At 47.6% G+C, this 72,089-nt stretch overlaps 1 protein-coding gene across 1 annotated transcript; it reads left to right on the plus strand.

Annotated features, from left to right (window-relative positions):
• Positions 1 to 14,200: 14,200 nt before the first annotated feature.
• On the plus strand, positions 14,201 to 46,732 carry PNPLA4 (patatin like domain 4, phospholipase and triacylglycerol lipase). Its single transcript, XM_079123304.1, is given in 10 exon segments — positions 14,201 to 14,389; positions 14,659 to 14,690; positions 14,692 to 14,830; positions 14,833 to 14,843; positions 18,745 to 18,839; positions 18,995 to 19,130; positions 30,697 to 30,762; positions 40,468 to 40,620; positions 41,370 to 41,537; positions 42,024 to 46,732. Coding segments are annotated over 9 exon segments (771 nt in total). The 5' UTR covers positions 14,201 to 14,382; the 3' UTR covers positions 41,502 to 41,537; positions 42,024 to 46,732.
• The last annotated feature ends 25,357 nt before the right edge of the window (positions 46,733 to 72,089 follow it).

Genomic DNA, 72,089 nt, shown 5'->3' on the forward strand with positions numbered 1-72,089 from the left:
TGACAGAGTCCCAGTTAAGGGACCTGGTCAGTTCTTCCCCACCGTGGGACCTGACCCCAGGGCCTGGGCTGGGTGGGACCACACGTGGCCCTGTTCCGCCTTCCACCTGAGACTCACACGCCTCAACTGCAGGGCTGTTGTTACTTATCCCCTCCATGGACGGCATCCCGTGGGGTCGTTCATCGCCGTGACATACGCTTCTCTGGGACACATCAGCACCACCGATACCCAGTGTAAGGCAATGCCAGCGTGCACAGCGCTCTCGACTAGTGCCCAGTAAACACAATGGAACACACGCCTTCAGGGACCACGGAGAGAATTCTTAGCTCTGCTGCAAAATCGCTTGCTGCAAGTTCTGACAGGCGTGTTGGAAGATACAGGCCTTCCCAGACCACCTTGCCATTCAGACAACTGACATTTCTAGCACGAAGGTTCCTGGGAAGCTGTAACTTACGGAGACACCAATTCCAGCATCGCTGGTTGTTAGCAGGAGGTAAGAAATCCTTTGGGTAGTGAGACAACATTGAAATCCTCAAACGAGGACATCTGATGTAAAAACCGGACCCTTCTCATATTCATGACCATCGCCTAGGATGGTACCCGTAAATCTGGGTTATAGACAAGGTGCCTAAAAGCAAAATGCGCTGCACAGAATTAATACTACGACATCACTGAACATACAGTCACTCAAATTATTGGTGTTTCTCTGGTTAGATTACATCTTATATTGGCAACTTCTTATGGACTGCTTCAGGGTAAAACGAGGGGAAGGAATTTCTACAAAGTAAATTTAAAAATATGCTTACCCGTATGCATGGAGATACGTGTGCAGCTTTCATGGGTAATCAACATCGTATTTATCTTTTAAATTTTCTCTGATGAACATGTTTCTTTGGAATTGAGGGGAAATATTTTGCTTCTTAAAAAAAAAAAAACCAAGCCCCCCGCCTTAAACTCCAACAGGAACACAAAGAACTTACACTTGTTTCAAAGTAAATGCCCCCTTTGAGTATATATGCGCGTGCACAGGTAGAGTTGGAGGACCTATGTTCTTTTAAACATTCTTTTTTCATAAGGCTCCGTCTACATTTTATTTTTCACTCGTTCTTTTTAGACACACGACAGTGGAGTGTATCCTGACGTATGACACATACAAGCACCTATGTTCTCGACCTGCAGATTCCAGCTGCAAGAACTCTAACCTGGAGCGCTAACTCCCAGGTACTTAGGCTCGTTACTGCGTGACCCTGACGCCCGTCAGTGAGCATTAATGACGTTCATTCTCATTTTTAATTTGATTTTCTTCACCTAAAAAAATTTTTAAGAAGATGGGTCCACAAAGTGGACTGAGTGGAGTAACTACCATCAGGTGATTCAGTGAACGCAGCCAATAAAAGTTGACATTACAAACGGTCTAGGTAGCTGCCTACGGCAGAACCAGACGCCTCTACCCTAGAAATCAGTCAGTACTCCGCAGGGTCAAGGTAACAGACGTGAGGGAAGAGGGAGAAGACCACCAGCGCTGAGCCCGTGTGCTTTGGTCTGACGCCTCCACGCTTCATTTTGTACAGAGACTCTGATCAGGAACCACGGAGACAAAGCACCCGGATGAAGCAGGCATAAAATGATCTGGAAGCCGCCCCCCCACGCCTTCTCCGAGGAGACGATTGGCGGGTGGTAAAGAAGCCCGGGGGTCCTGCTTTCCCGAAGGAGTAGGCCCACCTGACGCTGAGACTCCTGGGCTCTTCCCAGCCTGGGGACCCCGGCTCCCCGTGGGTGACCTGCCAGGGCCGATTCTCTTCAGCCAGCAGGGGGCAGACTGGAAACGGTCACTGAGCTCAACGAACATCTTGAAGACCCGCGTAACCGATTTTCTCAGACGCCTGTGGGTCAGTTTTGGAGGGCTCATGCACGTCACCTTGAAGGACACATTACCACTCCTCTCCGTGTCACTCATTAACAAGGGCAAACACTTCTGAGGCCCCGCTGCCCTTCCCTGCAACTATCATGACCCAGTTGCTTGGGGGAAAATATCAGGGAGCGGAGGTTTTCTCGATTCTTTGAGAACGATCAGTGGGTGACGAGAGGGAAGGCACAGGTAACAGCTTCCCCACAGAGCACGTCATGGAAGCAGGCTGTTCACTTTTCGCTACTGCAGCGGATCAGAGGGCAGGCTCTGAGCTCTGCCTGGAGCCGGCAAGTCCTTCTGGGCTCCGCACCCCTGCTGCCCAGACCACCTGCGGAGAGCACTGCCTGCTCTCCAGGCCGGTTTCTTACCCGCCTGGGATATTTACTGAGAACCCCAGGGGAAGCACGTGACATGACAGCAGAGGCTGGCCAGGCTGCGTGCCCATCAGCGGCTGCGCGTGACTGTTATCTTTCCTTCTCAGAACGTGGTGCTCACCGTGTGTGTCAATCGAGCTTCAAAACGTACCACAAGGAAAGTGTGCAACAGACCAGGGCACCCACCTGTATCTAAGGATTCCGTATCTCATTAGGAAGAGGCAAACATTCCCAAATTTTTTCAGATCTGAAAATCTGAACCACTCTGCTTGCAAGCAATTCTGAAACACGTCACCCCGAACTTCAAGGAAACAACGTGACCAAGAAAGCCTCGTCTACCCTTTCCGACTCACACACGGGGGTCCCCAGGAAACCCTCGAGCTCCTTTTCCTCTCCATCTTCCTCACTCGGCAGGTTCAGGGTGCTGGATCAAGAGGTGACTGAAGCCCGCCGGCTCCCTCTGCACGTTGTCTGGTGAGAAGGAAATGCCCTTCCCTGTTGGGCTGCACGGCAGGGACTGTGCTCCCTGGGTGACCCCACGTCCTAGTTCCACGCTCTGAGACTTGTCTTTAAACCAGCGTCAACGCCACGTGAACAGGAACGGGAAAATGCCAATCATTTACAACCTCATTTTTCTTCCCTTAGGGAGAGATCAAGCGGCAATGCAAACACCCATGCAGGTGGAGGGAGGCAGACCCCAGAGGCAAGGAGAAGGCTCTGGACGCTGCTCCCAGCTGCGCGGGTTCCCTGTCTCGGCACATCCTCTTCCAGACCTTCGCACATGCACGGGGGCTGGGAGACAGGGGCGGGGTCGTGGGGAGAACTGCTCTGTGGCCATGACGACACGCCTGGTCTCTGTGCGGCTCCGGTAGCCACCCTTGACGGAGGGCGCCGGCCAGACATTTCCCTCAAGGGTTCTCAGGAAGATTAAGTGCACCCGTCTGTAAGGGGGTGTCACGGTGTGCATGTGAGGTGTCCCCCGAAAGCTCACGTGTGAGACGATGCAAGAAGGTTCAGAGGGGAGGTGACTGGGTTGTGACCCAGCCGGTGAATTCACCCGACTGAGTGGTGGCGCAGGAGGGTGGGGTGTGGCTGGAGGAGGTGGGCCTCGGGGGTGTGCCTCTGGGGTCTCTGTCTGCATCCGGCCAGTGGAGTCCCTCCCTCCTTCCTGACCACCTTGGGACCTGCTTCCCTCCGCCACGCTCTTCTGCCATGACGCTCAGCCTCACCTTGCGTCCCGAGGAATGGAGCCAGCTGTCTGTGGACTGGACCTTTGAAACCATGAGCCCTCAGATGCACTTTTCCCCCTAGAATTGTTCTGGTCAGATCTTTCAGCCACAGCAGGGGAAAGGCTGACGAGAACAGGTGGTTAGGAGCAGCACACAGTCAACGCCAGGAACGTGTGACATCCGCACCAACACAAAGGGGACGCTTCATTTCTTTCAACGGCATAAAATACGAAGCAAATCAAACTACATACATAGAGTTTTGACACTGCAGACGGCGATGATTTGTCATTCTAGTACAGAATGCAAAGAAAAAAAAAAAACAGACATGAGCCAAAGCTGGGCAAGGGTGCAATCTACAGAAGTGACCGGTGATGGCATGATCAAGGCAATGGCTAAGGAAAATACAGCTGGTCTGGCTGTTAAAATCGGAGGCCACTGAGCCTTTGTGCTCCTCTGTGACGTTGGAAAGTATTGCTCTCGACGATTAAGAAAAATGCCACTGTAGCTTCTTTTCTAACATTAGCAACATGAACGTCTGCCTGCCTGTGTTCAAAGGATGGGGAGACCAAGCCGGGTTCCCGTTCGAGAGTTCGCCTGTGAAAACTTTCATACCCTACAGAATCTGACTTTCTCTATGATAAAACTATCTGGAGTGTATATGTGTGAACACAGAAATACTAAATTTCAAGAAGACCAAGAGCTTTCATTTCTTTAATTTTTTTTTTGTTCTCATGAGTTGCACCTGACAGCAGAAGGCATGGCTGCATTTTGACAGATCAGACATAAATGCAGGGCCGTCTCTCATTTTCTGACTGTCCATGTTGCAGGATCACATGGTCATGCAGTCACACATGCACATGAGTCACCATGTCTGCTCACTCACTGTCCTTCCTGCCCCACACCCTTCCCTCCCTTCACTCCCTCTACCTCATCTGAAGCACCTCTATTCTTCCCTATCCACCCCCCCTTATTGTGAATTAGCATCTGCATTTCAGAGAAAACATTCGGCCTTTAGTTTTTTGGGGTTTGGCTTATTTCACTCAGCATGCTAAGTCTCCAGCTCCATCCTTTTACCTGCAAAAAGCTTTTTGAAGAACCTTGAACTTCCAGTACACTGGGTGCCTTTGGCTTCTGGAGTTGCTAAGTGCGAAGTGAGTTTTCTATGTGGCTCCTCTAAGTTTGCTTCTTAACAGGGCACTTGTAAAGCAGGCCAAGAACGCCAGCGAGCACACATTGTCAAGGTGAGAAGAGAGAAAAAAAAAAATACTGGAAGGAAAGGTTGGTGCTTAAAATAACCACCTCAGTGGCTCTGGCTGGCTTCGGTGTGGGAACCCAGACATGCAGAGCTGACAGGAGGCAGGACTACGTGGAGACGGGCGTCTCCCGTAATCAACGCTGCTGCAGCGACTCTGACCTTGCCAACCTTCATCCGCGGAGGGCGAAGTCTATGTTTTCATTATTTTAACCCGACCGCGTGTTCTTTCTGACGTTTGTCCAACAGGCAACGTGTCTACACAGCTCAGGCTACGACGGTGTGTTTGTGCTGTCGATTAAGAGTCAAGGAGCGCTCCTGGAAGTTTCTGTTAGCAATATATTCACTTTCGGTTAAAAAAAAAAAAAAATCCTGAGATAACCTGCGTGGACGTCCATCAAACGCTGACTGCGTGCTTTCTTCAAACCCCTTCGGATGGAGGCTCTGAGGAAAGAGACGAGGAGAGAATCTGGGGGCCTCCCCTCCAGGGTGTGCTTTCTGGTGGAAGAGCACGATCACGCCGGCCTCCCGTCCTGCTGTCAAGCACACACACCCCCGAGGTAGCTACGTCCTAGGATCTATCAGCAGGATGAGATCCGCCCTGAGGATTCTAAGCACGGCGGCTTCCCGCAGGGAACGCGCACCGGGAACGTGTGCCTTCGCACGCAGACCGGGTGAACGCGCCTCGCACCTCCCCTCATCCAGCATGGCCCCTAAAATGCCACAAAGCCCCAAGCACAAACACCGATTCCACGCTGGGCAATGTCATGCCAAGGAGCACGGACTGACCACCAGAACTCACCTAACGTGCGACCGATGTTCAAGCAGTATGCAATCCCCCGCTGTCTGAACGGCCTGCAGGCTTCCCACCCGGGCTCCGTCACCCCTGGACAGACCAGCTGCTCACACTGAGGGTCCAAGGGCGTCACCTGCTAACACCAGCAGAGGACAGTGCTTTACGTGAGTGCCCGGAGGCCCGTGAGCTGGCCCAGGTACACAGCCCCAGTGCTGTGGAGGTGGTGCAGCCTCTGAGAGGCAGGGCCAGGCTGGACTCGTCCGACCACATGGGCAGGCCCCGGAGGAGATGTGGGAGGAGATGTGGGAGCTGCAGCCCTTACTCTTCCTCCCCGCTTCCTGAGCACCTGAGGTGAGCAGCCTGCCCTACCACATGCTCCTGCAGGATGTGCCCGGAAGCACTGGGGCCAACCAAGCGAGAACTGACCTCTAACTCCAGGAGCCAGAATAAATGACTCTTTTTCAACTGATCACCTTGGGTATTTTGTTACAGCAACACAAAGCTAGCCAGAGTCTCTTTCTACCTTTTGGAGGGAGAAACAGTGACAAGAGGACTTTTCCACTAATGAGCTGAGAAGATGCAGGAAGGCTCCAGCCTCTCGGGGATGTCCCGCCTCCAGAATAAAAGAAGAGAGGAGAGAAACAGATGTGACCAAAGCTCACAGCACTCGCTGAGGGCCTGGATCCGCCACATCCATAGGTAGCCCTAACTTCCCAACTTCTCACTGAACGGAACCCACATCTTTTCTTCTGCTATGCGAGTTAGACATCTGAAACGTGCAGGTTGAAGAATCCTGACCGTAAGACACACTTACTAATGTTTCTTGCTCACTTTAACACACTGACCCTGCTCCAAATGGACTCTGAGCCAAGAAGTAGGAATCACGTCCTTGTGATTCATTTCAACTCAGGACCTTGGTCAATTACCACATCGCCTCTTATAACACTGTGCTAGTATAAATTGTGTCCAATAACCTGCTTTATGACCCAGCTTCCAGGACAGGGATCATCAGAAAGAGTTGGTGATCAGTGGGGAAAGCTAGCTTTCATTAATTGGTAGGCCTGCTTTTATTTAATTTTTCCAAGACCTAGACAAATTCTCTACGAGCTGCATATACACAAGTTCACACATCACGTCTCTTAAGAACTCTTACCACTATTGAGTAAAATCATAAATATGCAAATATGAACACCAAGTATAAAGGCAGAGAGAGAGCTGAAGGCAGCGTGAGATGCGGGGTAGCCAGTGGTGCTGCGCGACATGCAGGAAGAGCCCCCGCTTCACTCGCTCCCTCTGGGGAGGATGTAAGGAAAGCAGGCCCCTGTGCAGACTTTGGAACGGGTGGGGCGGAGCTTGGAAGGCCTGCTGTGCGTCTGTGGCCTCTCATCACTGAGAAAATGCATCAAGGGCTGGCGTGCAGAAGGGAGGCAATAAATACAGCGATCATCAACGGTAGATTCCAATCAACGGGGATGGATATTCGGGAAAACCAGGCCTTTTGCACGCTGTCATCTTAGGATCTAGTACCCAGACCTCTGGGACACCCAAGGCTACCAAAATGAGTGGAAGCTCAAGTCCCGTATATAAAATGGCAAGACACTTCCACATGGACACCACCTACGAATGTCAATGATCGCTGGACTTACATCACAATACAACGGAAATGCTGTGCAAATGATGCAAATTCTACTGCATCATTCAGGAAACAAAGACAAGAAAGGAAGTGCGTACGCTTAACATGACTCAAATTTTTACAAAGTATTTTCTGTCTGCGGCTGGTTGATCTCTGCGTGTGAATCAGGGTCAACCGCAATGACTCAACCAGGTATTGGACTTTGGGGACTGAGAGTATCTCCCGGGGACACCAAGGTCCCTTTCTCTCTTTGAAATGAGGCAGTTGAATCACTGAATGTTTTGGCTTTTAGGATGTTTCTTTTGATATGAGCTCAGGTAACGATTTGATCCAGTACACCGAATAAATCTATGTGGGCAAATTTAACGAAGCATATGGCCCTGAGGCAGTCCATCTGTTCTTCACCTCACAACATCACTTGACACTGATATCGTTTCTCCAACAATCTCTACTGTGAAAAAGAAAGTCCTGAAGGCTAGCAGGGACTATGCGTGTGGGCGTATGTGGACGAGAGCAGTCAGGGCCAGAGAAACGCTATCTGCAACCACACCTACAGGCGTGGAAGACGGATGCGCTGAGATTTTAGGAAATACACAGGGGTCTGCAACACCTTTAGGTCTTCACCCCACCACCTGGCCACCAGGGATCTGAACCCTCTGTCTATGTAACATATTGTTTGAGGTACGCACCTTTGGAAGTTTACCTGCTTGTTATAGTTTGGTTACATGGTGTGACCCAAAAGCGCGTATAAGACAAAGCAAGAAAGTTCAGAGATGAAACAATTGGGTTTTGACGACTTTACCCTCATCAGTGTAGTGATCCCCCCTACAGATTAACTGGGTGGTGACTGTGGGCAGGTGGGTGTGGCAGGAGGAGCTGGGTCACTGGGCACCTGCCTTTTGGGGTTATATTTGTCCCTGGTGAGCAGAGCTCTCTCTGCTTCCTGTGCCACGTCCTGAGCTGCTTTCCTCCTCCAGGCCCTTCCGCCATGATTGTTCTGCCTCACCTTGGGCCAGAAGCCATGGAGTTGGCCCACCATGGACTGAACCTCTGAAACCATGAGCCAGAATAACTTTTCCTCTTCTATATGTGATTGGAGGAGCTGGGTCATTGAGCACCTGCCTTTGGGATTCGTATTTGGTCCCTGGTGAGCAGAGCTCTCTCTGTTTCCTGGTGTCACTTCCTGAGCTGCTCTCCTCCTCCAGGCCCTTCCGCCATGATGTCCTGCTCCTTGGGCCAGAGCCCTGGAGCCGGCCATCTGTGGATCCAGCGCACTGAAACCGTGAATGCTAAATAAACTATTCCCTCCTCTAAAACTGTTTTTGTCAGGTCTTTGGTCAGAGCGCCAAAAAAGCTGACTAAAACACTGTTCTGTTTCTACTTACTTAAAGCATCCGTTGCAAACACTATAATTAAGGAATTTTTTAAAGTGCATTGTAATTTTACCTAATAGTGGGGTTCACCGTGACATTATTGACAGATGCACAAAGTGCTCTAACTCACTGGCAAGCACTCCCCTTTCTCTCCACACCCCTCCCCCATTCTCTTTCCTCTACTTTTCTGGTCTTCCTTCTGCTGATTTACACACAGATTTTCTGGTCTTCCTTCTGCTGATTTACACACAGATATATATTTTTTTAATTTTTATTTTATTAAAAATTTTTTATTTAATTTATTTTTATCTGTTCTGATGAGTCTCACCTGACAGCAGAAGGCATGGCTGCATTTTGACAGATCAGACATAAATGGAGGGTCGTCTCTCATTTTTCTGACTGTCCATGTTGCAGGATCACATGGTCATGCAGTCACACATGCACATGAGTCACCATGTCTGTTCACTCTACTGTCCTTCCTGCCCCACACCCTTCCCTCCCTTCACTCCCTCTACCTAATCTAAAGTACCTCTATTCCTCCCTAGCCCCCCTTATTGTGAATTAGCATCCGCAGATCAGAGAACCTTCCGGATAGGACTCTTAAGTGGTATATTATGAGATACGTGGAGAGGGAGTTCCTCAGGACGCGCTCACTCGGGCATGTGGCACCACTGTGTCTGTCTGCTCCCCAGTCCCTCCCCTTTCCTGCCTCCTTCTCTCCGCTCATCCTCGGCCTCCACTCCACTTCTACTTCCACGAGAACCCCTCATCTTTGACTTCCTTTTTCTCCCAAGGCTTCTGCATGAGAGAGAGCCAGGTTGGTTCCACCTAGCAGACGCCATCCAGATCCCCATGTACAGCGAACGTCACCGGGTCACTCTTCCTTACGGCTGAGTAAAGCTCCGCGTGCATGCGCGCCACCTCTTCCTTACCCACCGTCTGCTGATGGACATCCAGGCTGCTCCCACGACTGAGCCGCAGAGAACTGTGGCCCTATAAACACTGAAATGCACGTGTCGCTAAGTATGTTGATTTCAATTCGTTTGGATAAAGAAGGAGGAAATTTCAATGCCACACAAGAGCGGGAGGGGGTGGTCTTTGCCCGTCCGCTCTTCAGATCCAGGTATGGCGGGTGTGCGACAGGTTCACAAATGGAAGCCCGCTCCTCCCCTGGGCCCTCTCCGCTCCAATTCCCTCCCAGCCCTGCAGTGTCAAGCCCGCTTCCTTCCGCCACGTGACCCTCCGTCCTCAGAAACAGTGACGTGTGGGAAGGGCTTCGGCCTCTCTCCCTGTGGCTTCAGAGGGGGAACCCCACCCCTACCCCGGGGCAAAGTCCCTTTCTCAGAACCCCCGGGGCCAATGCTGGCCCCTGCCTCCCCCAGGCACAGAGACTACACACACGCCCAGGCTGGGCGCACCAGGAGCATGCCCCCCAAATGAAAGCAGCAGCTGACCGTCTGGACACTCCGTCGGCATCAGCGTGCCAGATTTTAAGAGGCGATGACGTGGGCCAAGGGTCAGCAAGCAGAAGCAAGGAGGGCGGCACAGAGGCGATGACCCCACGCCCCACAGACGCACTGACGCATCTGCAGGCGTGAAAATGGAGGCAAACACTGGGAGGAAAGCAGACGGGAATGGCCTCAGGAACTCTGTCCTTGGATGGAAGTGCGGGCACGCCTCCCTGGACCCCTGACGAAGCCACAGGAGCCACCTTTTCCACAGTGACGTGTCCCAAGAACCTCAGTGGATACTTGAGGCCACAGACAGGACTGGACCCAGGTACAGCGCGACTCTTCCTCTGTGTCCTGCACATGGCCACCACAGTCGGGGCGAATCTGCCGCTCCCCTGGGCTACCTCCCCAGTGCCTCCTTGGCATGGCTACTCTTCTGCTCTGGGGCCATTACCAAGCGGAAGAGCGTTACCTGAGGACCACAGCACAGCAGCAGAACTGAGACCCCAGATGGCAACCAGGCAGCTCAGGGAAGGGAGGGGACACCAAGCGGACACCCTGGACCTAGGGACCACTCCCCTGCTGACCATTATCACGAGACGCCGCACGACAAGCACTTAGAACTCACCACGCGTTTCCTTTTGGGGTTCTTCGTTTAATAGTTTCTGACAGTGTCTGAGAGCAGCCGAGGTGTGGAGAGACTACGTGAGGATGGGGGACATCTGCCACACAGGATGAGGTCTCGTGAGGGGGTCTTGAGCACTTTGTTTACGTGCTGGGAACAGTGACAGAGGCCCCCCAGAGCCAGGGTCTCCTGCCATCTAGCTCAGTGTGGTACCTGGCTGGGCAGCCAGGCGTGGCTGTGCAGGAGCACAAGATCGCCGCTCCAAGGACACAAGAGAGGCTGCCAGGCCCCTGGCCCTGCGTCCTTGAAGATAGAGGTGAACTCCTGTCAGCTGTCTGCCTGTGCAAAGCACCAACTTCCCACATGGCACACACTCAATAATTAGATGATAAGTGGCTACATACAACAGTTCAAGATGAAATTAGTAGGGGGAAGCAGAAAAGCAAAAATAAGCCAACACACGACTTAAGAAAGGGTTTTAAAGGGCGAGACGTCACGATCTTCTCAGACCACATTTTAAATCCAGCATTCAAACAGGTATTGACTGAGCCCAAACTAGGCACCTGCGCGGTACAGAAAGGAGAATGGAACTCTTCCTTACGTGAGGGAGCTGGACCTCTAACTCACCACCTGGAAACGGGAGTGTGGATGGAGCAGACAGCAAAAAGAAACGTGCCTAACACGTGAAGAGTCAGATCGCAGAGCTCCAGCGAGACTTACACTTGTGGGGTCACACCCTGGCCGGCAGGTATGGCAGGAAGCGGCTCCCCTGAGGTGAAGCGTGCCCAGGTCGGGCTGTCCATCCTGGCTGCGCAGAGCGGATGTGCCCGCCACTCTGCCAACGCCGACCCAGGTTCTGTTTCTGCAAAAAATAGGCTGCCCTCAGTCTTTCCGGGCCCCAGACCACTTTAAACTAGACCACGATCTTAGCCCACTCGGGTTGCTCTCCAAGAGGACCAGAGACTCTGTGGTTCAACACGGACGTGAGTTCCCACAGTTCAGAAGGCCAAGTCCGGGGTGGGGGTCTGCTCCCGGGGTGGACCCCCCGCCTCTCTGTGTAGCTGTACCTGTAGGTGGTAGAAAGAGGGCTTTGGGGAAGTCTCCTTTTCTAGGACCACTGATTCCCACTCAGGAGGGCTCCAGCCCACAGACCCACCTGGAACACCATCACACCGAGTGTGTAAACAGTGATTTGGGAAGGCATGGAAACATCCAGGCTGTGGCAACTTTAACCTGAACAAATACCCTGGGACACAGTTAAAATGGAGACTGTTCTGGAGATGCAGGACTCTTCCTATCAGCTTCTGGAGAAGGCTATTCTCAGGAGGATCACAATCAGAGGACAGCAGAACACGGAAGGACTATTTCTTGGTATTTTCTTTGCCTTCCCTTAACTAAATTCTCAAAATGGTTTTTTTTGGCAGGGGGCAGGGGTGGCTAACCCGAGATTGACTTGACCCGAGCCACCTCCCCAGTCCTATTTTGGTACTTTATTTAGAAACAGGGTCTCACTGAGCTGCTTAGCGCCTCCCTTTTTACCGAGGCTGGCTTTGAACTTGTGTTCTGCCGGCCTCAGCCTCCGAGCCGCTGGGATTACGGGCATGGACCACTGTGCCCAGTCGTTCCAAAACTGTATGGAATCAACTCCATTTTTTGCATGACTTCTCAGAATGCATAAAAGCATTCCACTGTCACGTACAAACTAATTGAACAATTAAAATCTTCTTTTTTTTAAAGAATTTTGAGTCATCCAGTTATACTAGGCCCAAGCATCCGGGTCTTCAGGCTCAACGGCCCTTAGCAGACTTCCACCAAGGAAGCCCAAAATCCCTGAATTCCAGGAACACCGTTGACAGGAGCGTCCTGGACCTGAGGTGGCACCCCAAAAGGGGGAGGAAGGGAAAGCAGAACAAAGCACCAAGGCAGAGGCCATCTGGAAAGGCCTAGGCCTGCTCTCTGGTTGGCCTAAGGGAGAGGCACTGTGGCAGCTCCTAGATTCTCCTGCGTAATTTGCTCAGAGAAAATCTGCGGTCGTTAAAGCAGGGAACCACAGGACCTTGGGCTGCAAGTCTGGGGAGCCTGCAGCCCGGATTATGAGGAGGAGGGCCCTTCAAATCTGGGTCGGGGCGTCAGGCACCAGAGCAGCTTCTTCAGTCTGACCCACAGCCAGTAGTGACACCGGCCCCAGCTCCGGAAGGGCCTCTGTGAGCACGAGCTTCAAAGTTAGCTTTTAACTCCCACTCGTCTCCTCCCCTGCTGCAGAGGAGACACCAGAAAGCTCAGAGAGATCGCGCATCCTGTCCAAGGTCACACAGCCTAAAGGCAACAAAGGATGGGGGGAAAAAAAAAAAAAGCTGCCCCCAAGTCACCGTCCAGCCTTTCCAGAAAGTGCTTAGGTAATTCAAAAACACCAAGGAAGGCCTTGAAAGCCGCGGTGGGCACGGCCCCCACCCCGCCCCTGACTCGGCCCTGCGGAAAGGCGGGACCTTCCGGAGGGCGCGAGGGCGGGCAAGAGAAAAGAACCGTTTCCGGGGGACAGACCAGAGAGGCGGAAGCGCTTCCGGAGCACGGCAAGATGAGGGTCATTAGAGGTCAGCGGGTCGCAGGCCACGGCCAACTCTCGGCTCGCGCCTAAAAGGCTCCCAGGGGTTAAATGCATCTCTAGATATCGAAGGCAGCGTGACAGCGCTACACGAAAAACGTCCTGTCCTGGTCCGCAGCGATGGGAACGCCCGGTCGAGCGGTCACGCGGGGCGCCGCCATGTTGAGCGCCGGGTTTAAATAGAGCAGGCGGGCCTCGGCGTCGACGTGATGACGTCCACACAGTGAGCCGGGGAGGTACCGCCTCCCCTAACGCCCGACCTTCATGGGCGGGCTCACGACGAGCGGAACTCGCCTCTGATAGGTGGAGCCCCACTGAGTGACATGCCGTTGCCCCCTTCGGGTTCCCCCATCGACACGGAAGTGCCTCAGGCTTGCATTGGTAGGTCCGAGCGCAGGGGCCGAAGGAGGCGCGGAGGGTCGGGGTGGGCTGCCGCGAGGGTGGGGAATGTGGCAGCCGACCCACCAACCCAGGCGGCGGGAGGGCTCCGGGTCCGCTCCTACTGGACCTGGCCACCTGAAAAAGACCACCCAGATCCCTCTCCACCCCCCGCCTGCAGAAATGGACTCAAAACCCGGTCCGGGGTCTGCAGCGCTGGCCTGGATTCTCTGTGCAGCCTGCAGAGGCTGAGCCTCCTCCCTGCACAGGGCCCTGCCGGGGGCATCAACAACAAGCTGTCCCTCAATTTCTGGTCCAGCCAGTGTCCCCGAATAAGGACCCTTGGGCGCCCTAGGAAACCAGGGTGGGCAGGCCAGTGTGGACAGGCTTCATGTCGTATATGGTCCCCCTGGGGCTTTGAAAGCACGTGCAGTACATTTCTATTTGTGTGTTTCACAGTGTATTTTGCCGGGAATTCGTTTTATATGAAGACTTGGGTAGCTTTTGTCAGCCATGACCTCAGTTCGTCTGGAGCTGCTGGAATGGAAATGGAGGGGGTTGATGATCCTATCATACTGATGCCCTTCCAAAGAGCAAATCTGTTGTTTGCTTGGCACTTGATGCGGTCTCTAATAATTTTCCCGTTTTGCAAAAAGCAACCTTCCCTCCCCCCCCCCCCCCCCCGCAGGAAGTTTCACAAGTTCGAGATAAAAGCTCAAAGGACTTGCCATTTGGAATTTATACATTAAATAGAACAAATATGGAAGGTTGGGAGTTTTATTGGAGTTTTTTTTTGTTTGTTTTTATGGTTAATGAGACTATGGAATCAATGTAAACACAAAGGTTCCATCTAAGACTTGAGATTCATTAGAATTCTTTGAAACAAATGCACAGAGAATTATATGTTAAAAGAAAACCGTAAGCACGAAACAGACATAAAATTACACAGTGCGTGGACTGAACTATGCTAATGTATAACTTTTTATTTTAAGTTTTTGTTTTGTTTTTTTTTTTTTTTTCTTTGACAACTCTGCAGCTAGAATGAAGCACATCAACTTGTCGTTTGCAAGCCTGTGGGTTTCTGGGTATTTACCACTTGGGGGCAGCATCTGCCTTTTGCAGACATGGCAAGAAGCTGCTGAAGGATGTCAAGGCCTTTGCTGGGGCTTCTGCCGGATCCTTGGTTGCTTCTGTCTTGCTAACAGCGCCAGAAAAATAGAGGTAATTAAGTAGTAACTAGGTTGTGTTCCTCATTAAGGAATTAAAAGGGAATGGTGAAATGAGTGCCGTCTCTTACAGAGAAATCATGCTTTGCCGGGGAAACAAAAGTCTGAGACTTTCCTTTTAAAATTGACTCTTTAGGGATCTGTGCCCTGGGTTTGGAAAAGAAGATTATTTGGGGTGACAGTAAGACAAGGATATAAAATGCTCTTGAGTTTTTTATTTAGCCTTAAGATTCCAGCACTGTTTCTTCTGGCAACGGATTTTTCTTCTTTCTCTGATCATGACAAGACACAGAGCCTATTTTCAAAGCCCTGGACGTGTGGCCTGTACCTTTCTGCTCACGGCTATTTTCTAACAGGCGCATCAATGAAACTGGGCATACAATTTCAATTAAGTGGAATGATATGGGAATTTAATTTGTTTTTAATTCTAACGGTAAGTAGAAGCTCTGAATTCCAAGCAGTTTAGCCAGAAGTAATAAAAATAGCCATCATTAGGTATTTTCTTTAATGCAGTCTATGTTTTTAAATTCGGTTTTCTGCTATCTGGACTGTGATCAAACATTCACCAAAGGGAGAGCTGGTTTCTGTGGGTGGAGAAAATATTCGTTAATTACTTACACAGGCTAGTGGCTTTGAACAATAAGAAGATAACGATTTAACACATTCATGCTCAAGAATGAGTTCCAAGACTACAGAATTTTAAACAGCCAATAATGTTCTCAGATTTTTGTGAGCTGCCTATAGGGAAGGGAAACCGGATTTCGGGGAAGTTTTTCAGATGGTTGATGTTCAGGGAACTAGAAGAGTAACTAAAAACCATAGTGATTACCCAGGATGAAAACCTCGAGTCAGGAAAAGTACAAACAAGGCGTGAAAACCCCCCAAGCTTGCAAAATCCTGCGCTTTGAATTGCAAGCTAGCTGCTCCCAAAGCTGTTTCCTTTCCGATGCAGCAAGCTGAGGCTTGGAGGGTGGGGGGAGGGGTACTTCCCCTCCTCCTTAATTCAGTCTTTTCTTTAAGGGGCACAATCCTGAGCTTTAGAGTTCAGTAGATTTGATTTCTCGTCCTCAGCAAACTTAGAAATGAATGAGGTGCAATGAACTTTTTACATGATTTGGAAACGCGACAATGATGCAGCCGTTGATGCAGCTGGAATTCTGTGATGTTAAGACATGGCGTGATTTGCCTGGATTGTCTTCAGATCAGATTACCTGTGTTTATTTCTGAAGTTGGAAACCTGGGTTACATTGACTAATTGTGTGCTGCGACTGAAGGCTAGGTCTTCTGGGTGTTCATATGGGAAGGTGGAAAAATTATTCTTTTTGTTGACCCAGAACATCCTCATTTCCTCTTTTGAAGAATAATTTTTCTGCCAAAATAGGTTTTTTTTTCTTTTGTTTGGTTTTGCAGAACCCAGGTGCTCCTATGTACTTAAGCAACTGCTCTACCACTGAGCCACATCCCAGGCCCTCTGCCAAAATAACCTTTTGATGTAAGGTTATTTCTTTTCTCTTTTAGCAATTTGAAATAATTTGTTGATAAAATAGCTTTGCGGTTTTTTTTTTTTTTTTTTTTTTTTTTTGGCAAACTCTTTTCAGTTTTTTCAAATTACAGGTTAGCTCAGTTCTTGCTGGCAGTGTAAATTCCTGGAGCTTTTCACTCTTGTGACAAATATGTAATTAATCTTATTCTGAGCTTATGCATATCTAATTAAGAGGAACACCTGATGCCGGATGCCTTTTAGGTGGTAGGCAAATTTAGACATTGATAGGTAAGAGCCTAGGGCTGCAAAGCTTTCCCCAACCCTCAGGATTGGCAAAGAAGGCATAGCATTAGTCACCAGGGAGCTCAAGGATGACATCGGGGCCACTGAAATGCTTACAAGGAAAGAGGCGAGGTAGGCAGTGTAGCTTAGCAAGAAGAGCTGGCATCAGCAAGGGTCTGTACCAATGCTCACCTGGGTAACCCCAGCTGCTTCCCAACAGGGGTCCACAATCCCCCTACTTCTCACCATTCACAGTGATTCTACCCCCATACAAATCTGATGATCTCATTGCCCCTGGAGCTCACCATGGATTTAGGGTTTGGTCCAGGTTTCTCAGCCTACCTCACAAGGCCCCATGTGACATGACCCTTGTCATGGCTTCTTAGGATGACCTATATCCGCTCTGTGCCTGTCTTTGCTTGCTTTTCCTGTTCTCTTTATTATCCTCCTCCTATCTCTCTGTCCTCTGCCCAACTCCCTTTCATAAAGTCCTAGCCCAGATGTCAGATGGGAGAGAAGCGTGTCCCACCCTGAGGTTGGAGGTTGATACCCGTTGTATTGGCTTCCTGTGTTGCTGTAACAGGTGGCACCTATGGGGTGCCTTGGATACCGGAGTTTATTACCTTATAGTTCTGAGTCTGAGAGACTCACTGGGCTCCAAGCGTCAGCAGCACAGTGCTTGCTCCCCCCGCGGCTCTCTCCTTGCCTATTCTGGTTTCCAGTGGTTGCCGATGTTCTTTGACCCCTGACCCCTTCTTCCATCTTTGGAGCCATAAGCAGAGCCCCTTCAAACCTTTCAACTCTGACCCTTCTGCCTCTCCTTTTCTCTTATGTGTTCAGCAGCTTCAAGTTACTATGACAAAATGCCTGAAGGAGTTAACTTGGGAAGAGAAAATGTTTGTGTGGCTCTGACGTTGGAGGGTCCAGTCCCAGCACGAACAGAACCATGGCCTTGGTGCTCTAGAATGTCAGAGGGCCGTGGTGGGGGCCTGTGGTGGAAATCATAAACCAAGTGTGGACATCAGATAACAAGGCCACATGTAGGAAATAAGAGAATAGCTCCTTCTGAGCCGGATGTGAGGACCTTGTTTCCAGGACACAGACTCAAGTAATCCTGCGCGAGTGACATGTTCCCCCCATCAGGAAGCTGCACGATCCTGCAGAGCAGCCGAACAAAGATGTGCATCCATCGCTTCATTTACTGAATCCCTTGGTGGGGGCTTTCCTGCAGGTTTCAGATATAATGTGATCGCCTTCTTCGCTTTAGGGTTGGTGGACGCTAGAGGTCTAAGCTTAGTGATGTGTTCTGAGCTGACCTAGTCAGGAGAGGGTTCGGTCAGACACCAAAGTTGACATACGCGGCCGTTAAAGGGCTCAGATGATCTTGGCGCTGGGCCCCCAACATTCCGTTTCTCTGTAATCACAGCGTCCTACACAGGCAAGATCAAGCCTCTAAAGGATTTTTAATGTGTGTGTGGCTCCTTCAGAAACGACACTTGCACAGATTACAGACCTGGTTCAAATCCTGGCTCTGACTTCAAGCCTTCCGTTTTCTTACCTGCCAACCCAAGGGGTTAACCCAGCTGGCAGGTTGACGTGCACATGAACTGATGGGCGACCTCCGCGGATCCCAGGCCCAGGGTGCTCGGGATGCATCCCCAGAGACCGTGCTCCCAGTACGGAGCACGCCACAGCGGCCACCAGCGTGCTTTCTCCTTACTTGTCATTAGTCGTGGGGCCCTTGTGGGGCGGCAGTTGAAATGCTTCTGAGGCCACAGAATGGGGTGGGAGAGGAGGTTAATTGTGCGTGGCAATCTGTAGAAGAATGTTCTCAATTAGAATTTCAATCGAGTCCTCACGGCTTTCAATTGTGGAGGGGGGCCCTTTGAGTTGGTTTAAAAAAGAAAGAAACTAAAAGAGAGAGAGAGCATTGTTGAACATGTAATTTGCCCGGGGACTAAGTAGAGCAGATAGGGAGAGGGCCTGGTGGAGATCCGTACTCCGCCTTTGCAGGCCTGGCATCCTGTGTCCAGCTGGGCCTGTGGGATCCGGCAGGATGAGCACAGAATTCGGAACTGGGATGGATTCGTTTCCACAGTGCGCAAGGTCAGGCGTTGGTCTTGTTTTTCAGGAATGTAACCAGTTTACCTATCAGCTGGCTGAAGAAACGAGAAACCAGTCTTTCGGGGCAGTGACGCCGGGCTACGACTTCATGGCCCGACTGAGGTACGAGTTGGTCTAGTGCGTGTCCCCCCCGAAGCTCCCGACAAAGACAGAGCGGCGAACGCTCTCCCGACAAGCTCCGCCACGCTCGCTTCTAGAATATTCACAGTTGCTCGGTGATTAAAGGTGAGTGACCCAGCTTGCTTTTTCTTCTGTAGAAGCGGCATGGAGTCCATTCTTCCCCCCAACGCCCACGAGCTGGCCCACCGTCGGCTGCACGTGTCCGTCACCAACACCAAAAGCAGGCAGAATCACTTGGTCTCACGGTTTCCCTCCAGGGAAGACCTCATTCAGGTATAGCTCCGACGCCGCATTGCCCATTGGCAAAACTCAAATGCTGATGCAGATGCTTCGTGGCCGAGCTCTGAGATCCTGTGGCTCACACTGGGCTGCTGGGTGATCGGTGCGCAGTCAATTATGTGTCTGATGAGGGGATGCACCCGTCTCCCTCCCCAGGCCGTGATGCCGGCGCCTGCTCTGCTTGCGGGCATTTGTCTCCTGTTTTCAGGCTTCAGCGCTACGGGAAGCAGGTTGCCAGTGCTGGTTAGTAGCAGTGGTACGCCCTTAAATTTGGGTGGCTGATACTTGGTAGTTTGTGGGGGAGTTTCTACATGTTCTCTCCTCTTCCTTCATTCCAGAGTCCTGTGACTCAGATAGCACAGGTGTTAGGACGGCCCTTTTATGACTCAACACTGAGGAGGTCCTGGAAAAGATTTTGAGTGATGTACGTCGTACAAACCGAGGTTATCCTGCGTGACGCTGGTTTCTGGGCCTCGACTTTTCAATCTGACCTTCGGGTTTGTTTCTTCTGTCTCGTTTTGATGTCTTTCTATCCAAATGCATTTGAAAGTTGCTTGCTGGAGAATTCATCATCTCCGGGAGATGCTTTTACTGGTTGATTTCCAAATAACAATGCACTTGCTAAAGCAGTGCATTGAGTGTATTGGGAAGGGTGCGCTTTCTTAGGAAAGCAGGGCAGGTTTTTCTTTGTCCTTTGGTGTGAATCATGGCTACTCCGAGTAATGCAGAAAATGATGTTTTGATACAGCAGAAGGCAGTGGGTTGAGAGTGAGTGACCCAGGTTCCAGCTGAATTAGATAACAGGTGCACTGGTTTTTAATATCTTGATGCTGCAGTCTGCAGTCCTTGATGAGATGTTGAATAGACGGGCAGCATTACTCAGTGTTCCTGTTAGACCATTCGATCACTTATAAGTCTTTGAATCTTAGAAAGAGAATTCTTCTTCCATAATCTTATCACAAATCTTATTATATTAATATTCAGTAGACTTAGTATCAAGAGAAGAGCTGGTCAGCCTGGGCCTGACTTGTCACAGGCCGTCCGTGTCCCCTACAGACATAGAAGGCTTGCGGTTGATTGGCAGTTCTCTCCTGGTTCGCCTAGGAAGAGGTGTGGGGTGTTGTAACACGAAAGAAGAAGGGGAAACATTCCTCGGCTGTCATCTTTCTTCTTTAAATCATTTTTTCCTTGAAATATGACCGTGGTACCTACCTACGTGGTGCGATGTGATTTTTGATACTTGTGTACAATGGCGAAATGATCGAATGGGGGCCGTTAGCAGACCCGCCACTTCCAACAGTTATCATTACTTTGGGAATATTAAAAAGCCTTTCTTCGAGGTGTTCGGAAATATAGAATAAATCATGGTGAACTGTTGCCGCTCCAGCAGAACAGTAGGACTTACTCCTCTTGCCTAGCTGTGTGTTCATAACCAGTAATCACCCTCTTTCTATCTATCCACCTTCTCCCCAGCCTGGGGTGACCAGGGCTCTCCTCTGTCCTTCTACGCAATCGGCTTTCTAAGCCTCCATAGATGAGTGAGATTATGCCTGTCCTGCGGTCGTCTGTCTGTGCCTGGGCTATTTCACTTCACAGAACATACCCTGTCGCTGGGTTGGCACGCATGGCAGTATTTCATCTCTTCACGGCTGAATAGTATCCCATTGTGTGTGTGTGTGTGTGTGTGTGCATGTGTGTGTGTCTGTGTCTTTGTGTGTGTCTGTGTGTGTGTGTGTGTGTACGCATGGCACATTTTCTTTCTCCATTCTTCAGTTCATTCCCCTTCTTGGCTATTGTGAATAGCACGTCAGTGATCGTGGGAGTGACGCACCTCTTTGACACCCTGGCGACCTTTCCTTTGGGTCCATCCCCAGCAGAGGGGTGCTGGATCGCGTGGTTTTCTCCATCTCTTTTAAGCCTGTGTCCGCTGCTGCATCTGCAGTGGTGAACTCTGGGCTCCTGACCTTGCTGTGTCCCGCCAGCTTGCATCCACACACCTCACTGCTGGGCTAATTTAGCTTTCGCTGTTTGTCTTCCTCCGGTGGAATGCTCACGCCAGGAGGGCAGGGATTGCTGTTTTTCCCAGAGCTGCCCCATCGCCCGGGTCGCTGCCAGCCAGGATGCAGGGGCTCCAGCCACACATGAGAAATGAATGAATATAAATGAATAAATCAACAAGCTAAGCTGGCGCCTACCACAGTGGCCTACTTTAAAGGAAGGAAGCCGGGTCCCACAGGCTCAATGACCTGTGCAAAATTAAGTAGCTAGTTAGCGGCCCAGCTGGCTGTACAGCGCATTCTCTGGCAAGCTGCTCTGGTCACACCTCAAGCGCGATAAAAATGGTCATCTCTCAGCCCCTTTGGGAATGAGGGTTTGGTCGGCAGAATACCAGCACCCAAAGACATCCATACCTGAATCCCCAGAGCCTGCAGCATAGACACTTACAGTGCCAAAGATTTGCAGGAATGTGACATGGCAAACATCTTCAGAAGGGAGGACCAGCCTGGATCATCCCAGTGGACCCAAAACTAAGCATACGAGTCCCCAAGATGTAAGAGCCACATCAGGTACAGCTGCTGGGGTCAGCTCCCTGCTGACAGGGAACCTCCACCTTGCAACCCTGTACAACTGACTTCAGCCGATACGCAGATTAGCAAGGAAATGGTTCCTCTCTGGAGCCTCCAGAGAGGAACAGAGCCCTGCCTGCCACTTAATGTCGCCCTGGTGCAGCCCATAGCCCATTTGGGACCTTCCGTCACCATGAGCAGCGGTGTGTCCTGTTTGGAAGCTCTTACACTGGTGGTCATTTGTAACGTCAGCAATAGCAATCTGTGGGCCGCAGAGAAGCATGATGTCTCCCTGTGTCCCTGTTCCCGGTAGTAGTCACTGAGAGAATTGGTGTACTTATCCGGGTTCCTCAAACGGAAGGGAAGCAGCTGATGCCAACGTGTCGCACCTTTCGAGGAGAATATTGAATGATCAGCGTTCATCCTCAGCCCTACAAGAAGCGTTCTCAATGGTTAGTAGGATGCTTTGGCCTTTTCAGACTAAAACGAAGGCAGGACATTTCCTGGACAACAGATGGTGACTCTAAAGAGACATGAAATAGCGCCTGGAACGGGCATGAAGCCTTTCCTTGAACCGAGTAAGAGCGGTGAAGATCGGTGAAGAGCCCAAACCCACCAGGGTAGAGGGAAACGAAACCAACCGCCTGCCAGCAGTCACTGTATCTCCTTTAAATGTTCTGATGAAAGGAGGGCCGGGGACAAGGTCGACTTTGATATTGTCACCCGAGCAGGCCCGTGGGGCCCAGGGACCAGAAGCCAGTTGCTGCAACGAGTTTTGCAAAAGATCATGTTCAAGAGGCAGCCAGGTGTGGGGAGGGAAGATCTGAGAATCAAATCACCCTCCTGTCGGACGGAGTTTGGGGATTTTAATGAGATAAAGAAGCAGGTGATTCAAGGGGTGGGGAAGACAATTGGACACGAGGTACTGGGTGGCCTGTGCATGGGCGGCCAGTTTCATGGCTCTCTGTTGGAGGCAGCATGCTCAGAGGGTGGGTGTTTGGCCTCCTAATCCCCAAAGGTCACCTCCCCGACACCTGCACGGGTCCAAGCGTGGTTCTGTGGTTTGGACAGAATGATTTCTGAGTGCCGGAAATGTAACCCAGGCATCCGCTATCACCCTAGCCCGTACGTCAGAGATGTCACCTGCAGCAAAGCTAAAGGAAGATGGTCCCTCAGCTGCATGGCCTCCAGCCTCAGCGATCCTTAAAGCCAGCGGAAAGCAAGTGAGGGAGATTGACCACGGGGCCTCGGTCAGGGAAGTAAAGTACACCACACCGCGGGGTTGCTTCGTCTAAGTGACACCAGTCGGCTGCTCGTGTGGGTTAGGATTTGCCCTCCCACGGAGCCTTGGAGGCCGGGGTCTTCTCTTGATGGCTCTCAGGCCCTCCAGCAATGCTGCTTTTAGGGTTTGACCCTGGAACGTCCCCCCACACGTCCATGTGTTGATGGATTGGCCTCCAACGCAAAAGAGTTCCGAGGGGGAATTTGAGGAATCGAGCGGATCATGAGGACTCTCGCCTCATCCTCGGGTGGATTCAAATCTTGTGGGCGTTACTAGGTATTGGTAGGAACTGTGGGAAGGGCAACCTGGTTCCAAGGAGTCCCTGGGCACGTGCCTGGAAGGGCACCTGGTCCCTGGTCCCGTCCTCCCTGTCCCTGCTTCCTGGCTGCCGGGAGCTGAGCAGATCTGCTCTGCCACATCCTTCTGCCATTGTGCTCTCCTTCCCTGGCCCAGCAACCGGAGCTATCTGACCGCAGCCTGGATCCTCAGAAACCATGAGCCCAAATTAACATTGGCTCCTTTTAGTAGTAGCTCTCATGAGCTACAAAAGGTCACTGTAAGCTCTTATTTTAGTAAATGCCCAGTAGTAGGTGTGTCCCAACAAGCAAGGGACCAGTTTCAGGGGTACCCCGCCAGGATGCCTTTTGTTGCCCTGATGGTCAGCGTTTGTGTGGGCCTGGTGAGAGGCAGGCCCCAGAAGGAAGTTCCTCTTCTCCTGGGGACTGCAGGTCCTCGGTGCCCAAGGACAGCAGCAGGTGGACGCAGCCTGGTCCTGTGCCACTCAGGGTCTCCCAGGAGCTTTGCGTCCCTGACTCTGACCACCCTGCCTTGGGACTACTCTGCAGTACCTGCAAATTGTGTAGGGGAGAGACAGACAGAGACAGGCAGAGACAGAAGTGGAGGGAGAGATTGAGAGATTGATGCAAACTCAAGTTAGAGGGAAGGAACAAGGAGGAGGAGTAAATAGTGGTGCTGCCCGTGGCGATTCATAGCCACCGTCGCCATGAGCTCATTTATTCTGCTCCGTACGAGATGAATTCCTTAAAAATGCCTGGCGCTTCTCTGTGCACCAGCCGACTGCTACTCTTTATTACAGACAGGGTGACTGTGTGCCTGAAAATACAGCTGTAAACCTGGAGCTTAAAAACCTCTGTGTGTGTGTTGTGTGTGTGTGTGTGTAGAGGTCTAGGCCCCTTTGAATGCCTCTGGGATCATGCTCCCTGGCTCATTGCAAAATAATGATTCTTCTGTCAATAACTGGCCCCATAACACTATTCTCTATTTTACTTCCTGTAGGGAGTACATAAATAAGACCAAGCATTTAAAATGTGTGTGTGTGTGTATGTTTGGTGTTGTTTGTTGATTGCTTCATGGGTGGTACAGGGACTTGAACCCAGGGCCTCCTGCATGCGAGCTATTTGCATATTGATAAAAGCCAGTACTTAGTCAGTCAGGGACCCGCAAGGTAAGACGGCAAGCGCGCTGCTGGTTCTTGGTCCACGTGCGTCTCTCAGGGAATTTTAAAGTGGCGTGACGGTCCCGCTGCCCTGCTTCATTCGCGGGCCCTCCCCTTCGCCATTCCTCCTGAACGGTGTGAGCGGTGTCCGCAGGCTCTTCAGGAAAGGGGTTGGAACTCGGTGTTTGTCACCTTGGATCTTGGCAGTTCCTCACCACGGGCCCCTCGGAGATTGGTTTCAGGGGCGAGTCTTACGTACGTGGTATGACGCTCGCGTTTAGCGACACAAGAAACTTTCTTTCGTTTGACAGGCGTGGTGCTTCGATTGTTTTCCAGTAACCCGCATTGACCTCGCCGTTGGTGGGGCCAGCGATTCGTTTTACAGGGGGTCGCTGTGGTTCGGGTCTCGAACATCCCCCTGAGGCTCCAGCGCTGAAGGCTTGCTTCCCGAGGCAGCACCGTCGGAGCGGGGCTGAGGGAGGCGGGGGTCCTGGGGGCTCTGATCCCGCCAGGACACTGACCCTCTGCCGCCGAGTGGCCTAGGGGACAAGGCGGGAAGCAGGAGCAGGGCCTGGCCGGAGCAGGTGGGTCACTGGCGCTGCGACTGGGGGTCTGTGTTTGGCCCTGGCCTCTGTCACTCTCTTCCTCTCTCCGTCTCTCCTCCTTGGGTGTCGCGAGATGAGCACCTCTCCTCTACCGCACTCCTCCGCCATGATGTCCTGACTCACTTCAGGCCCAGAGCAAGGGAGCCAGACTAAAACCTCGGCCACCACGAGCCAAAGTAAGCCTTGCCTTGAAGACAAGCTGACGAACACAGAGGTCGTCACGGTGTGCTGAACCTTACTTCCGTGGCGACTCGCTCACTCGGTTTTTTTCTACTTTATAAGACATGAGAGGACACACGCGTGGCCTCCGGGCAGTCTCTGGAACTGACTTGCCGGCCATTCCCCTCTCCCCATGGTGAGCAGGTGAAGACAGGGAGACGCAGTCGCTGGCTGCTACTGACTCCTTGGAGTCGACCTCGGGAGGGGCCACCCCTGTGCGTGCAGCTCGGCCACAGCCCCAGCTGTAGCTCACCTTTATTTCCGTTGGCCCAAGGTGCTTCCGTCTTCCAGGTGCTTGAGGAACACGTTCCCCCAACTCTTTATGTCTGTGGGTCTCTTATCACCTAGATGGATACCAAGTCGACGTGGGTCCCTGAAGAGGCTGATGATGATTTGGGGATGGAGAGAATAACAGCTCGTGCAGCGCGCCACCTGACTGCTCTGGGTGCGCTTCGGTATCCTTGGCCAACCTCAGCATCCACAGGCCCAGGGGATATTTGCCCATCTGTGAAATGGAGCGTCCAGAGTCCCACCTGCTCCCCACACCGCTACGCAGGTCACCTCAAACCCGATGTATGGACACGCTTCCTCCTCCTCCGAGCGTGGACCGGTGGCTGTGGACGCCCTCCAGGGCCGCTGCTCCCCTGCGCCCTCTGTTCCCACCCTCCGCTCTTCAGCGGGACCCCTCGGTGATTCCCAAGTGTATCCGTCTTGCCTGTGAACTCATCCCTCTTCAGTTCCAGATTCTCCTCTGGTCGGTTTTCCTTCAGAAGCAAGCTTACAACCAGAAAATCCAGGCACATCGTAAGATCAGCCTTCAGCAAAGCATAATGAGGGCGATAAATCCTCGGTTTAAAAGGCAGTCCCCGGCCAGCTGCAGGACGGAGGAGAAGTGAACCTTAAATTAACCGAGCCTTCTCCTGCTCCCTGAGATGGTGCCGATCCTCAGCCTCTTCGTGTTCAGAGCCGGCCCGCACGCGTGTCCTGAGACGGTCTTCTGACATGTGAATACACCGCCATTCGGGTGACCAGGAGGAGTATCATCCGTAACACTGTCCCTGGCTCTCTTGGGAGGGAGGCACCCTGTCGCCATTGCGCCGTGTCCTGAGCTTCCTAGCGCGTGGTGAGAGCGCCTTTATAGCAAAATCTTCTCACATTTAGCTTCGCAAAGGTGAGACCAGGACTGAATTTCAGATTGGCCATTATCTTGGCAAGACTGGAGGAAGATAAATTTGAATCTGTCTTTGAATTTCAACGACACCAGCAGGCTCTGTATAAACAGCCAGATTCTCATTACACTTCACAGTAAACTTCAGGCATAAATGAAACTTGTTGAGAATTTATACTCTAAGGAAGTTAAGCCACATAATTTTCTAAACACCCCTTTTCTATAAAATGCAAAATGAGAAGAGCCAGTCTGAACGTGCGCTGAATATGCACTCAGCAATGTTCCAGGCTGCCGCTTTGGGAAGTCACTCTCTTTGATTTTTATCCTGGTATATTTAAGAAAGAATAAAACGAAAATCAGTGGTTTCACGTTGCATATAATGTTTAAAGCGCCATACCAAAAGATGGGCCCAAAGGTAAGTCTTTCCTTTCTTCATCAGTGTGGTGACCACTGAGCTCTTGATATTTGGGAACCTGTTACGGACCCGGGTCTGCTTTGCCTGCTTGCCGCATAGTCTGCCAATCACTGAAACAATGAGTTTTGCAAAAGAGAGTTTATGCATAAGGCAGCCAAGCAGGAGGTAGGAGGTTCAAGTCTCAAATCTGCCTCCTGGAGGTTGGGGTTCAGGATGTTTATGGGATAAAGAATCAGGGGGACTTAAGGCTTTGGGAAAGGTGATGAGAGGTGAAATAATTAGCCCATCTTCACAGCCCGTTACGGGAGGCACATTCCTTAATGGCTGATAGCACACTCTGTCAGAGGAGTTTTGACCCTCTGATGTCAAAAGGCCACCACAGGACACTTGCACAGACCCCAGAGAAGCGTGGCTGGTTTCAGCCAGTTTGAGACAGACAAGAGCAGCCTCCATTTTCCTGAAACCGACTCAGGCATCTGTTCCTCTCGTTTCCCCTACACCAGCGGTGTTTTCTATGGCATAATTAGCGGGAGTCTCTTACTTAGCTAGGTCACCTCTAAAATTGGTGATAAAAACAAGCAGCAATGTCAAGAGGAGTAGAAAGTCCCCTGACTTCAGCCTGGAAACTCCTTTTTTTTGGGGGGGGGGGGCTCTCCTGTGCTTTCCCAGGTGTTCAGTGCTGCCCCTGGTCTCCACCCTGCAGATGCCCGTCACCCACGCTCCCGTCCCTCCACTTGTGATAAACACAGTGCCGCACGTCCCGGAAAGGCGGAGATCACCCTGCAGTCGAGAACCACGGCTCTGGATGTCTTGCCCTTCGTTGGTGAGGTCAGGGTCAGCAGGAGTACTGTGAGGTCGCCCAGGCCAGAAGCCCACGTTGGGGCCAGTGTTTTATTAAGTGGCCTTAGGATGTCCATCTCTACCTCCCTCCCTCCAAAATCCTATCTGCCTGCAATCGAACGGCAGGAAGCTGGTTCCGAATAAGAAAAACCGCTTCCCCCTTAACTACCCAGAGCTCATTTCCTCACTCAGGTTGGCTTGATACCCAGATCGCCAGTCCGCACGAACAGAGCGCAAATAGTGCCAAGAAGAAACGCGTTGCTTGGGGGGAGGGGCACACGCTTTGCAGCTGCCTGTGCTTTTCATACGGTTAAGGAGTCGTCTCACCGTTATTAACTGCAGGGAGGTGATCGGATCCCCTTTTTCCATCCGCACACCTGCAGACAGCTCCAGGTGTGAAACCTTCACATTGTACTCCGAGTTGGTGGAGGAGGGTACTGTTCTGCTTCTGAGGGTAGGAGTTCTTTCTGCAGGGCCCCTATGTCTGTGCAAGGTCCTCGAGAGTCCTTAAAGTACAGTGGTAATTGTGCATCCCGGTCACTGTGCACACATTGTCCAGTACCTGCTACAGCGCCATGTTGGATTTGCCAGATCACTTTATTACCTTGGTGGATGGTGCCTGGAAACATACCCGGGCACTCTGATGACTTTTTTTCTCTTTTTAAAGGAGTAGCCAATTAATGATAAGGCCAAATGTAGTTGGGGTGAATGCAATTATCTTAACTGTAAATGCCAACGACCGATTTTATCATGGCCACGGGAGGCAGAGAGGGTTGGAACGGAAGATGCTGTCTCCCTGCCGATTTCTTAAATGATCTGCAGCAAAGCCCCCAAGGTGATCCTCTCTCCTACGTTACCTCCTGGAGGAGGGGGTGTGGTGGCGGTAATGTCACTGGGTCCTGTTGTGCTGCCCAAGGAGACCAAGACTTGGAGTGAGTGAGTTGGAACAGGCAGCTCTGCACTGGCTGACAGATCTCCTGCGAGGTTGTTATTCTGCCTTGCAATAAATAAATCAGCGAATACATACAAACTGAATGAAAGGGGATACTTCCCTCTGGGAAGCAGTACTACAAATGAGTGTGCATTTGGTATTTCCACTAGCAAGTGATTAAGACGGAGATGCACAAAACCGGCCAAGAAACAAACAGGATGCAAGACCTGACCTGCGTCCTGGCCCTGGAAGACATCCGAGGGAAGGTGGAGTTTGTGTTGAAAGAAGCCCAAACCCAGTGCGGGCTGCAGCGCTCATTAGCTCAGGCACCCTGGGCGGGCCCTGTCGTCTCTTTGAGGAGCAATTCCGAGAGAGGTCAAGAGGCACTGGGTGGGGGCGGCGTGGCAGAGTCTGCTTCCTGGTGTGCGTGGCGTGCATTTTCACGGGGCCCTGCTTCTGGAAAGTCCTCACTCTTGACCTAACGCCCAACCGTCAGCCTCTTGGAGGTGGAGTGGGGGGGTTCCCACCTTCTGAACAAGGGACTCCGTGTTTGCTTTTCGCATGGGGCTGACAAATTGTAGAACCGGTTCCTGCACAGACAGCTAGCCTGATGTCACAGGGCCGTGTGGCCTGGGGCTGTTGACGTGTCCTCTCCCGCTGGAGTCCTGGGTTGTACTGTTACTATGGTGTTTTCACTTCAGACCTCGGCGGGCCCCGGAAGCTTCCTGAGCTGCCCGCCAGGAGCCTGTTACTGTGGGAGCTGTTATCGCCGTGACCTCTATCCGCCCTTGACCCCAAAGGGCCACCAGCAGCCTGGGCCCTCTTGGTCGGTCTTGCTGTTTAATGTCCTAGGAAAGCAGAGCAAGAGGCACCTATTCACTGTCAGCCTCGTGAAGGCCCAAGCCTCCTTGGAGGAGGCAGGAGACCCTTTCTTCTTTGGTTTCTTTTGGTCATGAGACAGGTTCAAGGAAGAGCCGTCTCGTGAGAAGGCACAGGCCAAGCCCCGGGTGCGGAGCAGAAATCCCCAGGGCAGGCTGGGGTTCCCGCTGTGTCGGATGCACCCAGGGGAGGTTTCCTCACAGAAATCCCGTTACGCTGTGTCTGTAATTTAGTGGCAGTTCAGCATAAATAGGCTTTTGAGCGCTGACCTAAAAATCATACCCATAATATGATTTCTTTGGGGGAAAATGCCTTCCGAGTTCTAAATAATTCTAAACAGATGATTTACAAACCAGTGTTTGGGCTGTGATCCATTTCTGAATAATATCTGCTGAAAAAATAAAAGTCTCCTGAAATCCTTCACAATAAACAGCCACAGAGTCTTCCCCTTATCAGCTGAAAGATCACAGCTTAAATATTCAACGTCTAAAGCTGAACGTTTCCAAACTGAACACCCGGCCGTGATTTGAAAACTACCCCGCCAGAGAGAACGTTTAGATTTCAGGGAAAGCCATCGAAGCCCGGCGGCTTCTCCTGGAAGAACTGATAATATCCTAGAGGACAATCTTTTCCCGCTTTTTAAATGGAAGATAGAGTATCGTTGCTGTCCCTGCCTGCCCCAGTTCCTCTGCTAGAACGTAGAGTGTCTCACAAGCGCACCGTCCCCTTGGCCACATCCCGGGGACATAACTGGGGCATCCTGAGCCGCGGGGATCATCTCCCCGGTAATAATCAGGGAGACTCTTCCCTCAGAAAATAGCAGTGCGACTTTACAGCCATTTTTCTAGCAAATGGTCGAACATTGTGAATAATCCATTAGCGACTGCAGCCTGCATGGATCCAGGAATTGAGACATCCATTTCAGAAAGACTTGGTGGTCTAGAGTTAAACCACTGCTTTTGACTTAGGTGTACTTCACTCATTTGGAGAGCGTGGATTGGCACCTGTCTTTTTAGGGGTCTTTTCAGATGTTAAAAAAAAGGTGTTATTTTTGATTATTTAAAGATGAGCAATTGTGTGCCTGAAATAGGAGGAATGTGTTTGCTTAGCGAGGATTTTGTGCTAAACAATGTAGTGAGCTCACTGCGTGGCTGTTACGCCTCTCCTGATGGGCTGTTTCTTTCTTTTGTCCACCTAGGTTCTCTTAGCCAGCAGTTTCGTGCCCATCTATGCAGGACTGAGGCCAGTGGAATACCAAGGGCAGGTAATGTCGCATTAACTGAGGAGTTAACGGTCATCACCACATAAATCCATGTCCTTTGACAGGTGCACTTTTATATATTCTGGCCCAAATCCGTTTGTATGCATTATATGTATAAAGAGCATTTTTTTTTCGAAGAAGACAAAGGACCGAGGAAGAGAGTCTTTGGTACCTTACCAAAATCTGTGTATAGGAATGATTGACAGGGATGCTCTTACTTTTGCCAATTTAAAAAGACTTTTTTTCAAGAAGTGAAAGAGTCCTGTTTTTCATAATAAAGTCCTAGACACAGCCCCTCCTATAAATGCCAGGTGGTCCCGGGGGAAAAAGCTTCCACCTAAAGCCTACCCTCAGGGCGGCCAGGCCGTGTACCAGTCAGCAACTCTGCACCCCACGCCCTGTTCACTCTGAACGCCCGTCCACCTCGGGGACGCAGGTTCAACACCTGCATGTTATAATCCAGGACCATTTCCTTTAACGCACAGCAGACGTAGGCATTTTATAATCAAATACCATTTCTATTTAACCCCTGCCAGAGATACGTGCTTTATCATCAGAGTATCTATTTAACATGTAAAGATAAACGTTACATCACCAAATGCAGTATCTCTTCATGTGCAATGTGCATTCTATCATCAAATACAGTTCCTCTTCATATGAAATATGCATTCTGTCACCATATACACTACCTCTTCTTATGAAATATATATTCTACCATCAAATACAGTATCTATATGAAGTATGCATTCTGTCATCAAATACAGTAGTAACTTTATACGAAATATGCATTCTGTCATCAAATACAGTAACTTTATACGAAATATGCATTCTGTCATCAAATGCAGTATCTGCACACACATGCCAGCGACGTATACGTTATAATCTAACACAATATGTGTTTAACACCTACGGGATACATGGAGCTTATAATCCAGTACGTCTTCTATTTGGCATATACCCCAGATATGACATTTAGAATCGAATACAGTATCCGACACACGTTAGAGATCAGACCGCCTTCCAGATGAAGAAAGCCGTTTATTTTATAGGTGCATGAGTTCATTATTTCACACCTCGGTGCCTGGGCAGTCCTGGCCACTCATCTGTCCATCTCTTCCTCTTACTTCGAGGGCCCAGCACTGTGAGGCATGCTGATCTCGCAGCAAAGGCAGGAGCTGAGTTCCACAAGTCTCCTGGCTCCTATGCTGGAGGTGGTGTCTGTGCTCTGACTTGTCCATTCCTGGGGGTTTCCTGGTGTTCTGCCTCATCTCCTTGGCATTCCGGCAGATTCTTGGCCTACAGCAGGCTTCCCCTGGCCACAGCTCAAGAGAAGGCTAAGGAATGAGAGGTAAAAGAGCTGCAGAAAGACCTCACAGATAGGAAGACTGAGGACTGGGGAGATAGCTCAGTTGGTAGAGTGCCTGCCTCGCAAGCACAAGGCCCTGGGTTCGATCCCCAGCACCGCAAAAAAAACAACAAACAAACAAAAAAACCAGATAGGAAGACTGAGAACCTCAGAGCAACCGTTAGGTCTCAGCTGGACTTACGAGTTCTATGCTTTGGATATATTATGTGTAGGGAGGCACCTATGTTTAGCGATCCAGAATCCTCATTAGAAACACTGTATCCATTGATTTTTTTTGAGGGTGCATAAAAAATTTAAATATCAACTTACAGAAACTAGATAAGCTGTCCTAATTTTTCCTGTTTTTGATACTGTCTGTCCTAGCTAAAACATATTCTGTGTGCAAGGAAAGTATAACCTATTTTGTCATTTAAAAAGTTATTTGTGATATACTGCACTCTAACTGCATAAAGTATTATCTTCCCTCTTGACATATAAGCAAAAGTCAGCATTTATTTCTACATATAAATTCCGAATAGAGGTAAAGTTGCTATCAAAAATCAGCTTTATATTATGAATGTTACTTTCACAATGATCTGAAATCTAAAATAGCTTTTACTTGAAGGTATCATTTTATAATATTTTCTACTCGTGACAAAAATGGGAACATGGTTAAAAAAATCCTAAGGCATTTCATGAGATTTTATATTACTGTCAAAATTGTTATGTTAGTTCTGTTGTGTTGCTATAACAAAATACCTAAGGTTGGTACTTTATACACAAAAAAGGTTTTTAAGCTCACATTTTGGAGACTAAAAGTCCCAGACAGAGTGGACCCACCTGGGCCAAGGAGACGTAAACTGAACTACTGTCAGACTTACAGCAAGGCAGGTTGTATACAGGCCAATGAGATGCAAGCCGAATTACTGTGAGACACTCAGGAAGGGAGATTATACACCTTTTCCATTGTTCTTGTCTTCCTTCCTTTCCTGTTTCTGGAACTTTGATGTGATGACTGCAGCTTCGGCATTCATTGTGCAACATGAGGTCAAAAAATCACACCCTGGAGATGTCAAATAGTGAGCCGGGTTCCTGAATCTTTTTGGGGGAGGGGGACCAGGGGGGCAGGTAGTGGAGGAGCTATTTTACCAGTCTGTCCTCTGTATTCTTGTCAGCAGAGATGTAAAGCTTCTGCTGTTTTCTTTGCATGCACCAGAACCCCGTAGTACCTGCTATAGGAAATGGAGATGTAGAGGTTCTAATCTACTGAGGTCACTACACCAGAAGGGGGAAATTTCCCAAGAACAATCTTTAACGTTTCCTCCTCTACGATTACCCGCTGGACCGAGCCCTGCGTCCCGTGAGAGCCTTGGCTTTTGGCTGTCCTCTGTCGCAGACAGCATGATGGACACGCACTGCAGAGTCTGCACGTGGTTCCTGCTGGGAAAGGTCCGTGTCCGGGAGTCCTCCTGGCCTGGTACTGACTTGCTGTGAGCCCGATCGTCTCCCCGCCACTAACAGGGTTTCTCGGCCAAACCACTTTCTACCCCTTTCCTTCCCGTCTTCAGGGAATCGCGAACACTGCGTTCGTGGGAGTCAGCTTTTCAAACGACCCAAATCGCATAAAAATTTCATCCGTGCTGAAAATACCTCTCGCTTTCTGGATTGCAGCGTGTTCCTACAGCCGGGCTTTGGTGTGTGTGCTGGCTTGGGGGGTCCTGCAGCCGGGAGGCTTGGGGGCAGGGAGTGTTTAAGAGAGACGCGATGTAACTTGTACGTGTGGCCCAGAGACATGAAGGCAGAGCGGGGGGCCGGGCCGATCATTAAAGGCACCCCCCGGCTCAGTCCCAGTCTGCCATTAGTAGGTATTAAACACACTGCATTTTATGAAAGTAGAGCTATGGCTACACCATTTCGGCCCAAAGTTCTTTACCCAATCACTTTGGGGTTTCTTAGATTAATAATAAGACTAAGGATCATTTGAAACCACAGCAAATAACAGTAGGAACCTCTCTAAACTCTCCCGGTGGCTGAGAGAGGCACATTGCCTTTGAAAACGACGTCATTCTCCTCTGTGATTTTAAAGGTTTGGGTGGCTCTCTGCTGCTTCACCGTAGGAGAGTCATTTTTCTCTGTGTGCTCACGGTAGATACTCATTAATAATGGAATAAATGAGTGAATGCAAATAAAGTCTCTTTTTTAAAACTCATGACCTTTGCTTCGGGACATCTGAAGCATCCCCAGTGACAGAGTGAGCCAGGGGAACAATCCCAGTCTCAGGCCGGGTTATCACGGGTGCACGTCACCCACCCGGGACGAGAGGAGACTCTTCAGGAGGACTTGCTCACTGACGCTGTCCCAGAGGGAGCATGCGCTTTGGCAAACGGCGAACTGTCAGAACGGGATCCTGTCCACCGGGCCTGGTGCAGATAAGAGAGACTGCGGAATTCCCTGGGTTTTCCTTCCCCCTTGGGTCTGAGTTAGACTTCGAGTAATATTCTGACCCTATGCTACGTATTGAGAATCTGTCACCTGAGGACCCCTCCTCTGAGGCTTGGCGTCATGGGTGATTGATCCCTTCATTATGGACACATCTGTGGGAAAGAGACCTGTGAAATGCTCTCTGTTCCTGTGCATCGTATAAAATCAGCACCGCGGTCCTCAGGCCCCCATTCCCTCCTGACTCGGGCACTCCTCGCGACAGCGTCTTTCAATCACTGTCTGGGCAAAGGGCCCTGGCTGGCCTCTCCGCCGGCAGGATTTGGCTGGATGGAAATCTCAGGATCAATGTTCAGCTACTCTGAAATGGAAACCCGTATTTTTCCATGATGTTGTAGACTTATTTGCATGGTCTATTGGATTTTTGAAACAGCATGTTTGTCTTCCAGGGAATATTATTATTAATGATTTTACACTGCCAACTGCTAAATGAACTTGATTTTTGGAGTCACCGTTTTTAAACGACTTTAGGAAATTCTCAAAGTCAGCAGTGTTTAGTAGAAGTTAGTACGTTTCCCCGCCCCTTTTTAATACTATTATTTTAACTTGTCTCTCTTTGATTCAAAAATCTTACCTACCTCTTCTCTGCACCTGTTTTTCTTCACTCCAAATGGCAGATTCTCATCTGTGTCCTCAGAGGTGGGTCTGTTTATGGATCCCTCACTGTTCTAATTAGCTTTTCATCACTGTGACCAAAGACCTGAAAAAAATAACTTAAAGGAGGAAAAGTTTATCTGGGGCTCATGGTTTCAGAGGTTCAGTCCATGCTGGGCCGACTCCATGGCTCTGGCCCAAGGTGAGGCAGAACAACATGGCGGAAGGGCCTGGAGGAGGAGAGCAGCTCAGGACGTGGCACCAGGAAGCAGAGAGAGCTCTGCTCACCAGGGACAAGATATCAACCCCATGGAGCCAGGGACAGGATACAGTCCCCAAGAAGCCAGGGACAGGATATAGTCCCCATGGAGCCAGGGACAGGATATAGTCCCCAAGGAGCCAGGGACAGGATATAGTCCCCATGGAGCCAGGGACAGGATATAGTCCCCAAGGAGCCAGGGACAGGATATAGTCCCCAAGGCATGTCACCAGTGACCCACCTCCTCCAGCCACACCCCACCTGCCTTGAGTTGCCATGTGCTTTATGTCGAGTTATGGTTTCAGAGGTTCAGTCCATGGTGGGCCAACTCCATGGCTCTGGCCCAAGGTGAGGCAGAACAACATGGCGGAAGGGCCTGGAGGAGGAAAGCAGCTCAGGACATGGCAACCAAAAGCTAGGCAGGATAGATACATAGCGAGGTACCAGGACAAAATATAAACCCCTAAGGCATGCCCCCTAAGGCATGCCCCCAGCAACCTGTCTCCTCCAGCAGGCAGGCCTGCCTGTGGTTACCAGCTAATCAGTATCAGTGGATCAATCTACTGATTAGGTTGCGCCTCTCATAATCTAATCATTTCACCTCCGGACATTCTTGCATATCTCACACATGAGCTCTGGGGGACACCTCATATCTAAACCACAACACTTCCTTCCCCTATCTTCTCTCTGCCCTGTCTCCCCCATACCCACCCCACTCCCCCTTTCTCCTCTTTTTTAGGAATTATTAATCAGGAGTGTTCTGCTTAGCCTAACTATTTGGAGCTGCTATTATGAAAGCAAAATGATAGGTTTCCAAATAGAAGGTAAATTTTTTCAAACTGCACACATTTTTTGTCCCTCATCCCTCAGAACAGAGCATCGCTGCCCTCATGGAGCATCACTGTGTTTTATAGTGTGTGAGGAAGAATGACCAACTCTAGTCCTTTCTGCATGTAGGCTGCACAGCAGTGGATATTGCTTCCTGCGATTTTTCTGTAAAGTGTCAGAGAGTACATACTTTGAGCATGGCGATCCGTAATCTCTGTCCGCACACCTACCCAACTGTATTCTCATAGTGGGAATTCCACCACGGGCAATCTGTAAACCCAAGGACATGGCTGTGTGCCAATAAAACTTTATTTAAAGTAGCAAGTGGTGGGCCGAAGCTTACCAGCCTCCGATCTAGAGCAAGTCAATCTGCACGATTCAGTTTCCTCCTGTGAAATGAGGGAACTGAATATACAGTAGAGACATGAGGCATAGAGGAAAACACCTTCTGTTCATAGGGGTTGCTGCTGTCTGCAGATTTAGGTATCCACGGGGGTCTTGGAACACATCTCCCATGGCAGCTACGTCACTGTGGACCCAGGCAGTTGACTTCACTGTGAAATGTGCTTAGAATATGGCCAGAGATTGGAGATGGGGTGGTTGGATGAGCAGTGGTAAGGCGTGCAGAACTTGAGGCCCCACAGCCAGCTTGATTTTGAAACCCGTCTTGCCCCAGGGAAGGTTCTCTGTGTTCAGCCTCCCCTTGCCTTTGAGGACAGTGGCATGGTATATGGTGATGACCAAGGAAAACACAGCAAGGCTCTGCCCAGGGCAGGTCAGCAGTTCTTTCTTCTATTAATATTTTAATTTTCTACTTCTTCTTTCTAGATACACGTGACAGTAGAGCGCGTTCTGACATATTATACATGCATGGAGTATAACCTATCCTAATTAGGATCCCATTCTTGTGGTCGTTCACGATGTGGAGTTTCCCTGGTCGTGTATTCATATGTGAAATAGGAGAGTGATGTCCAGTTCATTCCACGTCTTTCCTATTCCCATCCCCCTCCCTTCCCTTCATTTCCTTTGTCTAATCTAAGGAACTTCTATTCTTCCTTCCCCCTGCCCCTTACTGTGAGTTAGCATCCACATATCAGAGAGAACATTCTCATCCTTTGGTTTTGGGGGGATTGGCTTATTTCACTTTGCATGATATTCTCCAGTTCCATCCATTTATCTGCAAAAGTCATAATTTCAATTTTCTTTATGACTGACTAATATTCCATTACGTTATGTATATAGACCACATTTTCTTTATCCATTCATCTGTTGAAGGGCACCTAGGTTGCTCCCATAATTTAGCTATTGTGAGTTGAGCTGCTATAAACATGGATGTGACTGTGTCACTGTAGTGTGCTGATTTTAAGTCCTTTGGGTATAAACCAAGGAGTGGGATAGCTGGGTCACATGGTGGGTCCATTCCAAGTTTCCTGAGGACTTTGAGTTTGCAGTCCTGCCCTCAAAAAAGAAAATAAAATATTTGGGCATCAATCCAACAAAAGAGGTGAAAGACCTCTACAGAACCCTAAAGAAAGAAACCCTTAGAAGATGGAAAGCCCTCCCATGTTCTTGGATAGGCAGAATTAATATTGTCAAAAAGGCCATACTACCAAAGGCGTGATACAGATTTAATGCAATTCCCATCAGAATTCCAGTGGCATTGTTCATAGAAATAGAAAAAAGCAGTCATGAAATTCATTTTGAAAAATAAGAGGCCCTGAATAGTCAAAGCAATCCTCAGCGAGAAGCAAAGCGGGAGGCCGCACAATACCAGACCTCAGATTATACTACAGAGCTACAGTAATAAAAACAGCACGGTACTGGCCCCAAAAGACACGTAGACCAATGGTGCAGAATAGCAGACCCAGAGACACACCCGTACAAATACAGTCATCTCCTAGTAGAGCAGTTACTTTTCTTAAGCACGATCCTGGAGTGATAGCTGCTGGGGGCAGAAGCATCCGCTACCTGCGGGGCAAGAATGTGGAATGACATGCAGGAATCATGGCCGGCAGGAAGAGAATTCCCGGGCAGAAATACTCAAGGGCAAGATTCCCCTCCCTGTGGAGCACGGCATGGGAAACACTCCCGCTCCTCATTTGGAGATCCAGGAGTCACTGGCTGCTCTGGTCGCGGTCTCCAGGGCCGTGCGTGCAGTCCGCACACGAGTGAGGCGTGCCCCCTGGAGAGCACCGAGCTGGTGGGGTGGCAGCCTTCGGGGAGCGGGGACAGAGCAGCTGGAGTCACTGCGAATTCGCTCATGAAGACATCTGAGGACTCTCCATCTTCCTTAGCCATCTATCCGATCAGAACAAGCTAAGGAGCGGACGGAATTCGGGGAAAGGATTTCCGATGGCCTGGAACAGCAGTCATTAACCCGTCGTCAGTCACAACACTTTTCAGTTTAATGAGCCAGACTGACCCTCCTTTCATTATGCTGAACGAGTCACATGAGCTCGCTCTTCGGGTTCTGTGACATTTCCTTAATTTTCCTTGAAGGATTTTGACATCGCTGGTGACAGGTTCTGTTGAGAATGTGAAATGAGAGCGTTTTGCAAGGTGTTTTTTCTCTTCGGTATTATTCTCTTCCAGAACTTGGTATTCTGGGGGGAGTGAGCTCTGGGGTGCAGTCAGATACTTGGGCCCTTCGATTTTACCAACCCGCTTTTGTAGATTTCATTTAGATCGCCTGCTGTGTATAACTCAGAGATGCTGCAGTCATATTTATACATATTTATATACAAATAACCTACTTTCCTGTATATACACATACTCATATCCTGATAGAGAGTAATTATATAATCATGTGCATTATGTTCTTTTCCAAATAATGACAATACTCAAATCGCTTCAGGTCAGTCTCATTTTAATCAAATTCCTGAGGCTTTCTCTTCTCTCAACATTCACCTCCTTCAACATAAATTCTGAACCCGTTTTTATTTTTTAATTGACTTTCCTTCCGTTTAGAGAAGTCGGGCTCTGGCCAAGACCTCACTGACGTAATGTCAATCATTTCTTCACCAGCTTTATAAATAAGAACAAATCAGAAGGAATCAAAGAGAGACAGCTTCGAGGAGATGAATCGATCGTGTTAGCAGAGCTCAGGACATTTTACAGCGACCTCTTTCTTCCCCCTGGCTCCGTTGGAGCTGAATAGCAAGCTTCCTTGACCCGCCTTGTGCTCCCGACTAAGCATTCTGTGCCAGGGATTCTCGGCCGTCTCCAGCCTCTTTCCTTTGGCTCATTACCTGAAGGATAACTAACTAACGACACGTACAACTTGCAGAGCTTGGGCTTTATTTCGGCGTGTGCATTCATTGCTGCAGCTGGTTATATAAACGTGCACGTTCCTGGAGGCACTGAGATGCCTCAGCCTTGGAATAGCTGGCATAAGGGCTGCGGGGCTTGTGTTTCTCCCAGAATCCAGTTCCGTAGAGGGAGGGACCAAGGCCCTGCTCAGCCGAGCTCTCCCTGCTCCGGAGACCTGCTTCCTTTCCTTCCAGATGCCCTTGAGTGACATTCACCCAGCACTCTCCGCTCTCTGTAGCTTGAGAACTTACCCCTGGCTTCGTGTACACAGGAACCACTTTGCAAACAGAGGGTTTCTGGTTGTCCTATTTATTTTTAGGTTTGCTGCAGAAAATGCCCATTTCCAATTCTTACAGGAAAAACTAGGGCCTCCTCCCACAGTGGGTGCTCTGTTCAGAGTCAGCAGCAAACCTGACTCTCCACTTGGACCACATGATGAACCCCAGGCTAATCACCAGCCCACAGCATCTCAGACGTGCACAGTAATCCGTTCGAATCGAGGTACAGCTTAAGTAAAATAAGCCAGCTTTTAAAGTTTCGCAGAGACTGTCTGATTCTGTCCAGAGCTCTCAGGAGCTCGGTCAGTACAACATGGACAAATAGATCCTCAATCACATGAGGTCTGGGGATATAGCTCAGCTGGTAGAGTGCTTGCCTTGCAAGCACAAGGCCCTGAGTTCGATCCCCAGTACCGCAAAAAAACAAACAAAAAAAATCAGGTGATCAGGTGAGCCCCCCAGACACTAACTTAGGAGGCTGCCCACCTGGATCTTATGACCGGGAAGGCCCGTCACCGCGGAGACGGCCACACTCCTCTCCTCTGCGTGGGAGGCGGGCCCCTGGAGCGTGCTGACAGGGGCCTTCCTTTCCACAGAGGTGGGTGGACGGAGGCCTCACCGACAGCCTCCCCATCCTGCCTGCTGGACGGACAGTGACCCTCTCCCCGTTCTGCGGACGGCAGGACATCTCCCCGCGAGACAAAGGGCAATTGAGTCTGTACATCAAGGTCACCAATCAGGACGTCATGGTGAGTACTTGCCTTCGGTGACACGCAAAGTGTCCCGGTCCACTCGAGATCCCCCGCAGAAGGAATCCAGCCTGCGGCCCCGCCTTGGCAATGGGCTGATATCCTCACGCTGCAGCTGGAATCCTCGGCAGTGTTTCTGACGCCGCACCCCGTCAGAGGCCCAGGGAGCCGGGTGCAGCCCTCTGCTGCTGGCTCACTGTCCCTTGGCGTAGCGTTTCCTCTCTCTTCGGTTCTTTTCCACGTCGATAAACTTGGTTGTCTTATTTATTTTAAAGCCCATCAGGGCCGTTTTAGATCACGTCATTTTATTCATTTACAAAATGGAAGTAATGAGATATTTCAGAATATTGGGGAGAAACTTAGGAACCCAAATGAGCAACTGACATAAAAATATGGACGGCATTAATCTAACCAGAAGTTCTGGACCTGGGGCCATATGGTACCCAGGGAAGGTTTGGCACTGTCTGGAGACGGTTTGGGTTGTCACCTCTCAGGGTCGCTACTGGCATCTCCTGGGTGAAGGAGGAGGATGCCCTTCAACGTCATGCCGGTCACAGGACAGCCTGCTAACCAAGAGGTAGCTGGCCAGACAGGCCAGTTACGCCGAGGCCGAGAGCCTGTGTCTAGTGTGGAGTTAGCTGCTTGAATTTGCTTCCCACCCTGGGTTTTAGCATCCAGGACCTGAATTCTGAGATGACAAGAATAGCATCTCTGTACCTAGAGCTTCAGTTTTTATCTTTCCATCCTAGCTGTCCCTGGCCAACCTCGTGAGACTCAACCAAGCCCTCTTCCCGCCAAACAGAAGGAAAATGGAATCCCTGTATCGGTGTGGTTTTGATGACGCCGTGAAGTTCCTACTTAAAGAAGGCTGGTTCGAGTAAACTGCCGTGCACTTGACGGGGCAAAACAGGTTTCAGGTCGTTATGGATGGAGCCTTCTAATTAAACCCTATTTTAAAAAAAAATCTGTCTGGACACTGTTAATTCGATTACTGCCCTTTGCAACGTATTTATCTTTAATACTTCAGTTATTCCTGGGCGCAGGGAAACGGGCACTTGATTGGAATGGGCAACGTCATTAAGAAAGTGCGCTCGCGTGACGAGGAAGCATTTTCACAGAAAGAAAATTGGGGAGGGCGGACCCTCTGGGTGGACATGGTCCAAACGGAGGGAGGGCCCTCTGCAGGTACTTTGGGAAAAGGGGTGTCGAGACTGGGACCTGATTCACGGGTGTTTCCACGACTCGGCCTCGTCCTGCATCCTCAGGACTGAAGGCGCTCGGCTCCCCTGCCGGTCTGGGCCAAGGTCTGGGCCAAGGCAGGCGGGAGAGGAAGCGGTTCAGAAGTAGGCAGCATGCCTTAAGGCCATGCGCAGGAACTGGAGGGAGAGGTCTACTTCCCTCAGGGACCCGTGACCGCCCTCTGCACGGGATCGAAGTACACTCGGAGCTTCAGTGGACGGAATGCTACCGAGCACCCAGGACCAAGCAAGCCCAGGAGACTGGCGAGAATGGAAATCCCAGGTAACCCCGCACAGTGCCATTTCTAAATCACGGCCCGTGGGTACTCGCGTCCCGCCGTCCTGTCACTTTGAGGGCCAATTCGCTTACGCCTTCTTCAATCTTAAATCTGTTTATACGGGGTTTCGCCAAGCATGAACTCTTAATTACTAAGAGGCAGTTAGAAACAAACCAATTTAATTGCATGGATTTAATTGTCCTCTTTTTACCCCATGAAACCATTCTTTAAATCAATTTTATGGTTCTCAAAAGCCCCAAATACACAATTTTTACACGTAAACACCAATTATTGCCTCTTTTCTTAGGAGTTCTGCAGAGACCCAGTTTAGAGTAATGATGGTCCTCGGGGCATGTATTTTATCTATGCCAGCAAACGCGGTTAAATCTCAACGAGTCGCTTTATTAAGTGACAGGAAGAATGGATTCTCAGTTCATTCTTGCACCCCTTGATTCACCAGGTAGATTTTCACCTTTGTCCAAGATTTTTCACCTTACTCTCTTTATCATTACATGCAAATATTCTGTGGGTACAATCTTTCCACAGCTCCTTTTTCGATGCAAAAATAACTCTTGCTCGCTTGGATTGTTTTTGAAGATTTCATTGTAAGCACTGCTATGTCCTTGACCATGTGGGTGGATGGTCTCTTCCTTAAAAAAAACAATCTTGTAAGATCATTGACAGATAAATCTGCAGCGACTTTCTCAGGCAGCATCCAGCAAAGTAGGGGAGCACATGATCTGTGCACCCGGGCATTCCTTAAAGGTGCTGCACCAAGTCCTCAGGGGAGGCAAGCCACAGAGCATGCTCCGTCAGCCTTCGCTGGAGTGTGTCCCCTTGCATCTAGACTAACAGAAAACAGCCATCTCCCGCAGGATCGGCCGGTTGGGATCAAAATTTTGCAGCATGCTCGAACTGGTAAATAGAAACTCAGAAGAGATTTTCTAACCCAAATACGGACATGTTTGCAGGGTAATTACTGGGACAGGCTGCTTGGTGAGTCCTCTGTTTCCTATCAAGGCAATTTCCTAATATCTTTGGACCTGTCATTTAAAATTTAATTGTTCTTCCTTTTCTTCTTTTCAATAACGCTCTTTGTAACTATGGGAACCCACGGCCTCCATCGACAATTAGGGAAAATGCATTTGGTCTTGAAGTCCAGTGATGCTCTGGAGGAGCAAGCAGTGTACTAAACAAAGCAAGCGAAGCGTCTGTTGGTTCCGGTTGCCCAGATCAGGTCAGTGATGCAAAGTCCCAGGCAGCTCGCGAAGAAACACGCAGCTCTTGGCATCGAAGTATCCTTCCAGACAAGCACAAGCCCTAAAAACATGCAGATTTCATTTACTCTGCTGATTTCTTTTTCCTAATGATCAAAACAAATGAATTCCATTATAGAAAAACTCCCCCTTTATGTTTATCAGGACTGATCCTAGAAAGTTCTTTGGATTCCATCTGTTACTCCTACAGCTGGGGAACTAGTAATTACCAGAAGTTCAGTGTGTCGAGGATTTTCTTGCTTGAGCTGTAGCTACAGGATAGCAAAACAAAACTGAAAGCAGAAGTAATGATCTGCCTAACTCAAGGTAGGAGGAGAAGCAAGGACAGGGGGTTCAGGACCAACCATGGCCGTCTGTCGTCCCCACGGTGATGATTATTTGTGGGCTGACAGTTGTCTTGGGATGAATGTACCATGTAACCGGTCAGCTCTGTTCTCAAATTTGCCTCAGCCCAGACCTCATTCAAGTTTGGCCATCTGTTCCAATCACGTCTTTTGTGACAAAAGCGTGCTGGCCAATGTGACATGTTGCACATGAGTATCTTTTGTCTCTTGGCTGTTCAGCCTGGGCCATGTTGTCACTCTTCTTGTCCTTTATGGTACAGGAAATTTGGAGATTAAAAATCTGTTCATCTCTTTGGGCCGCCATATTGAAAAGCAGGTGTCTTAAGACAGCAGAAAATTATTCTGGATGTTGAGGAGCCAGAAGTCCAAAAAGTCAAGACCTCAGCAGGGCTCATACCTTCAGGAGCCTGGGAAGGAAGATCTGACCTTGGTCTCTCTCCCAAATGATGGTGGTCACCTACGATCCATAGCATCCTGTAGCTCCAAGGAGCGTCCATCCAACCTCTGTGTCCATTTTCACAAAAGCATGTTTTCTATGTGTAGATCTGTGTTCTGTCTTGCTCTTAGACGGACACCAGTCATGCAATGTAGGGCTGACCCTAAATCTAGACGGGTCTCCTCTTTAGACCCTTATTCCATCTGCAAAGGCCTATTTCCAAAGGACGTCCCACTCTGAGAGGTCCAACTGGGGCACAGGGGCACTCTTTAAATCACCACAGAGACATGAGAGTGTTCCCCCCGTTTGGGTGTATCTGTAGTTTTCTCCGGATTTGATTCAGGCCAAGCATCTCTGGCAGAGGATTACCCATGCTTAGAGATGCCTGCCATACTCCTTTCCTTTGTAACAAGCATCTCATGGAGAGAGGTTTTCAGATCATATAAAAATCTTGCTCCTCATCAAGCCCTCGCAATGATTGTGTTTATGTGACCTCACGGTTCCCAGTTCATTTGATGGGTTGTAGTCTGTTATAATCTAGCCCCACTTACAGCGATGCTCACATGGTCCCGATGCTAATCATTGGGAACCTATTCTGCTGACTCTTGTTGGCAGGTCCCCAATGTTAAGCTCTTTCTTACTTTCAGCAACAAAATATCCCATGCTCCTTTTGTTCTTCTCTACCCCATCCTTGAAATCAGCCTATTCTCCAAGGGATGCTGCTTCTCTCCAGTGGAAATGGTTTTATATTTATGGTATCTAAATTCATTAGACAAATAACCGTGTTAATGGTGCGTTGCTGCTACCAGGCCATCTTGGTGGACAGAGATAGAAGATTTATATGCATATATGTGTGGAGGCATGCAAGTACCAACCATTATCTACATATCTACCTATCATCTAAGAATCATTATCTTTTATCTACCTATTGTTATTTGGCATTATCTATGTACCCTTCCATCCATTCATCCATCCATCCTTCCATCAATCCATTATCCATCAGTCCATCCATCCTCCCTTCCATCCATCCATCTATCCTTTCATTCATCTATCTTTCCATCAGTCCATTTATCCAGCAGTCCATTCATCCTTCCATTCATCCATCTTTCCATCAATACATTTATCCATCAATCCATCCATCCTTCCATCCACCCATCCATCCACCTTCTATGAAAACCCGTGAGTTCCAGCAGACATGTCCAGTTCCATGGCTCATTCTAGTTTTGTCCTTTTCTGTTCTTAGAACTCCTTCCTCTGGCACTAAGAATTCTGTCTTTGGTTATGTTTAATACATTTATTCTTCAACCAGTGCCTCTCACCCCTCTCGTCCCCCGACACCATGTCTACCACCATGCCCTCCCCTGGGGGCCCTGTGATCTCTCAGCTGCACTTGGACTGCCCAGGCTGGATTGCTTTCCTCAGTGGGTATTCTTTGAAAGTTTGTCTTTTCTGTGTCCTCCTAATAATTAGGAGGACATCTTTGGTTGGGTTTTCAATCGGACTGTTTTTCCTCTACACTTGCAGACATTTCTCAATATTTCCTCCGTCCTGCATCATATCTTTATCACACTAATTCTTGGGTTGCTTCATTCAAGTACTTCTTTTGAACTAAGTTCTTTTTTCCTAAAATACATTTTTTGGTGCCTAGAAATGCTGCTGGTAGTTGTGTACTGCTCACGTTGCTCAGTTCTGTCTCCAGTCGTAATTAACAGATTCTCCTGGGCAGTCCGTACAGGCTATCATATGGACTGTGATTGTGAGAGCTCTGTTTGCTTGTTTGCGACAATTAATTAGTGCTTCCCTCCACCCTGTCTTACAGGGTCATACGGATGCAGCAGTCCAATCATGATTGTCTTGTTTCTGTTTTAAAGCAAGCTCTTGCATTAAGGAAGTTTCTTACTTAAAATAAAGGTTTACTTTCAGCTAAATAACTTTTATCAAGTTAGCAGGCTTACCTTTTCCCAGTTTATTTAGAAGTATTGTTTCGCTAGGATCTTTTATTTTTTAAATTTGTTCTTTTTAGATATGCATGACGGTAGAATGTATTTGGATGTATTATACACACATGGCATAGAACTGATTCTAATTAGGATCCCATTCTTGTGGTTGTACATGATGTGTTGTTTCAATGGATGTGTGATGGGTTTAAAATGAATGAAAGATACAACTTGCATTTTATGCAGAATTATCTGCATTTATGCATTATTATGTGCATTGTGTACATATTTGTGCATGTATACATTATTCTGTTAAGGCAATGGATCACATAGAAATATTGTATACATACATGTATAATGTGTATTATTTACAATGTATAGCATCCATATGTATATTCCATATATGTTTAGTTATAGTTTAGATAGGAGGTATTCCCCGCACCACTCAAATGTGAGACAATGCAAGCATGTTCAGAGGTGAAATGATTAGGCTATAAGAAGTTAACTTAATAGTGGATTAATCCACTTGAATGGACTAACTGGGTGGTGACTGTAGGCAGGTGTGGTGTGACTGGTGGAGCTGGGTCACTGGGCACCTGCCTTTGGGGACTATATCCTGTCCCTGGCTCCTTGGGGACTATATCCTGTCCCTGGCTCCATGGGGTTTATATCTTGTCCCTGGTGAACAGAGCTCTCCCTGCTTCCTGGTGCCAGGTCCTGAGCTGCTTTCCTCCTCTAGGCCCTTCTGCCATGATGTTCTGCCTCACCTCTGACCCAGAGCCATGGAATCAGCTGTTTATGAACTAAATCTCCAAAACCATGAGGCAAAATAAGCTTTTCCCTCTCTAAGTTGTTCTTGTTCAGTCTTTTGGTCACAGCAATGAAAAAACTGACTAGAGCATACATTATGTATATGTAGCAGAATTTAATCTTCCCATTCAGGATTGTTCTCCATCTGATGCCACACGAGAAGGTAAATGTTTAATTTTTGTATGTCTACCCCAATTTCTAGGTCTTATACTTCTTTGTTGCTTTTATGAATGAATTTTGTCAGTTTTAAAATTTTTTCCAATAAAAATGTATCCTGATATAAACTTCATATGTGCCTATAGATATTTTAATGAATTTTTTCACTTTTCAAAATACTTTTTCAGTTCCTTACATTGGAGTTTTAGACAATAATGAGTATGTGTTTATCATATATATATATACACACACACACACACATATATATATGCGTGTGTGTATATCTATAGCATATATATGTATATGCACATATAACTGAATATATATGTAACATGTAAACTACATATATATAATTTTTTCATGTAATATGAATACATAGACCATATATAATATTTCCATAAAATTTTCCATCTATCAATAATTATCTCCTTGGTTCTGATGTCTGTTGGTCTGTTCACCTCTTAATATTTGGATTTGATAGTTCAACAGAAAAATTCAAAATTTGGGTCACTGTGTGAATTGCCTAAAGGAAAGTAAAAAATTCTCACCAGATACAGTGATTTGACAAATTTCGATATGCATGCTAGATTAATAAAACAGCTACACTCGATTAAGAAGTAAAAGAAGTGTCAATAAATTATCATTTAAAAATTATTCACAGTCCAATGGCAAATCTTATTCCTCATAACACAGCACGGAAGGTACTTTCATTCTCTCAAGGATAAAGCTGTGTGTTTGACATCTCTACTATTACACTAATTCTTCCAAAAGTGCCGGAAAATATGGCAATTTAATAAAGGCAGAAAATGGAGAAAATAACTAAATCATTATCACCTGTAAATGTTCTCTAGCACTCTGCCCAGGTACTCAGTAGTTGAGAAATAAATGAACAACTGAATGCATAAGGGTCCAATTTGGTGAACTGAAGCAACATATTGAGGAAGTTTTCATTCAGATGTCTGCAGGCACATAGGAACATGAACTGCGTGTTTATATCAGGGGAAATTCAAACAGGGATGAAATTCATTCACAGTATCAAGAAAGACGCACAACACCTAGGAATTGTGGAAGACCTACAAAAGCCGTCCACACCTACCTTCTTATTAGCTGTAGATCTCTCCTGTGTGGAAAGATTAAATGCTACGTGGTGATTTAGCTCCATTTTTGCACATGCTCTGTGTTGAGACTTCCATTTTAGAAATGTAACAAATGCAGGTTAAAGTTCATCTGACAAAATAAATGCTCGATAAGAGACAAGAAAGGCAAAGTAATTTTTTAGCCTTAATTTTAACAGTGAGTTTCTTCTCTCAGGGCTTTTGTCTATTTTTCTGTGGAGGTGTTGGGGACTTTTCCTTCTTCAGGGAAGCTTGGTAAAGAGATGTTTCTTTTTCTCTCTTTACTTTTTTTTAAAAATTGAGATTTATGATCGGGCGCAGTGGTGCACGCCTGTAATCCCAGCGGCTCAGGAGGCTGAGGCAGGAGGATCAAGAGTTCAAAGTCAGCCTCAGCAAAAGTGAGGCCCTAAGCAACTCAGTGAGACCCTGTCTCTAAATAAAATATGAAATAGGGCTTAGTGGTCAAGTGCCCCTAATTTCAATCCCTGGTACACTCCCCTCCCCAAACTGAGATTTATTAATTGGACATATACAAGGGTATGGTGTTGATAATTTGATATAGCTCTATAATATGCAGCTATAAAATCAGGTCAGTTTGCATTTCCACATCCTTAAACATTTAGCATTCTTTGTGTTGGGTTACTTAAACCACTTTAAATGTTTTGAGAAAGAGCAGCACAGGGTTCACTTTTTCCCACACATCAGCGCTTTATATATAGGCCAAGTGCTCTCGAACATAGTGGGCATCAAAAAATGGGGCCAATTCATCACTTCCCCAAATTGGTTATTTATAAAGCTCAAAACAATTGTTAAAATTACCCATATTCAATTTTTTTTTTTTTTTTCCTATCTGAATTGCAGACTCAGGTCATTTTCTCAGCTAGTCTTTCTCATAAAAAAAAAATCTGTAAAGAGATCATATATAGGAGAGTTCCTTATCCAAAGATTTTTGTGCATATGAATGAAACCCAGAGAGGTCAAGGAAAGAGGAGAGAATCACTGGGATCCGAGCTGGTGCAGTGCAGGACTATGCCCGGCACACCAGGACGTGCGGCGGGAATGAATTCATCTTGGCTTGCTTTAGGAAAGGTCATCCTTGGGTATTCAGGTAGCTGCTCTCTGAGCAAAATGCAAACTCTTCCATGTTAGTAGGCACAATGCATGATGGGTGTTTGGGGGTTTTATTTTATTTATTTATTTTTTAAAGCCCGGGAGGGAGTGAACTCAGGGGTGCCCGACCACTGAGCCACCTCCTCAGCCCTATTCTGCATTTGATTTAGAGGCAGGTTCTCACGGAGTTACTTAGCACCTTGTTTTTGCTGAGGCTGGCCCCCAATCCTCCTGCCTCAGCCTCCTGAAGTCTGGAGTTGGATCATACCTTGGCTTCTCCAGGCTACATTTTCTCATGTCTTCAGACAACATGGAAAAAGTGAGCTGCTGAAACCATTTCTTGGTGACTTGGCTTTTCCTAAAGCAGAACATTGATGTTATCCTGTCATGCTGTCAGGAGAATCTGAGTCACACAGAATCCAGAGTTGTCTCAGTTTCTTCATAGGAATAGCCAACCGGGTAGGATGTAAGCCGAGGTGACCGGTAAAGATAGCGAGTCCTTGGAGTCTTGTGCTCGGAACAATGAGTCGAAGAAAGAAAATGTGAAGACGGACGTTAGCCTTTGGTTTTCCAATGACCATGTGCTCAAGGAAAAAAAAAAAAAAAAAACTACCAAGACTTTGAATAATGATGCCTTAGATTCTTTCATTTCAAAATCGTGGTCCGTGGACCGATCCCTGGGCATCCCTTGAGAGCTGGTGGGGAACGTGGGATCTCCGGCTCCATCCTAACCTAGTGAGCACCATCTGCAGTTCCACTCTGTACCCCGGTGATTGACAGGCACATCCCGTTTAGAGAAGCACACCCAGACTCTGGTTGCTATAGTGATGGGAATACACATCTGTTTCCAGGAGGGTAATAAGTGACAGCTGATACAGACAGTGGTGCTGTATTTCATAGGCAGACTTTCCCCCAGGTGTTTGATATTAAAGGGACGGAGAGAGGATGGTAGACTTGAAAGCTGGATGCGTGGATAGATGTGGTTAGGGGTTGGGAACCGCAGGGAGGTGGGAAAGAAGAGTTGGTATATCTGATGGTAAATGAGAAATAACCGGTGAGTGGAAGAAGAGAAAAACCCCAAAGGGAGACCAGGTCAGGAGTTTCTGGTACAGGGCAAATCAAAGACTCGGGTGGAAGACTGGAGAAGCCTGAGTTGAGGAGGAGAGAGAAGTTGGCTCTCACAACCTGTATCCGTGGTTTCAAAATAAGGGAGCCATTCTAAAAGGCAAAACATCTAAATTGGAGCAGCTTTATTTAAAAAAAAAAAAAAAATCTGCATTGCGTGAGAAGCCGAGGTCATTCCTTTGGTCCATTCGCGAACCCGATCAGTTGTACCTGTGACTTTCTCCTGATAGTCAATAGCCTGCCGGTGAGCAGGCTTCATCGAGGCATCAGAAAAAGTTGCTTTACTTTTGCCATTAATAGAAAATGAATGTCCCGGTCCCATAACCGTGGAGGTAAAAATGCTATTAATAAATGATAGGCTGTTCAGCAGGAACAAAGCGGGTGATTGCGAAGGATGGTATCTGTCTTTCTGCTTCGAGGAGCAGGATCACTTGAGGAGCCTTCTTAATAATTGAAGGCTCTAGGACACGGCGTGTCTGCTATATTCTTTTTTTTCAGACCCAGAGCTTTCAAAGACCTTCGTTTTCAAATTGTATTCAATGGATTTTAATATTTAAAAAGAGCCAGTAGCCAACATTCACTGTAAATTCTCTCATCTGCTTTCCCCACTGAGATGAATTTTGAGATAAATCCCTGTCCTGTTAAAGCACCACCTACCCCGTTCTCTTTAGAATCAGCCTCTGATCTGGTTTTCCATGCCATAGAGGAAACACGCTGGATTCCGCCATGTTCCTTCATCCTCTCCTGTAATTCCTCGCTGTCTTGTTAAAATGGAGAGAACGTGTCTTCCTCTCTCACAGCCTGCATTTGCATGTCTTCATTGTAGCCATTACTTGGGTGGTGACTGTAGGCAGGTGGGTGTGGCTGGAGGAGCTGGGTCACTGGGGACATGCCTTGGGGACTATATCCTGTCCCTGGCTCCTTGGGGACTATATCCTGTCCCTGGCTCCTTGGGGTTTATATCTGGTCCCTGGTGAGCAGAGCTCTCTCTGCTTCCTGGTGCCACGTCCTGAACTGCTCTCCTTCTCCAGGCCCTTCCGCCATGATGTTCTGCCTCACCTTGGGCCTCAAAGAATAGAGTTAGCCGACTAGGGAAACCATAAGCCCCAAATAAACTTTTCCCCCTCTAATTGTTGTCAACTCTTTTGGTCATAGTGATGAGAAAAGAAATCTGACTAAAACAGGAGGAAAAATTTATTTGGGCTCATGGTTTTGAAAGATCAGTCTAGTGGTTGGTGGACTCCAAGGCAGAGACTTCAGGGCAGAAGGGTTCTGTGGAGGAAGGCTGCTTAGCTCATGGCGTCTGAGAGAGAGAGAGAGAGAGAGAGAGAGAGAGAGAGAGGGACAGGGAGAGGGAGGAAAGGGGCTAAGGTAATAATTAACCCTTTAGGGCACATCCCCAGGGACCTATTTCCTCCAACGAGGTCCTACCTTCCAGGAGGCTATTCACTTATCACTGTATTAGATTAATCAATCAAAAGATCAGTGCCCTCATGACCCAACTGGTGCCTAAAAGCTCCACCTCTGAACCTTACTACACTGGGGACCATACTTTCAGCACATGAGCTTATGGAAGAACATTCCAGATCCAAACCACATCAGATCCCAGGAGGTATAAGTAGACAAATCCAAACTCAGACCCCTTGTACAAATTCACAGGTCTCCCTGTGACCGTTCCCTACATGCACATTCTGCTTTGATCATATCCGTCCTCCCTACTCTCCTTACTCGCCTTTCCCTTTCCCTCTCTCCCTGTTGCTCCACAGTCCTCTTCCCCTTCCCAGAAGTCCCTCTTCTCTTTCCAGATAATCTTCTTTTGTTGGTTCCTACCTAGGAGACAACATGTGATACTTGTCTTTCTGCTTAACATGATCTTATTTTGCTTAACATGATCTCCAGTCCATTAATTTTCTTGTAAATGACTTGATTTCATTCCTCTTTATAGCTGAATAGTACCCCATTATGTATACACACCTTTTTTTAATCCATTCGTCTCTTGATGGGCACCCATTGGGATCGATAACTTGGCTAATTACGATCTGTGGCACGAGAAGCCCATAGTTCTCTTGGACACGGACTCCGTTTCCTTGGGTTGCAGACCCAGGGCTGGGATAGCTGGGTCATATGGTAGCTCCATTCAGAATTCTTTGAGGAACCTCCATTCTGTCTTCCGTAGTGGCCATACTAATGGACATTGCCACCAACAGTGTGCAAGGGTTCTCTCCGGTCAGGGGATGTTTCAGTCCTTCTCTTACTCGATGTTCTGACAGTGTTCGACGAGCTCCACCATAGCTCACCTTCCCCTTCCAGCTGTTTCTGGATGTCTTCAGTGGTTTCAGTTGATTGTTTCAGCACCATCTCTGCATGTCGGACCCCCCGGGTCACCTCAGGAGCCCTCTGCTTTCCCATTCACTGCCCTGAGTGGGTTAATGGGGCACCCAGTGCTGTCCAGAGGACCCTTCAGATATCTTCAGCCAGCCTCCCGATACCACCCCTCCATCCTCCTAACCCTTCGGTTACTTTCTTCTTTCTCCAATGCCCGCCTGTCCCGTCTAGATGTAGGATTAAGCGGAGGCAACCGTCCACTTTATGTTGCATGCTTTGGTTTCCTTTTAATTCCCTCCTCTTATTATTTTACCTGCTGGATTATGTTGCATGTTTCGCTTTCACTGGCAAAATCCGAACAAAGAACTAAATCTGCTGATGGCCAACGTGCACTTTTTTGAAGCGATCTCCTCTGCTTCCTCTTGAGTATTTTCAGGCAGATGTTTTCAATTAGCGATTCTATCCTCTGCATTTACAGCATCCTGTTTACCATATTCCAGAGGGCATTGAACTTCAGTTTCATCTCTCCTCTACCAACAGGTAATTCCACGGTTTAATTCCTACTAGCTGCAGGCAACTCGAGATTTATGTCTGCATCTTCCTCCTTTAATATTGATAAATTCCTTAATATCCCCCAGGGTTTATGCACGTGAAGAACACCACCGTTTTTACTTCCGTGTGCAAATCCGTTTGTTTTTATATAGCATTCTCCTGAATATCCATATCTTATTTATGTAGCCAATAAAGCAAAAGCTTATTAATTGAACAAATTAGATTTCCATAGACATGTAAATATTGGTCACACACCTAGTCACATTCTTCTAATCATTTGATTAAAAGCACAGGCTCCTATGTCTGATTTTCTCCGTCGCTCTAAGCATCATACAGAGCTGAAACCGTATTGCCAGTGTCAAACATCGAATTGGTTCACTTAGATGAATCGGGTCCAGAGTGCTAATTCCTTAACCTTCCTGGTGTGTCTTCATTATCTGCATTGTTTGTCTCTCTAATTCACTTTAACTGTTGCCTCTCTTGTATTTCATCAATTTTACCAGTTGCACACATGTATTTCAATAATCTCACACAGCCCAAAGACACAAAGAGAGTATTCCACAATGCCCAAGGCTGACGACTCTGGTCTACCCAGCAGCTTATTCCTGGAATGCCTTGTGACAGTTTCTGCACCTTGAAGGGTGATCTTCCGTGAGCTGGTTATACAAGAACAGTGATTCCACATTCATAGTCAACTTCTGTCCTTACCCTGGGAATTTTCCAGATCAGTGCCTCCAAGAGCTTGTCGATCCTATTTCTTGGTGACCTTAGCTTTTACCACCAAATGTTTCTTTCTCTGGACCCTTCGTTGTAGGAAGGTTTATTCTAAACTGAACTCTAGACCATAAGTTGATGACTCTCAAGTTCTGGGTCTGGCCCAGCCTTCTGCAGCATATGGCCTGTTACGGTTTGGATGTGAGGTGTCCCCCAAAAGCTCACGTGTGAGACAGTGCAGGAAGGTTCAGAGAAGTGGCTGGGTGGTAAGAGTCTTAACTCAATCAGTGAATTAATCCCTGATGGGATTCACTGAAGCAGTAGAGTGTGGCTGGAGGAGGTGGGATTTGGGGTGTAGCTATTATAGGGTATATATTCTGTATCTGGAGAGTAGCATCTCTTCCTCTCTCTCTCTCTCTCTCTCTCTCTCTGCTTCCTGATGACGTGAGTTGCTTCCCTCTGCCACGCTTCTCCGCCATGATGTTCAGCCTCACTTTGAGCCCCAAGGCATGGAGCCAGCCTTCTATGGAGTAAGACCCCTGAAACCGTGAGCCCTCTAATAAACCTTTCCTCCTCTATAATTGTGCTGGTCAGATCATTTAGTCACAGCAGCGAAAGAGCTGACTAAGACATGGCCCCGGGGAAGACCAAGTCCACCGTTGGTCTACAGACTGAAGGAGGGAGCCTTCTCTCCCATCGCTTATTCTAAAGGAGACCTGGTCAAACCCAATGACATCTAAAAAATTCAGGTCCGTCTGGCTCGTGGACATATCTGCTGTTATTGCCCACCCACTGTCTGGTTTTAAATATTGATTTGACTGTCATTATTCCTGGGAGATTTTGACCTCCAGGGCTTGATCCACCAGTGGATAATTTTAATTATGCGTCCCACCTACAGCCCTGAGCTCACATCCCGAGCAGTTCATATTGAAATACTGTCAGTCCTGTCCCTCTGAGTTTGTCTACCTTTTTTTTTTTTTTTTTTGATGATGATAAAAAATAAAATTAACAAAGTTACTTTCGATAGCCATCTGCCTCGCTTGAGAAATAGTTTGTGAACACCCTCGAAGACTGTCACCAGCTGTGAGTTTAGGACCAGATTGGTCCCTGGGAAATAAAAACAGGTGTTTTACCCACCATAAATATAGCTAGACAGATGGAATGTTTAGAATAAAGAAAAATCCTCCGAAGTCAGTTCCCATTATCTGCTTCTTCCTGAATAATCTGCCACTATCTATAGAAGGTTATTTATGGGAGAGCAGGCACAAAGGAGTGAAAAAGAAAAACCTCTCATTTATGGTTCATCGTGAAACGTTGCGCATCGAGGAACACAAAGCCCAGCAAAGGCACTCTGCCGGATTACTCTACCTAGCCACCAACGGTTTCTATCACAATTAGTTTCTGGACTCGTTAATGGTCTTCGATCATGACAACATTTGTATGAATGACATCCGTATCCCCCGAGGAGTACTTTAAAGCCCGGTTGGTTTGCATTCTGTGTTTTTGTTTTTGTTTTGGGATGAGGAGCCTTGTTCTCTTCACGACACCAGATAAACTGCAACCACATTCAGAGAGAGATTATATTCCTGGAATTTTATAGAGGGTAAAGTCAATTTTACCATAGCTTTTTACATGCAAAGCATTTTCCAAACTGTGATTTGAAAGCAAGTAGTTTCGCCTGGGGGTTATTTTAGGATGAAGGAGCTCCTGAGCCTGATACCATCTGACAGGTTACTGTTAGGGAGGTTTACACCCTCTAAGCAAGTCAGAGTATATACATATATATACACACACACATATGGACAGAGAATATATATGATATTCCATCTATATGGAATATCTGTATATATAGAATATCTGTGTTTAGAATATACATATATGTATGTGTGTGTATATATGTATACATATATATATACACTGAGTCGCACAATGTGACTTTCCATCTTCAGTAGTCAAATGTCCAGTTATCTTCTACTATGTGGACACTGAGTGTTTTTAGAAAATTTGCATCTGGTGGCAAATGTTATTTTAAACATTTTGGGTCTTTTTTTATTTTTTTCTTTCATTTGTTGGTTGGTTTGTGATGCTGGGGATCAAACCCACAGTCTGCTCACGCATGCTGGTCAAGCATCTTACCACTGAGCTACAGCCCTAGTTCAGTGTTTCAGTGCAAAATGGTAACAATGCCTATTGTCAAAAAGCAAATGTATGTTCTCAAAAACCGCGCCTTCAGATCCGTGCATAATCATGTGTCAGAGTATTTGTGTTAGCAGTCTCCATTGTTATCTGTTTGAAATGGACAGTCATCCTTTTGTGGGGGATTCCAGGACCCCCACAGATACCAAAATCCAGGGGTACCCAAGCCCCTTACATAAAATGTCACAGGGTTGGCACAGAACCTATTCACATGGTCCCAGATACTTTAAATCATCTCCAGATGACTTATAATACCCAATACTACATATACACAGTTGTTATGCTGTATTGTTAGGGAATAATGGTAAGAATAAAAGTCTGTACATGTTCAGGACACATGCAGTATTTTAAAAACCTTTTCAGTGCATGGTTTGTTGAATTCATGGAGGTGGAACCCAAAGATGCAGAGGCAATTTGTAATTTTGAATTTGTCCTTCCTTCCTTCCTTCCTTCCTTCCTTCCTTCCTTCCTTCCTTCCTTCCTTCCTTCCTTCCTTCCTTCCTTCCTTCCTTCCTTCCTTCCTTCCTTCCTGTGTGTGGATATATAGACGCAAAGGTATATCTTTGTTAAGTGCAAAGACAGATTGGTCCCTGCTTCCTATGGGGTACCTCGTGTTCTGCATCTTTCTTCCCCTCCTCCCAACTCAGTAGCTTACACAGACATCGTTTTCTTTGACTTACTGTTTTTATTAGTTCTCCGGGTGCTTTAAAACTCTCGCGATCGTTTCCTATAGATGTGGTCACCCGGATTCCTCTGGACGCTCGGTCATCTATCTCTGCGCATTGCAAACATTCCCATAGGGTGTACCTTTCTAGAAGGAGCACTGGTGGTACAAGTGGAATATGCGATTAAACTTCTGCAGAAGAGGGTAGCTGCCCTCTGAGAGGTTGTACCCAGGTGCTCTCTGTTAGCAGTTTCCGAGCATATCTTCTTCCACACTGTGACTAGGCACAGGGTGTCACATTTCCATTTTGAGCTCTGTTAAGTGGAGACCACAGATGATTTTTGTATGGCAAAGAAAAGGAAATTTGCTAACATTTCCTAAATTTTAATAAAATCTGGAGGTAAGCCCTTGATGAGAATGTGAAATCTCCACATAAAAGACATTTCTCACGGAACCAGCTGATCTCACAGCAAGTTTGCCGAACATTCTGCCTCATACCACAGCCTAATTCAAAAGGGAGTCGATGTCTGTCTGCCAGATTCACACACAAAGCACACTTTATCAATATGTGCTTAAATATTAATCAACATTATATATAATCAGACTACTGATATGATATTTGTTTAGGGTTCTTCTACATTTAACGACTCACACAGGGAAATTATGAACGGAATTGAAAAGCAAAGCTATATCCCAGAAGACGAAGAATCCATCTTCTCTCTCATTTAAATCTTAGAATAAAGTGCAGTTAGCATCTGAAGGTGGAGAAAATCAGACAAGAAGTGTTCTTCTAACATTACAAACATCAGTCATTCCTGCATTCGTTCATGTAGGCTGAAGACGTCAATCAACTGACGCCATCGTTAATAATCATGTGGAATATTTTTGGGTCCAAATTTCCAGATCAGATAGGAAAACGGAATCAGAGAGACAACAGAAACTAGTTTATCCATGAAATCTCTGATAATGACACACTATCTTTTCATGTAAAGATTTCTTCAGAGGGGACTGGGGTTGTGGCTCAGTGGTAGAGCGCTTGCCTAGCACATGAGAGGCACAAGGTTCGATCCTCAGCACCACATATAAATTAATAAATGCCCATTAACAACTAAAAAAAGATTTCTTCAGACTCCATTGATGATGTTAAATTAGAAATTAAGGAATATTCTCTGGTTGATTGCTATTGCCGTCTCTCGCCCACTAGATCTAAGGACTTTCCTTCTGAAGAGCTTTCAATTGATGGTTGGAAGCTGGTGTCCCTTATGGTGGAAGATGCTCATTGTGAGGAATAACTTTTCTTTTTTTTTTTTTTTTCTATTTTCCCTGTGTTTCTGACTTCGTTTCCAGTTGTTAAAGGCTGTCGGAGGTTTCCCACTACCGTCTCAAAAGCACAGAGTTTTGCAGATTCTCAAAATGGACAAGCAGCCAAGCACAAACTCTGCTTAACCTCAGGGGCCTGCAATCCCAATGAGCTCTGCTAATTTTGCACTGAACATGGATACTGAGTCCCTCTAATTTGAACCTGAGCTGTCTCCCTTCTAGCAGTTTCAGGAAGACTGCTTTCACCTGGATTTTCTTTCCACTAGCATCTGTTAGTTCTTCCAAAGTTAACTCTCAAAGGTCATTTGTGTTTGAGTTTTTCTTTCACCCCTTTCCCATTTCCTTATGATACTCAAGCAGCTGTTGGGTGGCATCTCTTTCCAGTTTGCTCTGATAAATATGGTACCCAAAGCATTGATATTCTCATTGCTAAAAAGGCATATGTGTATTCAAAAGGTGGAAGAGACTGGGGATGTGAGTCAGAGGTAGGGAGCATGCTTAGCATGTGCAAGGCCCTGGGTTCATTCTGCAGCAATGCAAAAAATCAAAATAAGTAAAAGTTTCCAGTTAAAGATGGACCACCGTAAGTGTAATAGGCACTGTACTCTGTGTGGCTGGGTGAGAAGCGAGCAGACTACTTAATTAAATACTGATGCTCCGGGACTGAAGATGTTGCTCTCCACTAGAAACAACCCAGAATGCCGAGTGACAGGCAGAGGAATCATGGAAGACAAAGGGATCTGGGGACAAGACGGGAAGAGAGTGTTCCTGCGTGGGAGAAGAGAAATATGCTCTGTGGAATACCGTGGCTTGGGAAGAAGTAGACAGAGAAGTTCACCCTGGGATGAAGACAGAAGGAAGATGTTTGGAAGCAGGCTCTGTGCTAGAATGAAATCATTTGAATCATCTGCTGAGCTCACAGTGGCGAAGAGTGGGAGAGAAGACAAGGGTACGTCCTGGACACCGGCTGGCACGGGCCTCCAGAAGGAACGTGCCGTTGGGCGGCCGTGGAAAGACAAGAGCCGTCATCGTTTCCAAGCATGGAAGGGGGAAGGTGTCATAGCTGTGTTTCAGGAAGATAAATCTGAAATCACTGAGTGGGAACCAGGAAAGACTTAAGGAGCCAGTTTTAGAGATGATTATCATTCTGTGAAGGGCTTAGAGAACTCTGAATTGAAGTCATGGCAGAGAAATCATTGAATTTTCTTTTCCCGGAATGCTAGCTCAGACATTCAAACAGATTCCCCCTCCAGCTGAAAAGATTCAAACGAGAAGAAAATGTGGAGAAGATTTCTTTTAAAGATATCTTTAAAAGATTTAAGTTTCAACCACTCTGGAGACTTTCCAGCCTGGTAGTTTTGGAGGAAAACCTAATCCAAGAGAAGTTAGGTAAATATTGGAACGTCCAAGCTCCTTTGGCTCAGAGAGAATTGGCTCACATCACAAGGATGGATTTAGATTTGGGTAGAACCCTTTCCTGCAAAGGAGACAGAAGTCCTGGTCTGACAACACCCCCAAATCAGCCTCACCGGTCTTGCAGGAGACACTCCCAACTTAAACCAGGGTCATTGCATAAATAAAAATCAGAGCGAAGCCAGCTCTATCCCACCCCCTCATTCCCAACCTCAGTACCGCAGAGAAAGCTGCCTGGCCCCAAGCAGAGGAGAAGGGGAGGGAAATGATAGACAGCGCTGTGTCAGTCTGCCCTTCACGGCTGGGACCAACGTACCTGACACAACGGCCGAGAGGAGGAGAGATGGTTCTGGCTCCTGGTTACAGCGGTGTCAGTCCATAGTCGGCTGACTCCAAGGCAGAACATCATGGCGGAAGAGCATGAGCCCAGCAAAACTGGTGACCTCTTGTAGCTGGGAAGCTGAGAGAGAAGAAGAGAGGACAGGATCAGAGACCAGAGAGCGTGCCCAAGGACACCCTCTCTTCCACTACGTCCACTTGCTGCAGTTTCCACCGCCTTCCCACAGTCCATTTAAATTTTTGAATCCCCCAGTGGATGAATCCACTGATGAGGTCCGAGTCCTCACAATCCACTCACTCCCCCCAGAGCACCGCTTTTGAACATGCCGCCTTGGGGACCAAGCCTGCAGCTCATAATTTTGAGGGGACACTTCATATCCGATCACAAAAGACACCCATCCACGTCCTTGAGAGAATGCGGTCTAGACAGGATGGATCTGGTTTTGCACAAATGTGAGAAGCGTAGGTATCGAAAGTCAGCGCTGAGGGTTGCTATCCAGGCGGTGAGAGCTGAGAGTGAGTGGACCAAATGTCCAAGTGTGGGGTGTTCAGGAGAAAAGGAACAGACGGAAAGGTGCGAGAATGAGTGGAAAGACAGGATTTATGGAGGCAGTGTCTGGGATCCTTGCAGAGCTCACTCCCCCGGAAGGATTCAAGTGCAAGCAATGTGTTAAGAAAACAGGCTCATGAAAAACTCAATGGCCAGAGGGAAGCGGAGAAGGAGGGAGATAAGCAACTGCTGGATGAGTGGCCTCTCTAGGGGAACCCGGTAGCAGCTGAGGCTCAGGAAAAGAGTCGGGGCCTGAGAGCCAGTGAGATCAATGGTGTCCACTGGGAGGTAGCAGGAAAGTCCCAGGGCACAGGTAACAGAGTGGTAAATCTTCGAGGAGGAAGGACAAGCAGAACATCTTCAGTGACCTCAGAGAGAGCAGGTTCAGGAACAGGGAGATGAAGAGAGTTTTAGAAGAAGAGTGAAGGAGGAAGAGGAGATATTGTAAGGAAAGCTCCCAGCCGGGCAATGGTGGGCCCTCCAGAACTCACCCTGGGAGGTATTGAGAGGGTAGGAAGGGGTCTCAAGTATGGCGTTTGGAGAAGGGATCTTTGATAAGGGTATCGCGATGGAGCCCCTGTGACTGAATCCCGGTGGCTCTGTAAGAAGAGGAAGGACAGACCAGAGGACATACCGCCAACCTCAGGCTCCATCTCTCACCACGTGGTGACCCCCTGCACCCTGTCCAGGCTCTGCGGGCAAGAGGCCCATTGCCAGACGCGGCCAGAACCAGGAGCCACAGTACACGTCCTTTCCTCAGATCTTACCCCCTCTCTTACTAGTGACGAAAATGGACAAAGCCAGCCTGTTTGCCATGAAATATGGCGGCCCAAAGTTCTCTCTTGGGGAGATATTTTGCAAAGAATGGTCCTTTCCAGTAGACACCTGGACACGTTCGCCATCACGCAAGACTGAAAATAACTTGGATGCCAACATATGGCTTCCCTGGCATCAGCCCGGGCAGGCTGGAAATAATCGTTAATAGCCGGCCTTCCACAGGTGGTGTGGCTTGTCACGTTTCCTCCGTGCTCTGAATTCAGGACGGGCTGCAGCTGGCAGAGAAGCATGCTCCATGCACCAGGAAAGTCCAAGTGCAGGGACGGGCTCTTCACTTTCAGAAGGTCAGGCATCCCCAAGAATCGCCGGAAACGGCTTAGGCACGCCTTGGATTTTCAGCGTTGTAGATCTTATGGGCCTTTCCCTTGAGCCTGTCGTACAGAACGCCTTCTCTGACCCCCCAGCGAGACGGAAGGCAGATGGCCAGGCTGCAGGGACCAGAGGTCTCCTGCAGAGCGCCGCAGTGGGCGAAGCCTTCAGCAGAAGTGAGCGTGAAGTAGACGCCCGAGGGACTTCGCGGACGTCAGCAGCAGCGCCTGACACCTTCCGGATCATCTGGACCCTGGGCGCCCGCCTCTGGGCATCGGAGCTCACTCTGACGTCTGAGCAGCCTTGCTTCCTGCCCCCGTCTCTGCCTCCCAGTATGGTGGGTCCCTGTTCCTCGCTGTTCCCTCCCCACCACCCTCTGGTTTTGGCCGTGTTCTGGCGTCTCCATCTCTTCCAGGCCCTTCACCAAACATTCTTGAACAGCACGTTGCATTGTAGGTATTGTTGGTGTTTTTAGCTCTGGACTTGGGCTGTGCGCATGCCTGGCTTCCGGGTGACCTTGCTGACCCCACCCTCACACCCTCGTGCATGCTAGATGACAAGATGAAGTATCCCTCTTGCGCTTCCACTTCTGCCTTGCAGAACCTGTCCTGACCTGTTCATGTTCTTTTACCATCACGAATCTTCTTTACGTTCTTCGAAAACTCGTCCACCTTGGATTTCTTCCCAGGAGATGGACACGTCTTCGGAACATCCCAGTGAAGTCATCCAAGCCACGTAGCCACTTTGGGACATCCCAGTGAAGTCATCCAAGCCACGTAGCACGTTTAACTACCTGGATTGCTTTTGCTTTTAGGATTCACAGGCATCTTATCATTCTATTGAGTTCCTTCCCAGTTCATAAGCTACAAGGCGACCACAATATCTAACACGTGTCTTACTTCTTCACAACCTGGCCTACAATGGCCATTAGTTGGCTTTCTAACCCGGTAAGGAGACAAGAGTGAACGATGGGTATGATTTGTCAAATCCACTTATCCAAAGTCAATAAAATTCCATTTAATACACTGCTGAAGAACCCATGGAAATGTAGATGCAGTATTAATGGAATCACGTCTTTAATTCTCTCAGATACAGCACGGGCAGATCCGTTTTGATTGTATTTCTATTCACTTATTTGACAAGTGCTCATTAGCTTTGTGAGTGTCTGAGGAAGGTAAATAAAATGAGGAGGCTTCTTGCGGAGCTTACTCTTCTGGGAGGTGAGGATGCCAAAAAAATAGAAGGAAAGGAAAAAAAAATCTCTGTCACCACAGAATGACAGCAGTCTCCTGTTATCTGCAGTTCTGTTATCTGCAGGTTCCGGTTGCTTACCCGAGTCCTCACTGTACAGATAAGGACGGTACAATGAGGTCACGAGAGGAAGACCACAGTCCCGTAACTTTTATTATGGCATGTTATTGCAATTGTTCTATTTTGTTGTTATTATTATCATTTTAATTTCTTGCTATGCCTAACTTATAAACTAAGCGTTCTCATAGGAGTGCATGCAAGGTGCCTAACTTATAAACTGAGCTTTCTCATAGGAATGCGTGCAAGGTGCCTAACTTACTAACTAAGGTTTCTCATAGGAATACATGCAAGGTGCCTAACTTATAAACTGAGCTTTCTCATAGTAATGCGTGCAAGGTGCCTAACTTATAAACTGAGCTTTCTCATAGGAATGTGTGCAAGGTACCTAACTTACTAACTAAACTTTCTCATAGGAATGTGTGCAAGGTGCCTAACTTACTAACTAAGGTTTCTCATAGGAATACATGCAAGGTGCCTAACTTATAAACTGAGCTTTCTCATAGTAATGCGTGCAAGGTGCCTAACTTATAAACTGAGCTTTCTCATAGGAATGCGTGCAAGGTGCCTAACTTACTAACTAAGGTTTCTCATAGGAATACATGCAAGGTGCCTAACTTATAAACTGAGCTTTCTCATAGTAATGCGTGCAAGGTGCCTAACTTATAAACTGAGCTTTCTCATAGGAATGTGTGCAAGGTGCCTAACTTACTAACTAAGGTTTCTCATACGAATACATGCAAGGTGCCTAACTTATAAACTGAGCTTTCTCATAGGAATGCGTGCAAGGTGCCTAACTTATAAACTGAGCTTTCTCATAGGAATGCGTGCAAGGTGCCTAACTTATAAACTGAGCTTTCTCATAGGAATGCGTGCAAGGTACCTAACTTGTTAACTAAGCTTTGTGATAGGAATGCATACAAGGTGCCTACCTTATGAACTAAGCTTTCTCATAGGAGTGCATGCAAGGTACCTAACTCATTAACTAAGCTTTCTCATAGGAATACGTGCAAGGTGCCTAACTTATTAACTAAGCTTTCTCATAGGCGTGCATTTATAGGATCCAGTACTCTCTAGGTTTACAGACTTGGGGTGAGGGGCCTTGGAACATGATTCCCCAAGAATAGAGGGTGCTGCTGTATAAGAAATATTTCTAACAGTGGTTTTTTGACTGGGACGGGCATTTGGTCCTGTCTAGAGTTGTTTATTGTTCTCATTCTGCCAGGGACTTTACCCGGCTTCCAGTAGGTGGAGAGCAGGGAGAAGCTGCTGGATGTTCTACAAAGCACAGGGCAGCCCCCCGCCCCAGGAATTCTGCAGAGAGGAAGTCAGAGGTGCTGAGGTTGCGCAACCTTGCTTTCAAGCGGGAACCGGGATAGGTGCCCAATCTCTTTTTAAAGGTACTTCCTCCCACCAACACCCACGGTGCATATTGTCTCTGATTTGAAAAGCACACTGTTTAATTGACCCCAGACAATCCAAAGGATCCCTTGAAAAGAATTCCTCTTGTTTTGTATGATCTTTCAGGTTTCCGTATAAGAATGATATTTGTAAGTTTAATAGGCAAGGTTAAAGGAAAACACATTTTAGAACTTATAATTTAGTATGTTCCAGAGTAAATTTAAATCCAGTGTTGTTAAGATTGAAAATCACCATTTTTTTTTTTTTTCCCCTCAGAAACAGTATACATTCAGGAGGGTTTTCTGGCCACATGGAATGGACCTAGGTCCCTCTCTCAGCTGTTACTCCTCCGTTCTCCTTCCTCCTCCTTCCTCCTTCCTGGGCCCTCTCTGGACAGACCCATAGATAGCTCATTTTTTTCCTTCCCCTATAGCCTTCTCTCTTTTTCCTTCTTTCTTTCTTTTTTTACGGACAAAAAGAGTCTGCAACTAGTGCTATGTCTCAAAAAAGCAACTAATTATGGGGCTGTATATTCATAACTTTCCCACACTCCATCCTCTCCTTTTTATATCTTTAATTACATTTAAGCGTTTCAGGAACCCATTATATATCATAATCAAACCTCATCTCTGCCCCTGCGTCGATTCCTCTTTTACATCTAGATTTCTAAAACCACGATGCTATTTTTAATCTCTTTAACTCCTTCCTCTCTAGCTGTCCTGGAGAAAGAGAGGCACGCAACGGTTTGCAGATTCCCACAAACGGGCCAGCGAGAGGAGTTGCCTGCTTAGTAGTTTTGGTTGGTTTTGGTACCAGAGATTGAACTCAAGGGCACTCGACCCCTGAGTCACCTCCCCTGCCCTATTTTGTATTTTATTTAGAAACAGGGTCTCACTGAGTTGCTTAGGGCCTCGCTTTTGCTGAGCCTGGCCTCCATCTTGTGATCCTCCTGCCTCAGCCTCCCGAGCTGCTGGAATCACAGGCTCCCGACTTTGGTGAGCAGTTTTTAATCTCCAAGGGAGAAAGCACTTGAAAACACCCAGGCTTTGCAGACAGACAAAACCAAATTCTAATTCTCTCTCTACCCTTACAAGCCTCTAACCTCCTGAACCCAGCATTTTTCTCAGTCCAGTGAATGCAAGACGTACTTTGAAGTCGGTAGGAGAATTGCACGTGGGGGGAATGGTTGCTGGCGAAGAAACGTCCATCTCCTCTCCTGGAAAATTAACGCACGCCGGCTCTTCTTCAAACCAGATGCGCCAAGCAGGGCAGACCTGGCTGCCGGGATCCTAAAATGTGGGTCTGTGCTTCCATAAAATTTCCAGTGGAAAATGCCGGTAACAATATTCCATAGTGTAACGGAGATAGCAAACTGGCAGGCGTTTTTATAAAAAAATGAGGCTTATAATATTTTAAGGTAATCTAAATCGCTTGACAGGAAGAAATGTTTTCGAACACCCAGCCTGCATGCTGGGTGCAAACACACCAGAGGGGAAAGCGTCACCAAGTACCACGTCAAATAATGAAATTATTGACTAAGTGAGAAAATTCAATGATGCCAGGAGGAAGTCATTATCAAGGAGACTCTGCTCACTTCAGACGTGGGCTCCATTCCATGACTGCTAACTCAATGAAAATAATGAGATAAACAGCAACAGAATTAAGTTCTCATCCTTTTACTCCAGTCTCAGGGTAGCACGGATGGAAAGCAGCAACGACAAAACAGGAACCATTTGCAATTCCTCTGCAGACTGGAGCTTGCAAACCAGAACAAGTACTCACTCTAACAAAAAAATGGATTCTGACCTGCGCATGGTGCATTTCAAAGAAGTTCCCAGGAAGTCACATTGTACAAATACTGACCTTCCCGAGATGGATCTTGTTTGTTTTGTTTTGTTTTTTTTTTTCTAAACTTTACCACACCCACCAGGAGGCTGCTAGGTAGCCAGATCTCTGTTGGCTTTTGGCAGTCAGGAAGTCTTTTGATTTTTGGCGCAAGTGTTTGGATTGAAGTGAGTCCACCAAGCACAGTTTGATAGGCAAATTAAACAATATAAGTTTTTTTTGTTTTGTTTTGTTTTGTTTTGTTTTTGCAGTGCTGGGGATCAAACCCAGGGACAAGTGCTTGCAACAAGCACTCTACCGACTAAGCTATCTCCCCAGCCCACAATATAAGTTTTTTTAAAAAATATTTTATTTGTTCTAATGAGTTGTTCATAACAGCAGAAGGCATGGATACATTTTGATAGATCAGACATAAATGGAGTGTCATCTCTCATTTTTCTGATTGTACATGTTGCAGGATCACATGGGTCATAAGGTCATACGTGTGCATGAGGTCATAATGTCTGTTTCACTCTACTGTCCTTCCTGCCCCATACCCCTTCCCTCCCTTCACTCTCCTCTACCTGATATAAAGTACCTCCATTCTTCCCTAGTTGCCCCCGGCCTTATTGTGAATTAGCATCTGCATATCAGAGAAAACATTCTTGGTTTTTTGGGTTTGGCTTATTTCGCTTAGCATGATATTCTCTAGCTCCATCCATTTACCAGCAAATGCCATCATTGCGTTCTTCTTCAAAGCTGAGTAATATTCCACTGTGTATATATACCATATTTTCTTTATCCATTCATCTGTTGAAGGGCACCTAGGTTGGTTCCAGAGTTTAGCTATTGTGAATTGAGCTGCTGTAAACATGATGTGGCTGCATCACTGTAGCGTGCTGATTTTAAGTCCTTTGGGTATAAACCGAGGAGTGGGATAGCTGGGTCAAATGGTGGTTCCATTCCAAGTTTTCTGAGGAATCTCCACACTGCTTTCCAGAGTGGCTGCACCATTTTGCATTCCCACCAGCCATGTGTGAGTGGACCTTTTCCCCACGTCCTCGCCCACACTTATTGTAGCTTGTATTCTTGATGGTCGCCATTCTGACTGGAGAGAGATGGAATCTTCGAGTAGAAGTTTACAGATGATCTCAGAGTTGTGGGGCTCAGAAATCCATAACGAGTTTCTCCAGGCTAAATCAACCAGCTGTTGGGAGAGCTAGGAACTCTGCAGGCTGTTTCCGCACCTTGTGTTCCACGTAGAGAGGTAGTTGGCCTCTCTAGATGCTGTCCCCTTCGCCTTCAAAGCCAGGAATGGCTGCGTGAGCAACCCCTCACGTGACCTCCAGAGCCGGCTCCTCACTCCCTCTTCCACACCGAACGACGCTCACCATCTCATTCTCTCACCTGGAAAAATCCAGTATTATCTCCTTATTTTTAAAGTTGTGCCGATTAGCATCCTTAATCCCATTTGGAACGTTAATTCCTGTTTGTCACCTAAGGTACCATAGCCCCTGGTTCCAGGAATCAGGACATGGACATCTTTGGGAGGAAACATTTTCCTGGACTAATCATCCTTGAATCCTTTCATTTCTTAAACCTGCAACCAAAGTACATTGAGTTTCCAGAACTGATGTTTAAGTGATAACAATTTGGAATTTATTCCTGAAACAGCATAATCTCGAGTGTTCTCAAACCATGCTCTTGTCTTCTGTTATGTGTATAGATGCAACTGTGCTTCTAAAGATACACGTATGCACCTGCGTACGTTCATAATATATATGCCCATACATATATGTATGATCCCTGACTTGCAACGCTGCAACTTACAGTTTTCCAACTTTCATCATGGTATCACTACGCCCTCGGTAGAAGCTCTCATTTGAAGCTGGATTTTCATCTTTTCCTGGGCCAGCAGGGTGTGTCCCCCGATCCAGGTCAGCCATGCAATCGCTACCCACACCTGACAGGATGCTGTGCTGTAAGCTAGGGTGCCGTAGGTCAGAGGTATTCAACGCATCTTTGACTTAGGGTATTCTCAGCTTGGGATGTGTTTGTGGGTAGATGGTAGCTGACCTCCTCGTTGAATAGCATCTCTGGGTGATGTTCATGTGTATTCCCGTTGTGACGATAATTTGTATGCACAAGGAAATGGGGGTTAAATGGAACCTATGTGCCTTTTGCATAAATGAGCTAGATGTTAAGGCTTTAAGGTCTCATGCACTTATTTTTAAACCTCTCAGGATATCGACATCAACAACTTTGGCTAAGAATATGTAAGTGACTCGGTACACCGTGGTGTGGAGATTCCTGTGCCTGGTTCCTGTGGTGGATTGGCAGCCGTGGCTGGAACGGACTCTGAAGGCGTTCTCAATACCAAACAAGAGGCTTCCTTTCACCGAGAAGCGTGGGTGCCAACACGTCTTCCGTTTCTTTAGTCCTCTCTGTTTTACAGTTTGGGCTATACCATCTTAATGGCTTCCTCTCAGAATTAATATTCATGGAATGAGAACTGCAATTCATATTTTGGTTGATTTTAAATTGTTTCCATCACCCTAGGAAAGGTTAATGAGATGTCTTTTTAAAAAAAAAGTTTTTAATAATCTGAAATTGATTTTTAAGTCATTGAGTTTTATCTATAAAAATCCACATTAAGGAATGCATGACTCAATTTCATCTGTAATAAAAGAAGTTAAAAATAAGACCCCCCAAATTCTTCCAAGATGGAACACAGTTTGACTCGAGCAAATATTTGAAACTCAATTATGTCAAGGACAAAGTTGGAAAGCACTCCTTCAATTAAGATAAAATGTCAATGAAGGTATTAGACTTATGCATATGTATGAGTTGAAAGACAAAATGGATCCGAAATGTACTTAGCAAACTACGTTTGGAAATGCAAAGCTGCTCAGTCGTTGGAGGCACTTGACGCCCTCCCAGTCTTTCACAGAACAGGTGAGTAGAAATACTGACATGGAAATCTAAAGAAGAGCACAGTGTCTTGACTAATAGATGCAGGTTAAATTGAGACAGGGAGGCAGAAGAGAGCCTTCGGTTTTTGCTAGCACTCTGTCCAAGTGTTCCAAAATACTCTGGGGCACGGTTGCTTCGGATATTGGATGTTTGCCCAGATTTTGGAATATTTGCCTATATATCAGTGAGATACCCCGGGGTTCAGACCCCAGTCTACATGTCAAATTCACTCGATCTTGGTATACACCTTAGACATGGCGCCTGAGGATTGTATACAGTATTTTCAACAATTTGTGCTGGAAACAGTTTCATTCTGCGGAATTTTTCACTTGGTTCACAGTTGGTGATGAAAACATTTTAGAGAATGTTATGCTAAGAGAAATAACCCAGAAAACTAAAGGCCGAATGTTTTCTCTGATATGTGGAAGCTAATTCCCAATAAGGGAGAGGATAGGGAAGAATAGAGGTACTTAGATTAGGTAGAGGGAGTGAAGGGAGGGAAGGGTGTGGGGCAGGAAGGACAGTAGAGTGAACAGACATGGTGACTCATGTGCATGTGTGACTGCATGACCATGTGATCCTGCAACGTGGACAGTCAGAACAATGAGAGACGACCCTCCATTTATGTCTGATCTGTCAAAATGCAGCCATGCCTTCTGCTGTCAGGTGCAACTCATCAGAACAAATTTTTTTTAAATGAAAAATTTTTTGTATTTTGGAGGATTTCGGATTTGGGGGATGAGGGATGCTCAAACCGTAGTGGTTCACTATATGCTATAAATGATCTATAACACTGGGGTATTAGCTGCCGTCTTGCAAATAAGACCAGGTTGATCGCAGCAGAGAGAACTCCTGTACCCTTAGGCTCACTCCCTGACGTGTACACTCAGGCATTTCCTTCAGACCCCTTCTCTGGGTATTTTTTTTTTTTTTCTTTAATAGATTTTGCTTTTTAAGAGGTTCACCCCAAAGCTGAACAGAAAACAAGAAACATCACACAGCGTCCGTATTTCTCCTGCCCTGAAACAACCACAGAGCTTCCGGCTTTGACTCATCATTGCCACTCCCGTCAACTCAATATCAGGGTGACTCTGCTGTCCTCCAGGCTCGGATTTTGATAAATGAAATGGCAGCCCCTGCAGCAGAGAGTCCTCCATACTAGGGCCTCTGCCCCCGAATGTTCTGTGCCCTGCCCACTCAAACCTGTCTCCCCACTCCCCTCCAGGAACCGCGGAGCCTCCCGCCACCTCTGCACCGGGGGCTTTGCGGAGGGGCTGGGGTTAGGACACACTCTCCGGACCCTTTGCGGGACTGACTGATGAAGTCTGGCTTTTCCCCATAAAATCCATTTTCAATTCCTACATATCTTTTCATGGCCAGAGAGCTCATTTCTTTCTTTCTTTTTTAACCAGGGATTGAACCCAGGGACACTTGACCACTGAACCACCTCTCCAGCCCTATTTTGTATTTTATTTAGAGACAAGCTCTTGCTGAGTTGCTCAAGTCTCGCTAAGTTGCTGAGGCTGGCTTTGAACTCACCACCCTCCGGCCTCAGCCTCCTGAGCCCTGGGTTACAGGCGTGGGCCGCAGTGCCCAGCCTAGCTCATTTCTTTTAGTGTGGAATCTCGTGCCAGCTGATCTGTCCATTCACCCGTGAAGGACACCTTGGTTTTGCCCAAGCTTCGGATATTCTGAACAAAGCTCCTATAAATGTCTGTGCAGGTTTTTTGTTTTTTTTTTTAATTGTTCTAATTAATTATACGTGACAGTTGAAAGCATTTTATTCTGTGTATGTGGAGGTAAGTGTTGCAGTCCTTCACGTAAATTCCAAGGTGGGTGATTTCTGAATTTTATGGGAAAGGCATATATAGTTTTGTAAAAAAAAAAAAAAAAAAAAAAATTAAAAATGACCAAACTGTCTTCCAAAGTATACCACTTTGTACTCTTCCCTGGGTGTGAGCCCCTCCACCACAAATAATAATCACCACAGCAGTAAGGAGTCGGTCCCATGGGACACACACCCAACAGGACATAGTCTGACATAGTTTGGATTTTTTTTTAAAGACTGCATTTTGATTCACTGTACACAAATGGGGTACATCTTTTCGTTTCTGTGGTTGTGCACAATGTAGATTCACACCATTCGTGTGATCATACATGTCCATAGGGTGATGATGTCTGTCTCAGTCCACTATTTTTCATACTGCCCTCATTTCCCTCTACATAATCTGAAGTTCCTCCATTCTGCTCTCACCCCCACCACCTGACCCCCATTATATATCAACATCCACATATCAGGGGAAACATTCAGCCTTTGGTTTTTTGGGATTGGCTTATTTCACTTAGCTTGATGTTCTCTAATTCCATCCATTTTCTGCAAATGCCATATTATTCTTCTTTACGGCCGAGTAATATTCCATTGTGTTTATATACCGCAGTTTCTTTATCCATTTGTCAGTTGAAGGGAATCTAGTTTGGTTCCATAGTTCAGCTATTGTGAGTTGAGCTGCTATAAACACTGATGTGGCTGTGTCACTGTAGTGTGCTGATTTTAAGTCCTTTGGGTATAAACCCAGGAGTGGGATAGGTGGGTCACATGGTGGGTCCACTCCAGGTTTTCTGAGGATAGTTTGGATCCTAAAGGTCCTAAAGACCTGTTAAAGTTGTCTTCCCCCAAGTGGTGCTTCTGAAGCAGGTGGAGGCTTTAAGGGAGGGGGCCTAATACGGGGTCTCTGGGTTGCTGGGGGGGGTGTCCTTGGAGGGGAGAGAGACACAACCTCTCCCCCTCCTCTCTGACTTCCTGCCCTTGAGGTGACTTTGCTCTGCTATGGCTTCCTGCTTGATATGCTGCTTTACCACCGGCCCAAAAGCAACGGGACCAACTGACATAGCCTGAAGCATCCCCAACAGCAAGTGGC

The sequence above is a fragment of the Sciurus vulgaris genome (genome assembly GCF_902686455.1).
Source record: "Sciurus vulgaris genome assembly, chromosome: X".
Lineage (NCBI taxonomy): Eukaryota > Metazoa > Chordata > Mammalia > Rodentia > Sciuridae > Sciurus > Sciurus vulgaris.